The sequence below is a fragment of the Balaenoptera acutorostrata genome, chromosome X (genome assembly GCF_949987535.1).
Source record: "Balaenoptera acutorostrata chromosome X, mBalAcu1.1, whole genome shotgun sequence".
Lineage (NCBI taxonomy): Eukaryota > Metazoa > Chordata > Mammalia > Artiodactyla > Balaenopteridae > Balaenoptera > Balaenoptera acutorostrata.
Window position 1 is genome coordinate 55,787,523 of NC_080085.1, and position 72,089 is coordinate 55,859,611.

Sequence of the window (72,089 nt, forward strand, 5' to 3'; positions counted from 1 at the left end):
GTGTCTGCACTGATAGCCGTGGCTCGCACCCTTCTCTGGAGCTCCTTTAGGTGGTTCTCTGAATCCCATCTCCTTGTGCACCCCAAAACAATGGTCTCTTTCCTCTTAGGCAGTTCCAGACTTTTTTCTGGGACTCCCTCCCGGCTAGCTGTGGCACACTAACCCCCTTCAGGCTGTCTTCACGTAGCCAACCCCAGTCCTTTCCCTGGGATCTGATCTCCGAAGCCCAAGCCTCAACTCCCAGCCCCTGCCCACCCCACCGGGTGAGCAGACAAGCCTCTCAGGCTGGTGAGTGCTGGTTGGCACCAATACTCTGTGTGGGAATCTCTCTGCTTTGCCCTCTGTACCCCTATTGCTGTGCTCTCTTCTGTGGCTCTGAAGCTTCCCCCCCACCACCACCCCCGTCTCCACCAGTGAAGGGGCTTCCTAGTGTGTGGAAACTTTTCTTCCTTCACAGCTCCCTCCCAGAGGTGCAGGTCCCATCCCTATTCTTTTGTCTCTGTTTTTTCTTTTTTCTTTTGCCCTACCCAGGTACATGGGGGTATTTCTTGCCTTTTGGGAAGTCTGAGGTCTTCTGCCAGCCTTCAGTAGGTGTTCTGTAGGGGTTGTTCCACATGTAGATGTATTTCTGATGTATTTGTGGGGAGGAAGCTGATCTTCACGTCTTACTCCTCCACCATCTTGAAGGTCTCCTATGGATATTTCTAAAAATACAAATGCACTGGGGCAAGCCCCATTCCCTGATGCTTCCAATATCTATAGCTGAGGAAGCAGTATATCAGTTGGCTTTCTTGGGAGTTAACACAGCGTGTTTAGCCCAAGACCTAATTGGAGGAGGAGAATCCAGACAGAGGCTACAAAGTCCATAAGTTTTGTGACTTTTGTCTGTCTCCTTCCCACAGGGCTATCCTCTGGAAATAGGAAGCAATGTTTGAATTGCATATGTGTCAGTCACAGCACCCCAAAGCACTGTGGCACCAACCAATCTCCCAGCAACCCTTCCTTTATAGATGTGCTGGGGACCCCAGGCTTCCAGATGTGTTGGTTGGCAATCTCCTTTGTGTCTGCAGGGCCGTCAAGAGGGGCTGGACTGCACACAAGCAGCCTGCCTTTCAGTGCCATGCAGCAGAGGCCAGCTCACCCATAGAGTGTGAATTCCTGCCTCTTCCTTCACACCAAGTCCTGTTTGCTTAGTGCCTTCCTCTCCTTCCCTGTTGTGCCCCTTGTAGCACAGTTCATGCTAAAAATGGACTGAGGAGAGACAGGAAAGTGACTGTACTATCCCAACCTGCCTCAGCATCCTCTGGTTAAGAAGCAAAGAGTTTGCAGGAAGCAACTCTGGTTAGAAAGAGAAAATTATACATTGACCTCTGTACTTTTTCTGTCTAAGTTGTCACACCAGTTAATCATAATCATTTATGGAGCAAGTGAAAGAAGAGAAATATATGGAAAACTTGGTTTCTTCTTTCAAACAGTTCACAGCCATGGATAAAAGGACTGAGGAGAGTACCAGATATGCTAATTGACTATAATAAAGTATAATCAATGTTATTAAAGACAGATTAACTAAATTTAGGAGGAAGCAGCAAATTTACTTTGGGAAAGTTAGGGAAGATTTCACATTTAGAATGAAATTTACAGTGGGTTTTGAAACTGAGTTTTGTGTACTGAGGCAGCATAATGTGCAAAGAAATGAAAGGGCATAGCTAATGGAAAGTAATTTTTAATTGCCAGGGATTTGGGTATGTGTCAGTGGGAGAATGGAAGGTGGTAGAAGGAGTGACTATGAATAGGATGTTTGAGATCCAATTTTGATGCTGCACTAAGAAGTTGGCCTTATCCTGTTGATGATTGAGAATCATTAAATTCCTATCAGAAAAGTAACATAAACAACAAATTATCAGACAGAAGTATAGAGGATGAAAGGGAAGTTGCAGTTGAAGTCTTGAAAGAAAATTTTGTTTAAAAAAATTAAAGGAAGGGGCTTCCCTGGTGGTGCAGTGGTTGAGAATCCGCCTGCCAATGCAGGGGACACGGGTTCGAGCCCTGGTCTGGGAGGATCCCACATGCCGCGGAGCAACTGGGCCCGTGAGCCACAACTACTGAGCCTGCGCGTCTGGAGCCTGTGCTCCGCAACAAGAGAGGCTGCGATAGTGAGAGGCCTGTGCACCGTGATGAAGAGTGGCCCCCACTCGCCGCAACTAGAGAAAGCCCTTGCACAGAAACGAAGACCCAACACAGACAAAAATAAATAAATAAATTTATAAAAAAAAATTAAAGGAAACCAAAAATGAAATAAATAAATTACAAAGACATAAAAGTGGACAAATGAAAATAGTAGATAATGTATGTCTTAAGAACCAAATTCTAGCTATAGGATGCCTTGTTTGATCCAATTTCTGGCTATGGAGACACCAGGCAGGTGGTGGAAGTGGCTCAGATAGCTTTTGATTCAAAGACAACCAAAGCATATTGACAAACTACTATATGTCTGGGAAGATGCTAAGCAATTTTACATATATTAGATGATTTTCCTCTGGTTTGGGGATATCAGATTTGATTGTTCCTCTATGCCAGGTTACCACTCATCCCCCTCTGTATCCTCTGTCCCAACATGGATGTAGGGACAAAAGCAGGAGAACAAAAATCAGGAGGCCTTTGATCTAGTCTCAGTTATTACTTTGCTCTACTGTGTGACCTTGGGCAATTCCTTTCCCCTTTCTGGGCTCCATTTTCCCCTTTAGTGCAAAGAGTTTGAATTATCTCTAAGGATCCTTCCTACTCTGTCATACAATTTTCTAAGTAAGTAATTCAGATACAGTGAGTACTACATAAATTCTGAGCAGAGAGAATCTTATGGTCTGGGCTGATCAAGAACAGGTTCTTGGAGGAGGTGAAATATGAGCAGAAGCTGGTAGAACTGGGCATGTCTTTCATAATTTTGTTTTCCTTTCCCTATTGTACTGAGAATAGCTGAGAGGCAGGGAAACGTACTTAAAAGTATACCATAATAGAAAAATATGAGTTTTGGAGTTGGCTGAGTTTAGAGAGGAATCCTGGATCTGCTATATTATGTGACCCCAGCTGATACTTCCAGCCCTAACAAACATCTTGATTTCAGCTTTATGAGATCTTGAAACAGAGGACCTCGTTAAGCCATGCACAGACTACTGACCCACAGAAACTATGAGATAATAAATCTGCTAGATTTATAGTAATATTATTACAGAGCAATAGATGACTAATACTATGGAACAAAATGAAATTATTTCAAAAATATGCTTAGTGAAAGAAGCCAGATCCAAAAGTGTACATATTGTGTGATCACATGTATGTAAAGCTCAAGGTCCTTTCTAAATTGACAATTGCTTGATTCTAGAAATACCATGTCTACCATATAAGGAAGACCCTTACAAATCTAGCTCACATTATCTCCACTTTCAGACACCATAGAGAGTTTTCATCACATTGGCTGGAACAACTTAGCCTCTAGTGTTTGTGTCAAGCTGTGATGAGAATTTGGTTCAGATTTACTTTAAAAAATGTATCTTCAGTTCCAGAGCGTTGTATAGAACCTGGTGGCCCCAATCTTGCTCTTCCAAACAGTTTGATTTCTACTCCAAACCAGTATCTGAACATCCAGGCCGGTAGGTCTTGTTGCCCAGCTGCTCTCCCTTTGCGCAGCTCAGCCTCAATGCCCTCTGCTCTAAGAACTTGTGAAAAACGGCCATTCAACTTCCACAAAGAAAAACACTGTCTGGAAATTACAATTTTCCTTTCCTTTCCCTTCCTTTCCTATTCTTTTCCCTTCCCCCTTGGCAGTAGCAAGGAAGAAGAGCCAAGCAGAGGAAGTGGGTAGTTACAAATTGCTTAGAGGTCTCAGAGCAGCTCATTGGTCATTATGCTTGTTGCTAAGGCAAATGTTCCAGGCTATGAGGTAACTTTTGCAAAAGTATACGTGTTCGAGATTAAGACTAAATGATGAATGATGTCAATTGGGGGCCTGTTTATTCTCTAAAGTGAAGGGTAATCACTTGTTAGCTGATGTAAGACAGGATGCCTTGATGACAGGGAATATATTTAATTCTACCCAACAAATATCTTGTAGATTCTGCCCCAGATCTGGCTCCAGATCTTTAGCCAGTCACTTCTCCTCTTTGGGTCTCATTCTCCCCATGCATATAATGAGACCTGGATCTTTCTTAGTGTTCCTTCTGAAACCAATATGCTGGAGACATGTCGGATCTTTACTGTTGGGGGGGAGATCTCAGCTATGATGAGGACTGTTGAAGGTTTTGAAGTATGAGATGTAGAGGAGTTAAAAGTGCACTGAACTTTGAGTTCACCGTCTTAACTTTTATACTAACAAGCTGGATGACCCTGAGCAAACCACCTCATTTCTTAGAGTTTCCTTTTTCTCATTTGTAGAACAAGGGCTAGATGATCCTTAAGGCCCCTTCAACTTTGGAACACTACAAATGCATAAATTTCCAATAACAAAGACTCTATTTCATGTGCTGTGGAGACATAATTGGATAAGACAATTTTTGCTCTGAAACAACTTCACATCTAGTAGGAAAAATGGATGTTTACTGTAATTGTCCTCCTTATATCATCTGGAATCCTTGGTCCAATTCACAAATTCTCAGCCCTCTCCAATACAAAAAATCATTCAAATGACATTTTCTACTGGATTGAGTGATTCACTAAACACAAGTTAACATGCTAAGTATTTGAAGAAAATTTATCCTAAGACATATCCTAACTCTTATTTGGCATTCCAATCTGGCTCTAACCTAGTTTTCTCAGTCCTTTTGTATACCTCTATTATCACATAACACATATACAACTAAGATTTTGTGATATATCTGTCATTCTCCAGGTGGACACTTAGCTTCTGGAGGGCCATGACTAAGCCTTGGTAATTTCTGAGCTCTTTTCATGGCACTTGGCACATAATAAATGCCCAGTAAATATATGTTAAGCAAAAGAATAAATGAATAAGTGAATGAATGAAACAAATCTAATATAAGTGAGAGGCATATATAAATCACAGAGGAGATTCTAGCTTCTGGTAACTTGTGACTAGTGGAATTAAAGGAGGTTCCATGGAAAAAAAATGTTATATAACAATGTTAGTAAAGATTATTAGAGTCTCATCTTGGGGAGGATTCCAATGGAGGGAGCCAAGTAAAGCCAATCGAATTAGGCAGGGAGGGGTTATGTTCAGAGACTGGGGAGCAGTTCAGCTTGGCCATTCCATGCAAAAGTTCTTTGGGAACAGATTATAGTAAATTTTGAGTACCAGGCTAAGGGTTTTTAACTTTCTTCTGTAGGCAATGAAGAATTACTGGTGGCTTCTGAGCACATAAATACTGTAATCCAAGGTGTGCTTGATGGAAAGGATTGTGGGAATGGGGCTGAGGGGGCACTGAAAGTTTGGGCAGTGACATGAGACTGCCTCAGAGACAGGAAGACAGACCCTAGACCCTGCTGTGAGATGACAGAAGAGTGGCATTCTAGCATGCTTGTGAGAACTCAAGCCATCATAATTTAGTGATAGATGCCAACAGTTTCATGAAGGATGGCCTTATTTTCAACAAATAAATAATGAATCATTCTTTCCAGCTGTGAACACTAGGCAGCTGTGGCCCATATACGTAGTGCCAATCACCCGGGACGTGACATACCAGTTTAACAGGGGACTCTAAGTTCTGACTGAGGCTCCCTCCAGCAGTACTAATTCCTGTGTGACTTGGCCCATTCCAGCTGTGGGCTGTTCCCTGTACTACTGGGAAAATTTTTCTTGTCATAATATTGCCCTCTAGTGGTCTTTATTCTTCCTACAAGCAGAGGCACTCAACCCCATCTTTAAACTGTTCCCCTTTTCTCGCAAGTTGCAGTTTTCTTTTATGTCATTCTCTTCTTTCTCTCTCATCTCTACTTCCTTTCTCTCCTTCTCTTGTTCCATGGTAGAATGAAATAAGTGAAGCAGACAGGACTAGACTGTATTCACCCAATATTACAGATAAGGAAATTGAGGCTTAGAAAGGTGAAGTAATTTGCTCTATATCACTCAGTTAAAAAGAGGCTGGAACGGAATTCAAACCTTATCACTTGACTTAGAATTCTGGGTTCCTTCCAGGTGTCTTTCCTCATTCTCTCCTCTCCCTTTCCATACTCTCTCTTTCCCCTTTCTTTCTTTCCACAAATGCCAAGTGACTAGTCTGTACCAGGGACAGTGTTAAGACCTGGAGATGAATAGATCCTATTTTAGAGGGAACTCCCAGTCTCTCTCTCAGTACAGGCAGACATATAATAATTATAACCCAATGTGATTAGAGCGTTGATAGCATCATATTGAATGTGCTGGGTCACCAAGGACATAGGGTAATTTACCTGTCAGAGAAAGGGGGGAAAGGGAGATGATTTCAGGACAAGGGACCAGCAAGCATTAAGGCTTGAGGAAAAGATACGGCATTTTCAGAGAAAGGGTAAAGGAGTGGAGGAAGGAGTGAGGTCTGGAGCCAGATTGTAGCAGACTTTGTGTGCCAGACAGAGTACTTTGGACTTTAACCTCTCTATTTACACAATTTCTGAAGCTTATAGGCAAATATGTTTTCTAAGCTATTGCCACCCACCCCCCCACCCCCACATACACACTAACTAAGCTGTTTAGTTCATTTGTCAGGCAGATCAAAAAAATAACAAGCAAATTACTATTATTATTATTAACATCTTTATTGGAGTATAATTGCTTTACAATGGTGTGTTAGTTTCTGCTTTATAACAAAGTGAATCAGCTATACATATACATATGTTCCCATATTTCTTCCCTCTTGCCTCTCCCTCCCTCCCACCTTTCCTATCCCACCCCTCTAGGTGGTCACAAAGCACAGAGCTGATCTCCCTGTACTATGCGGCTGCTTCCCACTAGCTATCTATTTTACGTTTGGTAGTGTTTATATGTCCATGCCACTCTCTCACTTTGTCACAGCTTACCCTTCCGCCTCCCCATATTCTCAAGTCCATTCTGTAGTAGGTCTGTGTCTTTATTCCCGTCTTACCCCTAGGTTCTTCATGACCTTTTTTTTTTTCTTAGATTGGCTATATATGTGTTAGCATACGGTATTTATTTTTCTCTTTCTGACTTCACTCTGTATGACAGTCTCTACGTCCATACACCTCACTACAAATAACTCAATTTTGTTTCTTTCTATGGCTGAGTAATATTCCATTGTATATATGTGCCACATCTTCTTTATCCATTCATCTGCCGATGGACACTTGGGTTGCTTCAATGTCCTAGCTATTGTAAATAGAGCTTCAGTGAACATTTTGGTACATGACTCTTTTTGAATTATGGTTTTCTCAGGGTATATGCCCAGTAGTGGGATTGCTGGGTCATATGGTAGTTCTATTTTTAGTTTTTTAAGGAACCTCCATACTGTTCTCCATAGTGGCTATATCAATTTACATTCCCACCAACAGTACAAGAGGATTCCCTTTTCTCCACAACCTCTCCAGCATTTATAGTTTGTAGATTTTTTGATGATGGCCATTCTGACCGGTGTGAGATGATATCTCATGGTAGTTTTGACTTGCATTTCTCTAATGATTAATGATATTGAGCATTCTTTCATGTGTTTGTTGGCAATCTGTATATCTTCTTTGGAGAAAGGTCTGTTTAGGTCTTCTGCCCATTTTTGGATTGGGTTGTTTGTTTTTTTCATATTGAGCTGCATGAGCTGCTTGTAAATTTTGGAGATTAATCCTTTGTCAGTTGCTTCATTTGCAAATATTTTCTCCCATTCTGACGGTTGTCTTTTGGTCTTGTTTATGGTTTCCTTTGCTGTGCAAAAGTTTTTAAGTTTCATTAGGTCCCATTTGTTTATTTTTGTTTTTATTTCCATTTCTCTAGGAGCTGGGTCAGAAAGGATCTTGCTGTGATTTATGTGATAGAGTGTTCTGCCTATGTTTTCCTCTAAGAGTTTGATAGTGTCTGGCCTTACATTTAGGTCTTTAATCCATTTTGAGTTTATTTTTCTGTATGGTGTTAGGGAGTGTTCTAATTTCATACTTTTACATGTACCTGTCCAGTTTTCCCAGCACCACTTATCGAAGAGGCTGTCTTTTCTCCACTGTATATTCTTGCCTCCTTTATCAAAGATAAGGTAACCATATGTGCGTGGGTTTATCTCTGGGCTTTCTATCCTGTTCCACTGCTCTATATTTCTGTTTTTGTGCCAGTACCATACTGTCTTGATTACTGTAGATTTGTAGTATAGTCTGAAGTCAGGGAACCTGATTCCTCCAGCTCCATTTTTCTTTCTCAAGATTTCTTTGGCTATTCAGGGTCTTTTGCTTTTCCATACAAATTGTGAAATATTTTTTTCTAGTTCTGTGAAAAATGCCAGTGGTAGTTTGATAGGGATTCAAGCAAATTATTTTTAAGCTTATCCAGAGACACAGTGTAAACCCAGGGCCAAAAGGGGACCAAACACTGATTTCCTACCTTCCAGGTGTCCTGATGTTGATCACAATTGAGGAGAAGAGGCATATGTGGAGAAAGAAATTCAAAAACAATGAGACAGATTCCAGACATCTAGACCAATCTCAGGTAAATAATTATTAGCCTGGGGCTTACCATGAGCAAAGTCCTCTCACAACCACTGGGTTCTTCAACAATCCTAGGAGGGATGTTAAGAGGCAAGTTCAGCTCTTTGTTTTCCAGAAGAAACAAAGGTTCAGAGACTGACTTACTCCATGCTAAGGGAAGGAGGCAGAACAGGATTCCAAGTTCAGTACTGTTGATAACCATCTAGTTCCTGTGAAGAAATATAACCAAAGGAACACTAAAGCCTCAAGCTTTTTGAAGACTCATTAACAACACTTTAATTTAAAATACCTCACAGTTAATTTCCATTTCCTGCACATTTTCTTCAGACATATGGTCTTAGGACCCAGAGAAGCCACATTGAGCCGTGGCTGTGACCAGTATGACACATTTACATTCTGAGCCAAAATACCAACAAAGGTCATTCTTACTCAGGGCCAGTTGAGCAGCATTTAGGCCTAGGATTCCAGAAACTGGAAACATACCAAGAAATTGACTTATTTTCCCCCACCAGATAAAACAGTCCTTGAAATTTGTTCAGTGATCTTTAGGCATTCTTCTGCCTTTAGATGCTTCTCTTTCATAACTGACTTTCTCTCTGTTTGCACCTCCTGACCTCAGGGCATGGACCTCAGGGATCTGCTACTGTTCTTCTCTAAATGCTCTTTCTTTTTGTGTCTTATATCTCCATCACTCTATGTGTATGTATCCGTCTCTAAGAGAGATCTCATCTCCTCTATGCTGACACTCCCACATGTCCTCATGTGGTACCAAGCCATAAACATTTATAAATTCCTTATAAATCCTTACAAAACACTATGAAGTATGTGGGTAGCATCATTAACCTTTTTTAACAGATGAGGAAACTGATGCCCAGAAAGGTTAGGTTATTTTCCCAAAGTCAAACTGTTAAGAAATGCAAGATTTGAATCCAAGTAGTAGATTCTAAAGCCTGTATACTAAAGCACTGTCCATGTTATCTTGCTTTTTTTTTTTAAATAAATTTATTTATTTATTTATTTATTTATGGCTGTGTTGGGTCTTCGTTTCTGTGCGAGGGCTTTCTCTAGTTGTGGCAAGCGGGGGCCACTCTTCATCGCGGTGCGCGGGCCTCTCACTATCGCGGCCTCTCTTGTCGCGGAGCACAGGCTCCAGACGCGCAGGCTCAGTAGTTGTGGCACACGGGCTTAGTTGCTCCGCGGCACGTGGGATCTTCCCAGACCAGGGCTCGAACTCGTGTCCCCTGCATTGGCAGGCAGACTCTCAACCACTGCACCACCAGGGAAGCCCCTGTTATCTTGCTTTTAATTTCAACATTCAGGGCCTCTCAGCTCTTGCTTTCACCCCTTGTCCCAGTCAGTTATCCTAATATATTAGGTTCATTTCAACCTTTATATATTGGTTTAAGCTGCTTCCCCTACGCCCAACACCATCCGGTTTTTATTTCTCTGTACCTATAAAGATATTTGGAGGATTAATTCAGTCTTATGTTTTCCACAAAGCCTTCGCTAAACACTCCAGGATACATAACATCTTGATTGCCGTTAGCATGGAATCTTAGAATGTCTTTTCACTGATCTTTTAGTACGCAGGGATAGATATCTTTTCAATTCTATCTTAGTTTTTTCAAGAACAGGCACTTCTCTCATGGCAGTCAGATAGCTTTAACACAACACTTAGGTATATACTTCTAGTGAACCAATTTTCCAAATCTAAGTAAATACTGGTGTGACAACAAGTCAAATTACTTGAATGTGGAATGAATGGTCCCAGTCCACAGGGTAGACTTTAGCTTGTGCAATAAATAATTTAACCAATGGTTAATTAAATAATCAATTGTCTTAGTTAATCAACTCATGTTTATAAGAATGTTAACAGATTTGTTACAGCAGGCAGATAGCTAGATATGAGCAGAGAAAGGGGCGGCAGGGGCCAGGTGGCAGGAAAGCATGCATCTTGTAAACAGCGGGGGTCTATGGGCAGACAAAGAAAAGTAGGAACCTCCAGACTGACAGGAAACCACACATTTTGGGGGAGAAGTGTCCTGGAGGTGGACAGGCTGGACATGTGGGTGAGGCTGGTCTAAGAGGCTTGTTCAGGCTTCCTGGTGGGAGGGACTGATGCCTGCCCACTAGTGGGTGGAGCTGGGTCTTGTCCCTCTGGTGGGCAGGGCCATGTCAAGGGGTGTGTTTAGAGGCAGCTGTGGGCTCAGGAAGACTTTAAGCATCCTGTCCACTGGTGGGTAGGGCTGCATTCCTGCCCTGTTGGTTGTTTGGCCAGAGGCATCCCAGCAGTGGAGCCTATGGGCTATGGGGTGGAGCCAGGTCTTGGTGTCAAAATGACAACCTCCAGGATGGCTCATGCCAGTGAGTACTCCCCAGTACCTCTACCACCAGTGTCCTTGTCCCTGCAGTGAACCACAGCTGCCCCCCACCTCCCTAGGAGACTCTCCAAGTCCACCAGGTAGGTCTGGCCCAGGCTTCTATGAAGTCACTGTTTTTTCTCCTGGGTCTCGGTGTACATGAGACCTTGTGTGTGCCCTCCAAGAGTGGAGTTTCTGCTTCCCTCAGTCCTGTGGAGTTCCTGTGATCAAGGCCCACTGGCCTTCAAAGCCAAATGTTCTGGAGGCTCCTCCCCCAATGCCAGACCTCCAGGCTTGGGAGCCTGATGTGGGGCTTAGAACTCTCACTCTTGTGCGAGAACCTCTGCAATGTAATTATTTTTCAGTCCCTCCTACCATCTCCTTGTGGCTTCTTTTTGTCTTTGGAAGTAGAATATCTTTTTTGGTAGGTTACAGTCTTTTTTGTCAATGGTTGTTCAGCAGGTAGTTGTGATTTTGGTGTTTTTGTGAGAGGAGGTGATCTCAGGTCCTTCTATTCCACCACCTTTTTCTCAGACCTGGTGTCCCAGCCCAGGCTCCCTCACCCAGGGCAGCACCCACCCATTTGCTGTGGGTATCTATGAGGAGCACTCAAGACAGAGCGCAGGGCCTGCTCCCGGTGCCAAGGTCACAATCTTGGAGGGGTGCCCATCCTTGGGTCCAAGCCACAGCAGACCCAGCAGATCCTCTATATATTTAACAACCATTTGGTTTTCCTTTTCCGTGAAATGCCTGTTCAAATCCTTTTGCTGATATTTCCATTTTGGTTTATCTTTTTTTTTTTGAATCACATTAGAGGTTATATATAAAATGCCACTAAATAAATGTACACAATGTTAGCTTGTGTTAGCATTTTGAATGTTAAGAGGCAAGTGGACTTTTCTTAATATCCATTGATTCTTTTTTTCAACTATTTGTTGAACACCTGCTATGTTCCAGACTCCAGAATATATAATGTTGAGCAAAAGAGATATAATTCCTGCCCTCATGAAAATTATGATCAGTTAAATGGGTAGATAGATATTAATTAAACTATTAATTAACTAGTTACAAATAATTATAAGTGCTATAAGAGAAAAGTACCTTGACTAAAAGGATTGAGGAATCCAGGCTAGTGGGCCATTAGGTAGGCTGCAATAGAGAAAGGATGAGTAGCAGTGCTCCCATTCAAAGAGCCAGAACCAATAGGAAAGGATCTTTCATCTCCTGAAGACAATCACCCTCTAAGGCTGTTTCTCATTAGCTCTAGGATCACAATCTGCTTGAAAAGTATTGCTTTATGAAATAAAGTTAGCTATAAAGGCACTGGATGAATAGATAATCTAGCACTTCAATATTAATCTTTGGCCAAAAATGAGGAAAAGGCTATCCTCTGTATCCCCAGGACAAGTCCACTGCCAGAATCCTTCTAGGAAAGCCAGCAGAAATATGTGATGGGTAAACCAAATGTTTTCTGCAGAAACTAGGGAAACTGTGACTTGTGGAAACTCAGTAAGACTGTGTACTCCATTATAGCATTATCAACACCAGCAAGAGCAATGATATTAGCAACATCAAAACTCAGAGCAATAGCAAGAATATCAAGATGCTTAAAAACAGGAGCAACAATATCAACACGAACAAGAACATCAATCACAACAACAGACAGTATAAGGACAGAGGATGATAAGAGCACCTCAGACTTTTTTGTACTTACTCTTTCAAGAAGACAGTAACAGCAAGTTCAAGGATGCTTGCCACTTCTGTCATGCTATGCAGTGAGAAACCACCTTCAACCTCAAGAAACATGGAATGGAGGATAAAGTGTGGCCCCAGAATGTGATCCATCAAACTCCAATGATCCAGTGGAGAGACACCATCCACTGTGAGGAAAACCACAATCCTGAGCAAGAATTGCTCCTAAGAGTTGTATGAGGAAGTCCAAAAAATTTGGAGAAGTAGTCCATTTCATCTGGTCTCTACTCCCACATTTCCAGCCTTTCCATGCTTGACTGAGAAGCCCCTCTAGGCTTGGGACCTAAGAAAGTCTTCCTAACACAGAAAACAGTTTGGGTTGTGGTAGGCAGCATTGGCCTAAATAGTTTTTATTTATGATGCTTTATAACAAAATAGAATGGCCTTTACTTTAATTGACTCATCATTTTAAGACCTTGAAACTTAAGACGCAGAAGAATATAAGACTTCAAATTCTCCAGGACTCATGGCTCTCTGGCTGATGAAAGCTTCAGGATATGGTTTGAGGCTAGGCTGTGATAAGGGCTGGGCCGTAGTGAGCTTGGAAGTTAGGGCTGCTCCAGGGGGAGGTTTGAAACCATAGCCACTCTAGGGAAATGTGGGGGTCTCGGCTGTCCCAGTTTGTCAATGTTCCTCTCAGAGTGTGGTGCCCATAAGGGAAAACATTCTGTAGTCTGACTTTTTTGGCCACCACATTTCACAATTGATGCATACTGAACTCACTGTCCACCGAAATCCCAAAGCTGTATTACACATGCTGCCTCTAAGCCACATCTCATCAGTGGCCCTTCTCCTTGGATAGTGTCAGCGGCGCATCAACACATTCTTTTGTTTTTGTTTCCTCTTTCTCTAGCCTCCAAGGAGACTATCCCCCTCAACCTCCTGTCTGTTGTGACAACACAACAGTAACTTCAGCCAAATTACAACATAATTGAATAGGTTACTGTTTTCTATATACTAAATTCCATTCCTGCTATGTCTTCCTAAACACTGGACTTGGGACACAACTGGTCCTTTTATTGAGACTTGGGACACATTCGAGTTCCATCACACCAGTAATACGTGTCCAAATCCCTTTTTCAGGCTCAACTCTTTCTGCAAAAGGCTAAGCTCATATGTTTCTTGTTGATTATGTTTGATTCATTTTCCAAACAAACAAATTTGGTCTAATTTGACCTCTACAGGAGCAAGTAGAGGAGATGGGGTTGGTTGGAGGATGTGATCCTTGTGGGATTTGACACACCTTCACGATAACTATCCAAAGTTCAACTCCTCCAGAATTTATAATAATCAGCTCTTACATATCATTTTTTTCTTTTTAAAGGTTAAACAAGTCTGATTTTATTATAAAGAGGCTTTACTCTTTCTTTTTCTTTCTTTCTTTCTTTCTTTCTTTCTTTCTTTCTTTCTTTCTTTCTTTCTTTCTTTCTTTCTGGCTGTGTTGGGTCTTTGTTGCTGTGCACAGGCTTTCTCTAGTTGTGGCCAGTGGGGGCTACTCTTCATTGCAGTGCGCAGGCTTCTCATTGTGGTGGCTTCTCTTGTTGTGGAGCACGGGCTCTAGGCTCATGGGCTTCAGTAGTTGTGGCACATGGGCACAGTAGTTGTGGTTCGTGGGCTCTAAAGTGCAGGCTCAGTAAGAGTCCAGTGAGATACATATTGTCACCTGTTTATTGATGAGAAAGCCAAGGTTTAGAGAGACTAAGGGTTGTGTTTAAGAGTTACACAACTAGTTATGAGCAGAGCTGAACACAGAAACTCTCTTGAATAATAATGCAGGACTTTTCTGCCTTTCCATTTGGCTTTACCTAAAAGTTGGTGGGACCTCCCACCTATGCTACTCCTGCCATGGCTATCCTGTTTCTGACTGTTTTTGGAGACCTCACAGTGGGACAAAATATGCCTGTGACAAAATCATGTGGTGCCTTGTCCAGACCTGAAGTAAAAGAGAAAGGAAACTGGCCTCATTGCTTAGGTGCTGCTGCCAATGAGGTGGCCTGGTCATAGTGCTTAAAGAGGAGGAGAGAGATTTAACCAGACTACTAAGAAGGTCTCCCTTTGCCAGGGACTCATAATGCCCTGAGAGAGACATCAGTGGACAATGGACTAAAAAAAATTGGTCTCTGCCTGTATTAGTTTTTTAGGGTTGCCATAATAAAAAATTCAGACTGGGTGGCTTAAAAAACAAACAAAAAATATTTCCTTACAGTTCTGGAGGTTAGAACTTTAAGGTGTCAGCAGGTTTGGCTTCTCCTGAGGCCTCTCTCTTGTCTTGGAGGTGGCCACCTTCTCACTGTGTCCTCACATGGTCTTTCCTCCATGTGTACACATTCTTGGTGTCTCATTTTGTGTCCAAATTTCCTCTTCTTATAAGGATACCAGGCAGATTGGATTAGGGCCCATCCCAATGGCCACATTTTAACTTAATTACCTCATTAAAAGCCCTATATCCAAATACAATCATATTCTGAGGTACTGGGGGTTCAACATATGAATTTTAGAGGACACAACTCAGCCCATAATACTGTTCCTCAGAGCTTGGACTGAATCTAGTTCTCCTTTTAGTTTTAAATACATAAAGAATAGCTGCATAAAGAGACACATAAATAAGATATTTCTGAGAAGAAGGATGTGTGGTGAGAGGGGTCAAGATATTGATTACCATCTAGTATCTATACCTGTTCCCCCAGGTTCCAATTCCTTCACCCCTAGGCCTAGAATTTCAGGGTTTCTTGGCAACCCCTTATTGTCTTCTTGCTAGCAGAATCTTATTTTTCTTGCTGAACTGTCTCTTTTTCTCCTTTTTGGCTAATATTTGATCCTTTGAGAAAGTTTGGCTTTCTGGAAGCAAGTATAAAAAATAAAATTTTGATCTATATTTATAGATCTTGGATCCAAAAATGGACATTCTACCTTTAGGCAATGATAATCATAAATATGGTAGACAGAGATTTCAGATTTCCCAGCATAACTTCAGGTCTAAAAGTTTGGTCTTATTGCTCCCATAATTACATGCACATTTGTTAGACTGTTTGTTCGCATCTGGGTTCAGAAAATATACTTCAGGGAGTTACTAAATAAATTTTAGTATTCCCTTCAATAACTTTCCATTGTTTGGGGGACAAATTCTAAACTCAGCATGACATTCTATGTTCTCAGTGATTTGGACCTGCACATCTATCCAGTTTCATCTCCTGCCACTCCTCAACATAAATTTTGTGATCAAACCACACAGAATTTTAGTCACCCAAAATTACCTGCTTCATCTACATGTCTGCACATGTGTTTTAGGATACTTTTCTAGAATGCCTATGATGCTCTTCTTCCCACCTCTACCCGTAAACTGCCTGCTATCATCTAATTTATCCTTCAAGTCTCACTTAAAATCTTCTCTGTGAAACTTCTCCTGCCCTCCCCAGGAAGTTAATCACTCCTGTTTTGCCACTGTAGTTTATACGTACTATATTACATATTATATATACTATAATATAGCTTATACATATTGTATTACATATTATACTTGAATACATCATAGTGATTAGCACTTTGTCCTAATTGAACCATTCCGTTTATTTGGCTATCTTCCCCACTAAACAGGGACCTGACTCAGAGTAAGTACTCATGTGTTTGTAAATTAATGAATAAAAAAATATGAAGAGGACATTGCCAAGGATGTGTGTCTTCCCCTTCCTACCCTCCAACATGATCAACATAATTTCTGTGATTAATGATATGGGAGTGAGGTAGAGATAAGGATAGCTAAACCTAGGCTTCTAACCTGTTTACCAGTTATGGGATCTGATCTGATCTAAGCTGAATTACCAATGCTGGGCCCTAAGAAGACCAATCCAAGTTGTCAAATTAACCTAAACTCCAAAAGGTATAAGTAGTTCAGGGGAAAGCAGGATGGCCTGATAGACATGTTCCCAGACAGGCCAACTGTCATGTTGAGGGGTTCAGAAAACCTGGCTTCTTCTGCCTCCATCACCTGAGGTCCCCATCCCAGGGTCCCTGAGACTCTGAGAGACCAGAATATTGCCACAGAAGTGGGGAAATACCAGCTTGGAAATTGCCACACGTAGGCTTTGGGGAGGTAGTATGGGGGTAGGATGGAGGAAGAATGGTACAGAGGGACTGATGCAAAAGCCAACTGTCATTCTTGAGCAACTGAGGAGGTATGGGCTAGAAGTCCAGACTGCTGTTGCTGGGACTTCCCTTTCACAATGACTCTGCAGTGAGTAACCGCTGGGGAGGCGGTTACAGAGGCCACCTCAGGCCAAGCGTGGGCTAGGGGTGGTGGCAGATAAGCCACCCACTCATGAGTTCCCACCCCATCCTACTTTCCTTCTTCACATCTATTATTACATCAGATCTGACAACAGCCCTGTAGTGTAGGCAGAGCAACGATTATGACCTTTTTTTTTAAAATAAATTTATTTATTTATTTTTGGCTGTGTTGGGTCTTCGTTTCTGTGCAAGGGCTTTCTCTAATTGTGGCAAGCAAGGGCCACTCTTCATCGCGGTGCGCGGGCCTCTCATTATCGCGGCCTCTCTTGTTGTGGAGCACAGGCTCCAGACGCGCAGGCTCAGTAGTTGTGGCTCACGGGCCTAGCCGCTCCACGGCATGTGGGATTCCCCCGGAGTGGGGCACGAACCCGTGTCCTCTGCGTTGGCAGGCGGATTCCCAACCGCTGCGCCACCAGGGAAGCCCTGACCTTTGTTTTACATTTGAGGATGTTGAAGCCCAGAGCAGTGGTCCGTAAAGCAGCCTCTTTCCCTACTAAACTGCTCAACTACACTGAACTAATGGTCCTTCCATGCCCAGAGCTTGAGCTCTGCTCTTGCTGGAGCCTCATGTCCATCCAACTTCATAGCTGTTTGGCCTTTCCATGACTTCAACTTCTCCATTTCAGCCTAAGCATAACACTGACCCCAGTAATGTCAACTTCTCTCATCCTGACTTATGTTGGGTCAGAGGCAGCAGTCATTTACTCACTAAATATTATTTAATGTCTCCTACCATGTGCCAGGTACTAAGCATTAGCTAATATATCAGTGAATAAAACACAGTTCCTGTTTTTCTCACAGAGCTCACAGTCACAAAATGCAGTGTCCAGAACCAGGGAGGTGACCAGCAATAAACATGTAAATTGACCCAAAATTAAATTATTCAAAATGGAAGGAAGCATTATACTGTGAAGAAAATCAGTAGGGTTTTTACTGTGTGAGAGAAAAAGGATAAGGAGAGCTACTCTTTGGTTGGAAGGGGGGCCATCCCATGAAAAGGATATTTTAAGTTAAGACCTGAAGGATGAGAAGGATTCAGACATGGGTTGAAGGGAATTTCAAAGGCCAGGAGGTAAAAAAGAGCCAGAGATGTACATAGTCCACCTGACTAGGGTTAATAGCCATCTGGAGGCAGTGTAGTAAGCAGGAACAGCACTGGATGCAACCTGAGGAATCGCTTTGCTGTTAGAGCCATTCCTGCTAAAAGAAGTTCTTTAAATGGCGCAGAAAGGAACTGGCATTTACTAAGTGTCTACTATGTGCCAGGCATAAATTAATCCCTTTTCCGCATGGATTTTTAAATTTTGTTCAGTCTCAGCATTCTCATCTGTATAACAAGGAAGTGGGGATATTTGTTGCCTAAGGGCTCTTATAGCTTGGAGACATTAACTAGTCCATGACCCCATCTTCCTGTTAGAAAGTTGAAGCCTGCAGAGATGAAGCGCTTTTGCCTCAGGTTGTCTGATGGATAAGTATATCACTCTTCAACTCTAGGCCTGATCAACTAGGGTAGGACTGAGATAGTCTCATCTGAACTAAAAACTAAATGGGCACACCAGACTCTTGGCACTGCTCAGGAAGAAGTGTACAGGGGGACTCCATCTTGGATGCAGAGGGAGTAAGTCATCTGTGAGCCCATTGACAGTATGGTTTTGCCTTTGGATGTCAGCAAAGCTTTTCTTAGCAGCAGATATTTCCAGGAAGAGCAGAAACTGCAACGCAGTGTTTTGGGTAGATAAGCTTTATCTTGGTCGGGGCAGGAGCCTTGGAAGAGGGTTAGATATAAAGTCCAAAATCTTTTTGCTTTCATGGGAGGAGATCTGATGAAAGTTTCAAATCCATTTTCATTTATTTTCTATAGCCCTCTTTTCTTCTACTTCTCCTCTGCCTCCTTCTCCTCCTCCCCTCCCCCTTCCCCCTCCTCCTCTTCCCCCTCCCTCTCCTCCTTCTCCCTCTCCTCCTCCTCCTCCTCCCCTCCCCCTCCCCCTCCCCCTCTTCTCTCTGCAACTCAAAGTGCTACAGCCAGTTATAACCTCAGGCTCAGGTTTACCTTAACACTGGTCCTAATATCTATCCCAGCTCCCAGCTTGAGGAAGAGAATAGAAGAAGATAAAGGAGAGAAGGAGAGGAAAATGGGAGAAGAAAGAAGGAAGAGAAGATGAGAGAGGAATGAGTAGAAATAAAAAGGAAAGTAGAGGAGAGGAGTGCAGGGGAAAGAAGGAGAGGATAACTTCTCTTTGAATAGTATTCTCACCAATCCTGCCTCACCATGAAAGCAACTTCAACGAGGCCTAAGGCTTTTCCCATGAAATAGTATTTCACCTTGATAACAATGCAACACTTTGGTTACCAAACTTCTCAAATCAATAACCTCAACAGAAATAAAATGCATCTGCAAATCCCCTGAATCTTCCAGAGTCCCTTGAGCTCACTCCAATTTCTATCAGGGGAGAGAGCAGAGCTCTTTGTACATAGGAGTAGGGGCAAAGTGAGACCCTCTTCCTCCTTTCCCTCTACCCAAAGCAAAGGTTCCTCTGAGATTTTGCTTAGTAAAATCAGCACGTACTAGATTAGCCATCTGGAGAAGTCCTTAAGGGGATAGAAGCTCTCACCAATCAAAGTAGGAAAGAACAGAGCTTCACAGAAATCAAAAATCTAATTAAGGTGGAATCTCAAGAGGTCTGATAGGGTATTAAAGAAGTTCTAGAAAGCTCATCAACAAGATTAGCTCATCTTCAGAAATAACACAGAAGGGTGGGTGGGGATTCTGTATGAACACTGGAAAAAAACAGGACATAGAGCTGAAAGTGCTCATTGTATCCATGGTAGTGTCTCAGGGACAGATAAAATAAATAGGTTACCCTGACCCTCATTTTAACCCCATTTTAGTTGAGGAGGTTTGGAGAAAGGAAGAATTCATTAAGTTCATCTAATGTCCTTTGTCCTGTCTGTGTTTTCATCAAGCAATTTTGTGATTAATTTGGTTTCCAGAATGAATTTTTCTGAGCAAGAGAGAAATTGTTGTTCAGCTAACAATTCCCCAGCTGTTTGGGGATTATATTTGTTCTGGAATTAAAAATACAAAAAACAAACAAAAAACCCTTTGTTATTACATCCATTTCCTGTGATTTTTGTCTTGTATGAGTCAGTTCATTGACTATGGTCAGGTCAACTCCAGGTATCTTCTCAGAAATGGAGTTTTGAGGTCATGTAAAACTGAACCCTGTGCCCCAAGATGAGAGATCTCTGAGAAGTGTATGGTCAGGCCACTCAAGATGGCTGTTCTCTTGCTTTCTGTACATCCCCAACTCGACCAGTGCCTGCTTTATCTACACCCTACTAACATGACTGACTTTCTACATACTTGCCCCAGGCCCCAGCTAGTGACTGTTCTTATCAAAGGGGCTGTGTGGGGCGTTCTCCTCTGCTAGTTTCCCTGGTAACTGGTGAGTCAACCTGACGTCAATTCCCGCTATAACTGGCAATCTCCCCTTACCCCTGGGAGCGAGGCCTGCTGCCACGTCCTGCCCACCTTCCGCCCCATACGGTGGGGTGCTGCTCCAGCACCTTGCTTCAGACATGTAAGATCTCCCATCCATTAAGCCACTGTCGCTGAATCTGGGCCCTTTCTTCAGTCTTGAAGCTGGGCAAGCACAGGGGCTTGTAGGCCCATGGAATGCAGCCCAAGAAGTAAGCCCATATCCTTAGAAGGCACTTCTATCTCATTCTGTAATGTCAAGAAGCCAATTTATTTATTTTGCAGATGGGGACAGTGAAGTGCAAGAGGGCAAGAAACTTGCCCAAGTGGGTCAATGGCAAAGCCAGGATCTAGGCCTAGGTCATAACCTTGTTCTACCTAGGTTCTTGTCCTATACCATTCTATGTCTGCATTTTGTAAACTCTCTCTTAGCCTCTAAATAAGGATCAGGAGTTCTGTGAACTCTCAGAAAAGTAGTCATTAAATCAATTGAACCTACTTACTTTTCTAATAACTGCCCAAGGGACAGAAGTCTATTTATAACTTTGCTCCTTTTGACTTTAGATGACAGATTTCCTCCCTCTACTGCCCCCACCCCCCCCCCATGCCCGGGTTTTCCCTTTTCTCTCAGATTTCAATTTCCTTTTCTTCCTTACTTAAGGTGACAGGAACATAACCCTGATTGAAACTGTGTTCACTTCTTTTCAAATTTTCTATCAGTATGTCCATGGGAAGAAAGTAGAAGTTTAAAAGAAAACCCAATTGCTGTGCCATCCTATTTTCACCTCCAGCCAGAATCTGATTCTAGGTCTTTCACTAAGAGCCTACTCTGTGCTAGGTATGGAGCCTAAGAAAAGAGATAACCCTGTCATCTGAAGAGATTTGGACTGGGGCAAGACTGGAGTTGGAGACTGAACATGTATGGAAAGGATCTTTCAATAAGCATTTTAATCAGATTTAACAAGAGTTTACAGAAAGTCTGCTTCATGCTGGAACTTACTCTAAAGGCTCTGGGAATCCCAAAACAAGTTAAGTTAAGGTCCCTGCCTGATAGATCTCTCCTTCTAGCCATGTAAACAGATAACCTAAATGCAATGTTTTCAGGCCGTAATTGAGGTATATACATAGTACAGGAGACTTCGTCTAGGGGAGCCAAGAGTGGTTTCCCAGAGATGATAATTGAGCTGAGCCTGAAGAACAAACACAAGGTCACCTGTCAGGATAGATGTGAGGGGGCTAGGAAACCTTCCAGGTCCACAGAGAGGCATATGGAAAGGTCAGAGGTATACTACTAGCATATAAGGGGTGTCGTAGTTGGAACATAGGATGTGTGGATAAGGGTGAAGACATAGGTTGTGGACAGGTTGTGAAGGGTCCTGACTAATTGGCTGAGGAATTTTCAACTTTTAGCTTCAGGCAATGGAGAACCACTGATCCTTTTTAAGCAGTGAAGTAACACCATTAGAACAGTGTTGTTGAAAGACCGGCTTGGCAATAAATACCAAACTTTAAGGAGAAAGAAATCATCAACTGAAAATAAGCATCATATATATATATATATATATATATATATATATATATATATATCTTATATATATTCATTTTCATCTTAATCATTAAGAATAAGATTACCCTCTCCCTTAATACAGGCTCTCTGGTGGCTGACCTCATTACCATTCATTCATTCAGCTAACATTTCCTAAATGCTAACTTACTTTGTGCCCCAAACTGAGGATACAGAAATTAACCAAGGGCCCCTTGCCCTTGAGGGAACTCCAGTCTATAACAAGAGGAAGACAGGGGCATAAAATATCATGATACAAGGAAGTGTTACAATCAGAGTATTAATAAAAATATATAATGGTGGTCAAAGATGACTGATCTCTCTATCTTGGATTCCCTTCATGAAGATATGGATTCCCTTCAGGATGATGAGAAGGTTTGAGGTATAGGGTCAGGGACATGAGGACTTCTTAGACATTCAGGGGGATATGCTCAATATTCAATTGAATCTACTAATGTAGAGGTGAGGGAGATAGAGGGTGAGCAAGCTGCAGACACATGCACATACACACAGAGAAAGATATAGAACTCAGGGAAACACTATCGTAATAAGGAGCAGGAAAAGAAAGAGGAATTCATGAAGAAAGCCAAGGAAAGTAGTCAGGAAGATAAGCAAATAGGAGGAATGTAGGCAAGCAAATTCAACTATTCTCACCGAACACTACTCTGGATCAGGTGCTGTGTTAGGCACTAGGGAAACAAATGAAGAAGACAGTCCCTGCCATAAGCTATGATCTTCTGGCAGAAAGTTGATCTTTACATCTCATCTGAACCATGCTTGTGTGACACTGATGACAAAATTCATTCTGAAGAGAGAGGATAACTTCTAAACCACAGGACTTCGAGAAAGAAGGAATGACTGACAGAGGCATCTGTTGCAGAGACATTGAGGGAGATGAGAGCTAGTAAAGAGGCTTTTGGCTTTGTTGAGAAGGCGTTCATGGTAATTAGGTGACACCAGATAGCAGGGTCAGTGCAGAAATGGGGATAGAAAACAAATAGAAAGCTAAGTTATGGTGAATTAGGAGGATAAACAACGAGGCAACCTTTAGAAACTACTTTTCTAAGAACTTTGAGTGAACTGAAGAATGATGGAGTGGGCATTGGAAAGAGATTTTTTTTAAGTTGGTTGTGATCAACATATGAAGGACCAAGCAGGATGACATCTGAGAAGAGGCCATTAGGCTGGATGAAGTTTCTGTGAGCAGAGCCAGTGGAGTAATGGAAGCAGGTGAAGTGAGAGTGGCCTTAATATGAGTTCTGAAATGCCTTTGTTTGGCTTAGGAGTCAAAGAGGGAGGTTCAAAAGGGGCACAAGAGGCTGGAGGCTTGCAACTCAGGGACGAATGTTTGGAGGAGAAGTAGGATAAGGGGAGAGGAAGTTGACTTAAACCACAACAGGCATGGTTCAGATGAGATGAGAGGATCAACTTCCTGCCAGAGGAAAATAGCTCATGGCAAGAGAAGTGAGAGAAACTCTATATTTGCAATCTCCCCAAATTTACAAACAATTCTCCCCCTGCTTTGCAATAAAAATTGGTACTGTCCACCCTGGAGGCAGTGGAAGTTACTAAAATGACTCTTCCAAGTGGCATGTGGTATAGAAGAAAGTAGTAATGTTGGTTTGAACTTCAAGCACTCAGCTGCTAACTGAGTGACTTGAAATGAATCATTTGAGCACTCTGAGCTTCATTTTTTTCATTCGTGGAAAGGGAAGAACAGCTGCTACCTCCTAGAATAGTTGTGAAGGTTACATGAGAGGATGTGCATAAAGCATCCAGCACAGTGCCTGGGACATAGTAGCCATTAGCCAACTGTTGGCACACTTCCCCCACTTCCTGTATCCCTAGTCCTATCAACACAGTGTGCTGGAGTCTCCAGATGCCAACCCCCTTTCTTCTCCCTGTTTACACTTAATAGATAATGAGAATATGGGAAAACCTGTGGATGCTGGGAATCCATGCCACAATGTCCAAGAGCTGACCATCTCCTGGATAGGATCAAGTTGTCCAGAGGGGCCCACAAAGTACCCCTCATCCTACCTCCTTTATCAAGCATTGAGACAAGCCAAGCTGCTTTCCAGGATGTCTGATAGCATCAGTGAGTCAGAGAAGTGGGCTTAATATGTAGTTAGGGACACTCTCAGGCTCCAAAACAGGTCTTTGTTTGTCAGAGACAGATGGTATTTGCTTCACACTACTAAAAGGAGCAGCAGATCCCCCTATGAGTCTCAGGTTCAGGCTCAGGTTCAGCCTCAAAGGGTCCTGGAGTAAAAGCCACCCAGGAAGTTCCAAACAGGTCCAGAGAAATCCCCAGCCACATGAAAAAAGTTATCCCTCACATTCATATTATCATTTTATAGTTTAGAAAACTTTTCTCACACATATTAGGTTAGGATTTATATGAATATGTTTGTGTTTAACATAATATAAATATAGTTTATAATTAAATTATAAATTGTATAATAAATATTATATATAATCATAAAGAATATATAATATATAAACATGATATAATTAATATTAATATTATATATATATATTATATATATAATATATATTATATATATATAATATATATATTAAAGAACCAAGGCTCAGAGAACTTTACTTAGTCTGGATCATCATTCAGATGTCAGTTTTAGGCCATTTGGAAGAAAGACTTACCTAAACTCTTATACAAGATTAGATTTACTATTATTTTCTCTCATAACACCCTATATTTATCCTACAAAACCTTGTATTTTTACTGTGAGATTGTTTGGTGAGTGCCTTTTTCTCTCATTAGAGCATGAGTTCTGGGAGGGTAGGGTTCTGGTCAGTTGCATTATCTTTGGTATCTCTATCACCCAAACCATTTGAAAAATTCTTAAATGGGAGAAGGGGGTTCTTAAAGACCATATAGTCCACCACATTTATAAAGAAGAGCAAAGAAGGAAATTTCCCAAGTTCATACTACAAGCCATGGCATAGCTGGGCCTGGAACTCAGTCTCCTGCCACTGTGTCTAGGGCTTTCTTTAATGAATCTCCAATCTCGATTAATTCTGGGTCCTCAGTCATTAGGCACCAGGGTCAAGGGATGATCAAAGCTTTCAATATTTACATGTCACCTCATTTTCAGGCCTGTACAACAGGAATAATTATTTTTCATTAACAAATATTTATTGAACACCTACTATAAGCAAGGCATTAGGAATATAGTTGTGAATAAGATAAAATCACTGCCCTCATGGAGCTTGGTAGAAGACACAGACAATAAACAAAAATATAAAATGCTAGAAGCAAAGTCAAAAGACGAATGATAGACTAGTGAAAATATTTGCAATTCTTATTACGTACAAAGGGAGAAATCTCTCTAATATACAAAGAAGTCCCAAACACAAGAAAAATAAATTAGCAACTTTATAGAAAACTGGATATAACAAACATGGTTCTTGACCTCATGGAATTTGTAATCTAGCGGGAGAACCCCCTTTTCTCCAAGGCTAGGGAGTGGCTGGACTGCATGGTTTTAGGACACCAAAGGAGATGGTGAGTCCTTGAGTAGCTCCTCTCATGTCTTCTTAGGTATACAGCTAATAAAAATCTAAATCTCAGCTCTGTCACTTACTAAATATGTAACTTTGAGGGAAATTGCCTAATTTTTTTGAGCTTCAGTGTCCTTATTTTGTGAACTGGGAATAATTCTAATTCTACAGGTGTGTTAAGAGGACTAAGTGATATAATAGATGTGAGAGTACGTGGTACATAATAAACACTCAACAAAACTTTTTTCCTTCCATTTCCCACATCTCATTCTGCCTAGAACTGAGAATAGAGGAGCAGTGCCTCTTCTTCTGTGAATATTTAGCTTTTTTTTTTTTTTTTTTTTTTTTTTTGCTTCTTACCATGTAATGTCTGGCCTTGAGAGGAGTTCTCAGTTATACCACTTTCCTGAAATCCCATGAGGTACCTATTTATTAGCTCAATTTTGAGATGGGTAAATGGATAGTCGGAAATATTAGTAATTTAGCCAAGTCCCCACAGCTGGAAAGTGGCAAACTGAAATTCAAGTCCAGGTCTTTGAACTTCAAAATCAATGCTCTTGTCACTATAGCACAAGGCCTTGGGTGACAATCTGCAATGCCTGCCACCAGTCAAGCACCCACTTTTAACATCTTTGATATTTTTATTTCCCACTTAATGAAACTGTAACAGTCTTTATGAGTAAGAGACATTAGACCATCTACATCATAGCATTTGCTTTGGGGTTAAAAAAGTTCAGGTTATACATTGGAGATTCTGAACTACCTATTGCCATACACATTGTGATGGTTGACACTCTTTAGATGAGCCTGTGAAAGCTAACATATGCAAATAAGGGACAAGAGCATTAAGAAAAACTGTCTGTGGTGACTAACCCTAGAGAGAAGTATGTAAAAATTGACTACCTCCTAAATCAGTGCTAAACTAAGTTCTAGCACCCTAGTTCTAGAAGATGTTTGAGGTGTAAGCACAAAGGCTTGGCCTAAATTCTCTTTTTGTCCCCACAAATGCACCATTCTTGCCCTTTGTTTAGTCAGAGGAAACACTAAGAAGATGAAAATGGTCTGTGTGTCAAGTCAGTGAAACCAGGGGAACCCATCCCAGTCTGAATTAGAGACTATATATTTTAAAGAAATGCAGTTTTGTTCCTTCCAAATATATGCAATGGGCTATCACAAGTTTTTCCTCCTTCCTTCCTTCCCTGTCCACAATTGTTGCCTAGGGGTTTTAACCTTTAGGTGGACCATTGTGGAAAATAGATGAGTGGTTGGCTAGTTATTTCTTCAGTTATTTCTGTCATAGATGGAAGCTTCTGAAGGACTCTGATTAGGAGTAAGGTATAAGAAGTGAGGAGCACAACCAGCTTACTTTTCTAAGTCTTTAAACAACTCTCTGGAACTCCTATCTTATCTTATCTACCTTTTTTTTTTTTTTTTTTTGGTCACACCGCATGGCTTGCAGGATCTTAGTTCCCTGACCAGGGATCGAACCTGTGCCCTCAGCAGTGAAAGCGCGGAGTCCTAACCACTGGACCACCAGGAAATTCCCATTAATTAGTTTATTTTTTTCTTTCCAAGAAGCTAAGCAAGGGTCAGCTCAGCTCAACCCCTCTAATAGTCATAAATTGGAAATTAATTGAGTTTTTTCTGAATAAGACTGCCCTTGTAGACTGAGATGATAACTGACTTGAATTTGCTATTTCTTAACCAGAGCCATATTATATATCTTTGTAGATTGCTTCAAAATTCCTACCTTTCATAAATTGTTGCATAGCATTTGGGCAAGTGACATGACCTCCCTGAACCTCAGCTCCTCTTATGTCAAATGGGGATAATTTTAGTATCTCCCGCATAAGGTTGTTGTGAGGATATTACTAAACTAATACATGCAAAGGGTTTGAGACAATGCCTGGCACTTAGTAAATTCTCTTGGTAGGTCCAAGGTCTTTGCCTGGTTTCTCCCAGAGCACATTTGGTGAGCTGGATAGGCTTTGGGGTGGCTATTGTTCTAGTGCATCTATAGATATTCAAAAATATACTTAAGCTTATATTTACCCTGTTACATCAGTGGTCCCTCCATTCACACACGCTCACCACGTTCTTTCCTACCTCTGCACTTTTACTTGTGTTCTTCTTTCTGTCTGGAATGCTCTTCTCTGACTATTGATCTTATTATCTTTCAAGGCTCTTTTTAAATGCTGCCTCTTCTGTGAAGTCTCTAGTCCACCCAGTTGGAATTAACTTTTCTTTCCATGGCCTAAACTCCAGAATTCCTTGTCTTGAAGATGGAAGAGTATTGCACCACCTGTACATTCTCTGATTTCTCATATCTCATTGGATAAGTTTCAAGCCCTCAACATAATATACAAGGGCTTCCTCAGTTTGGCCTCCTGTTACCTCTCCCACTTTGCTTTGAGCTATTCTTTCCTTTGCTTACTCTATTCCAGACCACATCAGCCTCCTAATCTTCTTGGAATATGCCACATATTTTCCCATCTCAGAGCTTTTACACATGCTGTTTCTTCTGCCTGGAATGGGTTTTCAACAATTATTCACTTGGCTCACCTGTTCATTTTTTCTTATTCTTCAGTCACACTTCAAAGGTCACTTCCTTTGAGAGGTTTTCTTGACCTATTCAAGCCTTGTGGATTAGGTTCCCTGTGTTCTCCTAGCTTTCTGTGATTCCTCCTTTCTTGTCATATTTACCTGTAATTATTTGTTCAATAGCTATTTTCCACCACACTGCAAGTGCCAAGAAGGTAGGCATCTTATGTGTCTTGTTCTCCTCTGTATCCCAAGTGCCTCGCACCATGCTTGATACATAGAAAACACTCAATATATTTTTGTTGAGTGAATGAGTCTAGTCCAGCCTCATTGTAGATATGGCCCATAGAGAGAGAGGGCTTTACTCAAGGTCACACAGATAATCAGTGGCAGAGAATAGACTGTAGTCTGGGTCTCCTGACTTCAGGTGCACTGCTCGTTTCCATACATTCACCTCCACTATAGTATTTGTTCTTTGTACATGCTTATGTATTAATCTGGATCCTGGACTAGGCTGTAAATTCCTTGAGGGAAGGGACTACATTTTATACTTTTGTTGTCCCACATGGTAACTACTAGCTATGTGTGGTGATTGAACACTGAAAACATAGGTAGGCCATATTGTGGTGTACTGTAAATTTAAAATACACACCACATTTTAAAGAGTGTAAAATACCTCATTAAAACATTTTTCCATTGTTTACTGGTTAAGATAACATTTTCAATGCATTGGGTTAAATAAAATATACTATCAAACTACTTTCACCTATTTATATTTCAAATTTTTAATGTCACTATTAGAAAATTTGTGGCTCACATTGTATTTCTATTAGATGTATAATACTGCTCTGCTGTGTATTTATTTTTCCCCTTGGTGCCAACCATAGAGCTTTGCAGCCAGTAAGTGCTCAACACACCCTTGTTGAATAAAGTTGAGTTATAGTTAGTAGGTTAATTGCTGCTACATTTCTTGTCATTGTCACTGGGTTTGTGGGGAACCTCACAGTGAAACCTCTATCCCCAAGCCCATGAGTACATGAAGTTCTTCAGTCTTGGCCTGGGGGTGCCCTGTACATTGCATCAGCCTTTGGATTTCCTTTCAGAGGAAGCCCCAGTGCAATCATACACATAGCAATCACCAGGGTTGAGGTGGAGTGTGTGGACACTGGCTTCTTGCACAGGAAGTGGCCTCAGCTTTGCAGTTGTCCCTGGGGCATTTTCTTGACAAGCTTCCTATAGGAAGTGGGGGTAGGTGAGCAGAGAGTTGAACTCAATGTTGAGGGGGGCTTCTCAGTTCCTTCATGAAAGTGAGGTAAGATAAGGAATGTGGGGATCTTGGGTTCTTTCATTTGCTTATGCACTGATGCATTCACTTATTCACCTCACAGTTCTGGGGCAACTATTTCATCCTTGGCCCTGTGAAGAAAGGAAGGGATCAGACACAGTCCTATTTGGGGCAGTTCTTGGTCTTTTTGGAGAGACAGACACATAAATGCAGTGTGGAGAGGTTTTTGAGACTAGAGGCAGGCAAAGCCAGGAGCCATTAATTTTGTCAGGAAAGGGGTGGTCAGGGAAAGCTTTCTAGAGACAGTGAGCATCATTATTTTATCTCCCCATCTTTTAAAATCTAGCTAAGATCCTACTTTTCTAAGAACCTTTCTAATCACCACCACTTCCTCACCCTCTGCCCTGGAAGAATCATGTCTTTCTTACCCACTCTTCTGATAGTACTTTGTACCTTCATCAACTTGTCTCACACTGTAGAGATATATATTTCCTTGGGTGCATGCCTGAATCCCTCTCCCCTCTAGCCTGACAATTCTTCAGTATGATGTGGTGACTGATGCTCAGACAGGCTGTGCATGATTTTTCAAGGGCGTACAGTTAATGTTACAGAGCTGGGTATATAATCCAGGGGCTATAACACAGGATCCAAGACACAGGGACTCAGACTCAAAATTCAGTGTTGTTTTACATTCCAGCACTGAGTGAATAAATGCATGTATCTACAGTGTGGGACCCCCGCACTGTCTGCCTGCTCCCCCTATCCAACTCTCTTCTCCCTCATCCTGCCTCATAAGCATGGTCAAGTCAAAGAGCATCCAAAATGGAAGAACTCTATGTCTTTTGGTTGGACAACAGACCTAAAGGAAAAGTCCCGTTTGTGCTGTTGCTGCAAATTGGCCCTTCCAAACATGCTTTGTGTTTGTGAGGCAAAGAGGAGCTCCGAGGAGCCCCATGTCATTTTCTCTAATTCAGACCTTTTGCATAGTAGGCATGATTTGTAGATCCTCCTGGCTCCTAATGTTTTTTTTTTTTTTTTTTAATTTGGGTATAGTTATTTTACAGTGTTGTGTTAGTTTCTACTGTACAGCGAAGTGAAGTAGAGTTCCCTGTGCTATACAGCAGGTTCTTATTAGTTATCTATTTTATACATATTAGTGTATATATGTCAACCCCACCTTAATGTTTTTCTTTCATGGATCTACTATGAAGCTGAAGTTGGCCACCATTAATTACTACTTTAAGTGAAGACATTGTTTCCAGAGGGCCCCTGTTAAAAAGCTAGGAGAGTACCTTAACTGATAAGTGAGAAAAAAAAACTGAGTGGGTAGCTGAACTTAATCTCTAGGATATGAGTAGGGAGGAAGGGTCCCTCCCTAGAAAAGTGCCCACAGGACAACCCTGATTCCACCACAAGCTTTAGTCAGAAACCAAAATAAAAAGGAATTGAATCTTTCTAGAAGCCAGATCTGGGGAAACTGGTTTCAAGGACTAAGCCAATAAATTATTCTGGTAGAAGGAAGTTTTCTGCAGAGTAGTGTGAGTGTAAGTGAATCCCTATCCCAGGCTGTCCCCTAGAGCCTCTAGGCTCTTCATACACAGGAAAGACCATAGTGAGAGAGGGGCAGGTATGGAAGGGGTTATAAAGGAACCAGGGAATGTTTGAGTTGGAGAGGCCACCAAGATCATCTAGTTCAACCTCTGTTGGTTAAATGGGAAACTAAGACTAAGGGAGGGAACAGAGCTGACAGATCTGGGAGTAGGACACCAAACTTCTGGCTCCCAGAATGTGGTCTTTTCTCTTGAACCCGAATTTATATGACTGCATGTAGCTTGGATAGATTATTCACCGAGGCTTGAGTACTGCCCAGGGTCCTATTTCTTCTATGTAGACTAAGGACTGAGACTTGGGCACTGCAATCATTGAAGGTGATCCTGTAAGTATACCCTGAAAGCATTGCAAGAATTGCCTCTCCCATCTGCCATGTCATCAGGATTCATGATGTAGAGCACTGCATAATGGGAATCCAAAGTCTTCCTGGCTGTGAATGGGGACTGCCCAAGGATTGCAAACATAAGGCTCTAGGAAGTCATTCACTTTCTTCTCATAACTGTCATGTCCCTCATGAAGCCTAAAGGTCACAGTTGAACTTAAGTGTCTGGTACTATCTTTTCCTTCTCAAGGTCAACCACTTTCTTCATAACCAACATGGGAGAGTAGAAAAAGCCTAACATTTTGAGTCAGAAAGACCTGAGTACAAATTCTGCCTTCTCCATTATTTCCTAGTTTTGTGTCCTTAGGCAAGCTACTTTACTTCTATGTGTCTCAGTTTCCTCACCTATAAATAGGAATAATGATAATACCATACTAGATGGTTGCTGATTAAATGAGATAACACATGTAAAACACATAATAAATACTTTCATAGATGTGAATTTTCTTTTTTCTTTCTGTCTGTAAGCTCCCTGGATGCCAGAATGTGACCTGTGGGCAGAGCTGTGTTAGCAGGCCCAGCTTCATAGGCATGTAACCTATAAACTTTCACAGGGCCTCATGCTTAGAAAGACCCCAAACTTAGCTTAATGTTCTGCTGTTGCCATCTTGAATTTTTAATTTTTTTTTTACAAAGGGCCCTTCCTTTTCATTTTTCACTGGGCCCTGCTAATTATGTTTGTGTGCCAGGGGAGATAAAATGGGTGTTTCAGGACCAGGAGTCATTCTGACAGGGTGAGAGAACACATGGTTTGGAGTTGACAGAAATGGATTCAAATTCTAGGTATACCACTAATCTGCTTTTTGATATCAGGCATTTCCTTTTATCCCTCAGGGGGTCAGTTTCTCAATTTTAACAATGGGGATTTTTATTTGATAATGTCTCAGCTTTGACATTCCAGGACTCCTTCAGTAAACCTGGGGAAAACTCCCTGGCCATAGGTCGAGCCTAGGGCAGCCAGGGCTTTCTGCTCAGACTCTCTGCAGCTTGGGGAGTTAGTATCTGTTGGAGTTCAGCTGGCAGTGGGTGAGGACATGGCAGTGAGGACTGTTGCTGCAGTAGGAGACCCTTTCACAACGGCACTCTTTTGTCATTTTGCACCCAGATTTCCGTTGGCTAACCTCAGCCTTATCTTCCTCATTTCTGTTTCCTCTTGAAGACACCAAGGGCCCTTCAAAACATAAGACCTTCCTGCTCACAGCATAAAGCCCAGTTCCCTCTGGCCTCTGCAGGTTGACTCATCACCAGGGAACCTATGCCTCCTACAAGATGAAGGCACCACTCCAGTAACAGGTATAGTATCAACTTGTCCTCTCTGCTTGGATTCCCAAACTGGGGCAGTGTCCATGGCTACCAAATATGGCTTGGATCTGTTCATCCCATTCTCCTTGGACCCTTCTCAGGAATTCTGGATCAAGGGTAAGGGAGAAGAAGTGTCCCATTGGTACCCTTCTGTCCTGGAGCTTATAATGATGAGAAAGGAGAATGACATTTCCTCTCCAAACAGGCTGTTTAGGGTACAGCCAAATGGAAGTGGAATGTTCTCTGGAACCAGGATCAGGATATTTGAATAATGGCCCTGGTTTTGCCATTTACTCATTGTGTATCTTTGAACAAGTCCTTTCTCCATTCTAGGACTCATATTTTTGACCTCTTCTGCAAAGAAGAGAAGGGGAAGGATTAGATGGACAGTGTCTAGAGACTCGTTTAGTTTTTATATCCCTTATTTTGATAGTTTTTAGCCCTCTGTTGGAAAAGGACATGAGAGTGATGCTGAGTAAATATCTCTGGGTGGGGCTGAGCAGGAGGTTGAACTATGCCTGAAAAAAAGTCCATACTGCTCCCAGTATGAAGGGGCCCAACTGGGTCAGTTGCAGGGCAGGTCTTACTGCTTGGTGTGTTAGCCCTCCCAGGGTAGACAGGGAGCAAATGATATTTTATGTAGTATAACAGACCAAGAGAAAACTTTCAGAGACCCTCAGTATCACTCCACATAGATATCCATCTTTTCTTCCTATGGGTCTGGCCAGCCTTTCTCAGCTGAACCTGCTTTCCTTATATACACTCTGTTGGAGAGGCATGAACTAAAACATCAAATGTGGAAATAAAACCAATATAGTTTCAGCTCAGCCACTGCCTCTTTCCATTAATACTGGGGCAAAATAGTCTCTTAGGCTCTTAAACTTCAGGTACTAAGAAAGAACCTTTAGCCTCCTCATACCTCTCTTCCTTTTTGATGAAGTCAGAAAGGGCATTCAGGAGGCTGTGGACACCTTCAGTTTATCCAGGTCTTCTCACAGAAGCTGGAAGCCAGGATGATGATAGAAGAAAGGCATCAGTCCAGTTCTCTCTCTCCCACTACACTGAACCCAAACTCTATTAATCAGCTTCCTTGATTGGCTTCCACTCACAGCTCCAGGGACTGAGCCAAGGTGCCTGTGAGCTCCTATATGAGAGGCTCTGGAAAGCTCACCAAACACTTTCCTGACAACTTTGCCAGGTAAGTCTTCTTGTCCGCATTTCCAGAGAAGACAACTGAAGCTCAAAGGACAACTGAAGCCTAAAGGAAAACTTTCCCAAAGCCATGATTGGCTAATTAGTGTCCAATGCAGCATTAGAATCTAAGTTTGTCTGATTCTTTCCACTATGCCATATCTGGTGACCAAGATTGTTGCTTTGGCTGAAAAAGCCACACTTCTGGGTGGCTTGGAATGGCTTGGGTAAGTAGAAAGGGAAATGAGGGGATGGAAAATATCATTTAGAGCTTTAGGTTTGAAGTCACTCTCAGATATCAAATTGGAGGAACATGTCACCTGCTTATCAACATACATTTACCTGAAAGAGTTAAGTTTTTTTTAAATGCACTATGATTTTTTGCTGAAAGACAAGTCCCTCTGCCTTGTCTTAGCTGGGATAAGGCTTTCTGGCCTCATGGGGCAGTTTTACGTTCCTTGGAATGTCTGCCTCTTTTCATGCCAGTATATAATATAAGCCAGCTACTTTCTCACAGATCAACTACCACAACTGGGAAAGGGAGGAATTTAACGCGGACTACCTGGAATTTTTAGCAACAGTATCTGGGTATTGCCAAGTGAATTCTCTCAGAAGTTCCAGGCCTGATCATGCTCCTGGCAGCTTCTTTATTTCTCTGATGGCTGTGGGTTGAATGATCCCAGTACCTCACTGCCAAGTCCACTGCCTATATTTTGCCTTCCTTTTTGATGTGTCTCCCTTTTCCCAGAGAGATATACAGAGCATGGAGGTAAAAGGACCAGTGAGAAAAACTGGAGGGCACAATGGGATGACATAGGGCACAGCCCCAAACTGTGTACAACTTGTATGATCTTTAGCAACTCTCATCCTCAGTGTGAGCCTTCATTTCCTCCTTCATAACATGAGTAGGTGAAACTATATGAAGGTCTTTTTATAGCTGCCATTCTTGAGTCCGGATGGGTTAAGTGCATCATGTTAGGCAAGGCTGAGACCATAAGAAATTCCTGTTTCATTGTCCTGACCCTGTTAAGTCAGTGGTCAATGGCCCTTGCTTTCCTTGTGGTAGTTCAACCACCTTTTTTTTTTTTTTTTTTTTTGGAGCATTTGTTATGTATCAAATACTGACCTAAGTGCTTTACATACATTATTTCATGTCATTCTCACAATAACTTATTAGGTAAGTACTATACTTACACCCATTTTGTGGATGTGGAAAACTAGAGCTCAAAGAGATGAAATGATTTATCCAAGATTTCTCAGCTACTCAATGGAAGAGCCAGAATTCATGCCCGTGCTTAACCTCAAAGCCTATATCCATAGTCATAACACTGTGAGAACATAGGCTGAGAGAGTTGGGAAGGTGGGACATGGACATTGACTCTGGGACCTGGTCTTTTCCTGAGGTCAGGGAGGCAGGACAATGACCAAATTGTACATTCTCTGCTGCATAGAGAATCTCATTGAAGCTCTGGACCCCTAGAAATGCCATAGCTATAGGACTCAGGCCTGAGGACCCCCTCAGCTGAGCACTGGGGCTTCACCTGCAGGATCAAGTGGGTCTTTCTTACATACCCTAAGGATGCCTCTTCTGGTTAGAAGCCTTATTGCCTATTTTGTTCACTTCCTTATTCTGGTACTTCATCTAGTCCCTATAGCCTCTGCAGTTTCCCTGGTGCTCAGTGTGTGACTCCTTTCTCTTTCTTTCCCTCCAGGGCCATATCTCCCAGGAAGATCTTGTCTCCCCACTGAAGCCCCTGGCCCAGCCTCCTGCAGTGCCACGCTCCGTGTATTTGACAAGCTGAGTTAGACACTCCATGTAGTAGAGTGTCAGTTTGTCAAATACCCCAAGTGCGGCATATGCCTAGCAGCTCCAGGCCAGGACAGTTGAGATACAGCAGATAGACTGACAGCTGGATACAAGAACACACACCAAGTACCAACTAAGCTCTCAGAAGTTATTTTCGGTGACTTTGAGGGGATTAAAGCATTGTACCTGAGGGTGTCGGAGGGAAAATGAAGCAGCTCTGCTACACACAGTGGGAGCCCTAGGGTGATACAATAGTCTTGAAAAGGCATACGGGCCCCAGGGATGGAAGTACTCCTTTATTCATCCCTTTCCCCCTTCACATTCCCCTCCCAGAGTTCCCTAGCAAGGACATCTGAATTCTCACACAAGCATCATCACAGGGCTTAGACACCCAGTTTCTGGACATTTAACCTTGGCTTCTTAACACACTTTGACCTTACCTATCTCTCTCCTTTTCTTCATGCTTTTTCTCCTCCTGGGAACACCTTCTTCATTTCTCTCTTCTTATCCAATTCTTTCCCATACTTCTTGGCCCAGCCAAAGTCCAGTCTTTCCAAGGACTTTTGAAAGTCAACCTATACTCTTTCCTTCTTCATTCTCAAAGCACTCCTTGCCTGGGTGCTTGTATGTACCCTTTTATCTCCTACTGCCAAATGGTACACCTTGAATTGTTAATGGACTTTTACAGGGGATATTTTTGAATTCCCCACTAGATTGTGAGCTCCTAGAGAACAATACTCTTTCCTTAATTGCTGCCTCCCCATTCCATCCCTACTCCAGCCCCAGCACAGTACTCAGGTAACAGAAAATACTTAATAACTGTTTATTGGTTGATAGACTTTCTACTAGTCTATTAGTTTTGGGCCTTTGGGCCAAATGCTACCCAGGAATTTTGTAAGAAAACAAACTTTGGTCACTGCAGTGCTATAGGGTGTGTGAGGTAATTGCCAACATGGAGGGTTTTTCTTCCTGAGAAATAGGGTCAAGAGTCAGAGGAGGAGGGCAAAAATGTAGACTCAGAGGGCAAGTAAGTTTTGGAATTACTTGGTAACAAAAAGTTATACAGATGCTTTATTGCAGGATTTTTCAGAGACTTTAATATTCTAATGTTCCATTGGAAATCTCCAAGAGAGGGCCATAGAATGAAGCATTTCCCATGTTTATCTGATCATGGAAACTTTTTTCTGTGGGCCATTTCCTGGGTCGAGTGTTCCATGGAACAAAATTTGAGAAATTGCCTTAGAGGAACTTCATATCTTTCCTCTCTTCTGGAGATCTTGTCTTTTTACTCCTCTACTTTTCTCCACCCAACTACCTGCCTATGACAGGTCCTGTGTTATTATACCATTTTTGTTTAGCCTATCCTGCATATTTGGTCTAGCCTTATACTTAGGACTTTCTCACTGGCTTGTCTTGTATGAAAAAGATTATCAGGTTTTGGGCAGAGATGATCTCTAGAAGTTTCCTGCTGCAATAAATATATGCTCCTAGGTCTGTAATTTTATCTTGTTTTATCTTGTTATCTTGTGGCATTTAATCAACTTGCAGTATCAGTGTTAACCTGCATCATAGAAAGAGTTTAGAAGTTTACCTTCATTTTTTTTTTCTACTCTGGAACAATTTATGTAGCAACAACAAAAGGCATATGGGTCCCAGGGATGGATGTGCTCCTTGATTCATTACTTTCGTTCCTTCCTGTAAAGCGAAGGACTCTTTGTTTACTTTTACGTATGATTTTGACTTCTGTAATCAATTCATAGGGGAGCAGCTGCTGGTTAAACCTGAGCTGACCTTGGAATTGCATTGTAACCAAAAGTGGCACATGTCAGCTTCCATAAAGGGTGAAGAAGTTGATTTGACATGCATTACCTGAGGGAAAAGAAACAGTGTTGAACTGACCCAGAACAGTTCCTCTCTGAGGAGATTGATTTAAAGGTGTATTGTGTGTGCACATATACAGACAGATAAACACACACACACACGCACGCACACACACACTCACACTCCTAATGCCTATTCCTGTTTGAGAAGAGAGACTTCCCTGTTCTGACCTCTACCCCACATTGTAAGAAGGGGCCAAGAGATAAAGATGATCTATGAAGAGTACAACTACTCCAAAGGTTTTAGGATTCTAGGAGGTGGAAATCCTTGAGGGTGATGCATTCATACTTTGGAAAAAGGGAGAGCTCTTTATCTCTGCACCCACAATCTGCTGAGACAGAAGAAAGACTCCTTTTTTAGGTTTCCAATTTACCTGGGAAGAGTCACCCAGGTGGAGCTGGCAGGATGATTAAGAAGGGAATAGAAGGCAGCTGAGTACTGTTTTACCAAATATTCATTGTGTTCCAGTGAGCTCACTGCTGAAATGAGGTAAGGGTAGCATGGGTGGGAAGGAGAAAAAAACAAAAAAGCAAAGGTGCTATCCATACTCCCAGGGCCCCAACCATCTCAACTAGTCTCACTTTAATCACTCTTGGTAGGTCCTTGAGAGAGGACCAATATGACCAAAGTTGCTGTTATGTTTAGATATTTATTGAGCATCAGAAGAATACCAGAGCACTAGACTCACAGTACAGGAGCAGAGCTGAACCCTGGCCTGTTACATGACAATCTCAATTAAAAGCTATCTGGCACTAGAGAAAGGGAAGTGATCCTAAACCCAACTGGTTCCCTGAGCTGCCAGAGCTGAGCTTCCCTCTGGTCATTCAGTGGTAAGAGGTCAAAGTTGAGTGGTGTCTGGAGGCATGATGACCAAGTCCTAGTGCTATGGGCACTTCCCTCTGGTGTTTGGAGAGAAGCAATGGAAACTCCAGGCAGGGATACTAGAAGGGCCTAAGGCATGACCCAGCAGCAGGCTTGCTTGAGGTGCATATGACAACTTCTTAGGCAAAGTCATTCACTCTTAGCAACCCCAATGTTGACAAGGAAGACACTTTGGACTATCCAGGAAGAAAGATAGCAGGGAAAGGGGCCATGCAGAATGCCAGGGATGAATAAGCAATTATGTCAACAGACCTTGGCCCAGTAGGACATTTTTAGCAGCTGCTCTTGCCCTTGGTGACCAGAAGCTCATAATCTGGGGGAACCGTGTGCAGCAGACGAGCGTAGTCACCATTGATCTGGGCGATGATCTGGTACTCCTGGCCCAGGCAAGGCTCATCAGAGTAGTCGTTGTCCAGTGTCTGGGAAGCTGGCTCTTCACTGGAGCAGCCACTTGTGAAGATGGCCACCCTCATGGTTTCACCAGGGTCACTGGCCTCCTCGGCATGCACCCTGTGGTCCAAGAGCCCACCACCCATGAGAAGAAACTTGAATCTGGTACCCTGGTTTCCTACTTTTCTGCCCCAATTCTTGCCAACTGACCCTCAGGCACTTGCCACCCAGGGATTCTGGGAATGGAGGGCTAGAGGACCTGAATTATTTTGTGTGTTCACTGGGCCAAGACAGTACCACAGAAGATGCTTCAGAGAGGGAAGAAAGTTGTGCCCTGACCCTGAAGGCCTCTGGGCTTAAGATTGGGTCTGTGCCAAACCCCCTTTCCTCTATGCCAGTGACGAACAAAATTGAGGGCAAGGAATGGGTCAGAAGATAGAAGAGGAGAGGTTATCTTACCTGGCCACTTCACAGACATGCTCTAGAAAAAAAGGAAGAATCAGGTCAGAAGTCTCCATGGGGAGTGAGTAAGGGCCAAGCATGAGTACTTGTCAAAAAGTAAGGGAAGGAGAGACAGAAAGGGGGATCTCAATATGTCTCAGCCTTCCAACAAATAGGAGCTGTTGGGAAGGTGAGTTGAAATACAGGGATGCAGATTTATCAGGGAAATGAAAAGGAAGCACACTTTATCACTGTCATCTTTGACATACTCTGACTCTGGACATTGGGCTGGAGCAGTCGCTTTGTATGGTGGGGGGAGGGACACTGGAACTGGATCCACTCTCCACCCAGGAATCTTGCCAAAGATCCCCAGGGAGTCCTTGTGAGAAACTTGGCAGCCATCCAGAGCCCAGGTAAAAGGGTCTGAATTAGTCTGATGCCCGGGACTTTGGCTTGAGCCGTTCCCAAATTCACTTATCCCCACCCTGCACCCAGGAAAGATCCTGGAATAAGTCACCATTGCTCCCTAGTGTCAGTGGAGGAGAAGTATCTACATTCCATGCAGGCTTAAAGGCTCTAGCCTAGTACAAAGATGGATATCTCTTGGTACTGCCCTCTAGGAGCTTGTAATCTTTCAGAGGTGCAACAGGGAATGCATACATTAAACCACAACAAAGCAAACACAGCATGCTGCAGCAATTTTGCTTTGTGATAGAGCCCTGTATTTCCATGTCTTACCTCCCCAATTGGCCTGGCAGCTACTATACTGTAGGACTTTTTCATTTTTATATGCCTAATGCGTGGTACATAGTAGGCACTCAATAACTACATGTTAAATTGGATTGATGCCCTAAGGCTGTCTCCCTTATAGAGAGGTAGAAAGCAGGAATTCTGGGAAGGCAATCCAGGAAGGGAAAACTATAAAGGCATGAGGTGTGTGGCCTATTTGCCTGCTTGACTCCAGTGTCTGGAAATGAAAATAAGTATAAAGGCATGGTGGGGATTGACAAGATAGGCCAGAGCCAAATTACAGAAGGCTTTGAATAGAATGTTACATTTTGACCTCTACCCCCTGAGTCATGAGGAGTCCTGGACTGTTTTTGAAAGGAAAATAATCTAATAGGATTACAGTTTATATCCAGTCTCATTGAGACTATAATGAATGTTTTCCTTTTAGTACTCCTGGGATTTGTGACCACTTGAGATATCTCCACGTCCAAGTTTAGCCTTATGGGTCGTAGCCATGGCAGTTGGCCAAGACCAGAGCTTATGCTTGAGACCCAGGATAAGGAAACACTCAAGGCTCCCTTCTCTTTTTTGGTTGGAGAGACCCATGGTAGAAACCAGACTATTTGGGAGTAAGAGCTACTACAAACGAAGAGACACACAAATGCTAGTTAAAATAGCTAGTGCAACAGGAACTGAGGTGTAGTTAGGTTTTACTTAGATATCAACATCCAAATTCTTTTTCCTCCTCTGCTGGCAAACAGACGTTAAATGGCCCTGACAACTACACAGTAATCATGTCACTCCTCGGCTTAAATAATTTTTAGCGATTTTTAATGCAAGGCTTAGAGAAGAAAGTCCAAATTCCTTAACCTGTCATTCAAGACCTTCTATAATCAGGAATAAGCTTTCCTTTCCCCCTGTATTTCTCTATTGCTTGACTACGTGAATTTTCTTTATTGATGACTCCACTCACATTCATATTTCACCATTTTACCCCTTTACTCTTACAGTTTCTCCTTCCTAGACTATTGCTCCCTTTCAAATGGTTTTCATCCTCCAAGGAATGGTCTAAGTCCCGCCTCCTTCTGAAATCCCTTGCTAATTACTCTAGCCCGAACTGACTCTCCTGTCCTCTGGATCCCTTTAGCATTGATTGTCTTCTCCAGGCTTTGAGTCCATAGCCTTTATAGCCATGTATTTTTATTGATAAACTCCACACTTCTACCTTGATTCCATCAATCAAATTGTAAGCAACTTGAGGTCAAGGACTGTGACTTCTCCTTCTCTTGCATCCTCATTAGAAAACCCATTACGTAGATGCTGTACTCGGTTGGGTACCAAAGATTTGTGAATTAACTTTCATAAGTTGTATTCTCATTGTTGCCTTGCATGTCTGTCTCCATGGACCCCCTACCCTCACGTTCACACTAGGCTAGGAGTCCTTTGAAGTGCCTAACATAGTGCTTGATACTGAGTTTATGCTCAACTATACTGCTGAATGAATGAATGAATGAGCAAGAGCCACCCAATCATACTTATCACTCACCCTGTTGGGATGTCTTCCGGCAGACCATGATATAAGTCATGGTGGTGACCACAATACAGCAGAAGGAGATGATGAGAATTATGGCAAAGATGGGCAGGCCATTTCCTAGGAGGTAAAACAAGACCAAGTGATATCTGGTTGAAAACGAGTCTAGCAACAGTGACTCCAAGGATCAGTCCAGACCAGTTCACACTTCTTTCTTTTCCATCTTCTCCTAAATTTCTTAGCTAGCCAGAGAGACAAACAAAACCCTAAGCCCATGAGAAAGACTTGAGAGAAGCTAGAGACTCCATGTATAAACAAGTTATTTCAGACCCACTGGTTGATGACTGATTGGCCTAGGCATTTGAATGACATAGAACATTGTATATAGTGGAAAGTTTCAGTTGCAAAGTTCACAGCCAAAAGGGAAGGCTAGAATTCTTAACATTGCCCTTACCTGGCCCAGCACTTGTCTTTCCAACGTAGCCATCCACTTCAGTGGTCCAGCCCTGGGATGAGTTCACTGTGGATGTTGCTATGACAACAAGTGTGTTAGGGTTAGAGGCCTCTCTTCCAGAAAGGAACTGTGAGGTGTAGGGTGATTGCAAAGTTTGAAGTCCTTCTGTGGGTATCTGTGCTAAGCTTTCTACAATTCCTGGCCATGTCATTGACCACTATTACCATAAAGCGAGGTACCTTAGTTTTTCACTGTTTATGATGGGAAGAAGGCCAATAGAGGGGAGGCAATATACTTAAAGTCCTATAGCAAGTCAGACTAGGAGCAAAGCAGAAGTCACAGTTTTCTCTTTTCTCACTTTTCCCATGGGATTATTCAAATTCTCTCCTTCCTTTTGCTTCAGACATTTTCACAAAGAAGAATATATATATATATATTCATGATTCCACTTCATCATGACCCTTAAATCTTTCTTATTTCCATTTCTTTAGTACTAATTTCCTTATGAAGAACACAATGACCTCTTATTACCCATCTGATGGCATTGGGCTTCCTCCCTTGACTTCTATGAAACCATTTCAGACCTTTCCTACTCCCGCAGAACCCTAGTAAAACTCACCTTCGAAGGGGGATTGCATGGTTGGAGGTGCCTTAGTCTTGGACTCGAGTGGCTTTGAGGAATCTGCAAGGAAAAGGGAGTCCATTCAAGGGCCCTGGCACCTTTGAGTGAACAGTTGAATGCCTTAGGGAAAATGGGAAGTAAGTAAGGGCCAGTCAGGTCCTTAATTAATCTGGATGGGAAAAACATTTTGTTTTAACTAACTTCTGATTGAAATTTAGCTATTCATTCTCTTGAGAGGGTCTTAGAAGGATTACAAAGAAGGTGGCTGTGGTGATGTCAGTAAAAATGGTAGAGTAATGACCTCCAAATATTCACTTCTTCACAAAAGCAAAGAAATAACTGACAAACAAATTCATAACATTTTTCTTTAAGATTTGCGGAAATTAGCCAAAGGTTTGCATCAACCCAAGTAGCATTTATGGAAAAAAAAACACCCCAGTCATGTTAAGAACAGTGAGCTCTATGGCATTTTAACTTACCCCAGCCCTATCACCCTGCTCCAGGCCAGTAGTAGCCTTGAAAATAAACCCCATTCTAGGTGCTGGAGTGGACAGAGCAGATTTAATTCCCAAACAATTGTCATTATTTGACCTGTGTGGTGGTTCCCTGAAAGACCTGATTCAAAAGGCTTATATTTATTGGTCACCCAGTGCTAAAACTCTCCCCAGGGAAGGGATGTATTTGTCACACAGCTGCCTGAGGCAATAGATAATAGTTGAGGTAAACAAGAAACTAGCCAAAAGACTTAAAACAAAAATAGTAATTATATTTTCATAGAGACTTTGAAAATCTCTGACACATTCCTGGTATTCTAGAAGACCACAGACATACCTAGGGTTTTGTGCATGCTCAGGAAAGACATGAGAACATCATAAGTTCTTTCCTCTGGCTAGCCTTGAGGCTCTGCATTAGCAGGAAGTGAAGGCTATAGCACAGTTATAAACTTCCTGGGTAAGTGTTGAAGACATAGTTCAAAAGGCAACAGAGCCCTGGGAGTTTTAGTGGTTCTAAGTATTTAAGGAGATATCTGTCCAATCAGTAGCTGACCACTAAGCTACCAAGCAGAGACTTCAGTGGCAATCCATGACAAAGAATACAAGAGACTACTTAAAATTATCTCAGAAAAGTTACTGAACAAACAAACAGCAACTAGTACAATAAGCAGTGCCCAAAAAAAGCCCTGGAGAGAGAAAGGGGGAGTCAGATTTCTAGATTTGCCACATTATATTATTTAAAAAGTCAAATTTTCAACAAAAATATGAGATATGCAAAGAAACTAGAAAGTAGAGCCCACAAACATATAAAAAAGCAATGAATACAAACCATTCCTGAGGAAGCAGAGATACTGGACTTACTAGACAAAGATTTTAAATCAACTAAATTTGTTAAAAAAGAAATAAACCAAAGGAAAGATTGTGCAAAAATCTAAAAGAATGAGAACAATTCAAGCCAAATAGCAAATATCAATAAAGAGACAGAATTTATAAAACAGGAACCAACTAGAAATAATGGAGTTGAAAAGTACAATAACTGAAAGGATAAAAATCACTAAAAAGAAGAAAAAATCACTAAAACAGATTTAAGCAGGCAGAAGAAGAATCAGTAAACTTGATAACAATTGAAATTAACCAGTTAGAGAAAAAGAAAGGAAAGTGAATGAAGAAAAATGAGTAGCACCTCAGAGGTTTGTGGGACACCTTCAAGTGTACCAACATACACATAATGGTAGTTGTAGAAGCAGAGGATAGAAAAGGGTAGACAAAATATTTTAAGATATAATGTCAAAAAACTTTCCAATTTGATGGAAAACAGTCTGCAAATACAAGAAGCTCAATGAACTCCAAGTAGGGAAATATTTTTAAAATTCACACCTAGATACAAACTCAAAAGCCAAAGCCAAAGAGAGAATTTTGAAAGCAGCAAGAGAGAAGCAACTCATCATGTACAAGAGATTCTCAATAAGATTAATAGCTGAGACCATAAAATTCCTAGAAGAAAACATACGCAGAACACTCTTTGACATAAATAATTGCAGTATTATTTTAGATCTGTCTCCTAAAGCAAAGAAAGCAAAAATAAACAAATGGGAACTAATTAAACTTAAAGGCTTTTGCACAGCTAAGGAATCCAACAACAAAACAAAAAGACTACCTACTGAATGGGAGAAAATATATGCATAATATGAACGATAAAGTGTTAATACCAAAAATATATAGATAGCTCATATAACTCAATATCAAGAAAAATAAATAAATAAAAACAAATAACCCTATTAAAACATGGGCAGAAGACCTGAATAGACATCTTTTTCCAAACAGTCACATGAAAAAATGCTCAGCTTCATTAATCATCACAGAAATGCAAATTAAAATCACAATTAGATATCACCACACACCTATCAGAATTGCTATCATCAAAAAGACCACAAGTAGCAAGTGTTGGTGAGGATGTGGAGAAAGGAGAATGCTAGCACACTGTTAGTGGGAATTTAAAGTGGAGCAGCCACTGTGGAAAACAGTATGGAGGTTTCTCAAAAAACTAAAAATAGAACTACCATATGACCCAACAATTCCACTCCTGGATATTTATCTGAAAGAAGGAAAAACACTAATTCAAAAAGATACATGCTTTTATTTCCATTTCTCTAGGAGGTGGGTCAAAAAGGATCTTGCTGTGATTTATGTCATAGAGTGTTCTGCCTATGTTTTCCTCTAAGAGGTTGATGGTGTCTGTCCTTACATTTAGGTCTTTAATCCATTTTGTTTCTATTTTTGTGTATGGTGTTAGGGAGTGTTCTAATTTCATTCTTTTACATGTAGCTGTCCAGTTTTACCAGCACCACTTATTGAAGAGGCTGTCTTTTCTCCACTGTATATTCTTGTCTCCTTTATCAAAGATAAGGTGACCATATGTGCGTGGGTTTATCTCTGGGTTTTCTATCTTGTTCCATTGATCTATATTTCTGTTTCTGTGCCAGTACCATACTGTCTTGATTACTGTAGCTTTGTAGTATAGCCTGAAGTCAGGGACCCTGATTCCTCCAGCTCCGTTTTTCTTTCCCAAGATTTCTTTGGCTATTCAGGGTCTTGTGTGTTTCCATACAAATTGTGAAATTTTTTGTTCTAGTTCTGTGAAAAATGCCAGTGGTCATTTGATAGGGATTGCACTAAATCTGTACATTGCTTTGGGTAGTAGAGTCATTTTCACAATGTTGATTCTTCCAATCCAAGAACATGGTATATCTCTCCATCTATTTGTATCATCTTTAATTTCTTTCATCAGTGTCTTATAGTTTTCTGCATACAGGTCTTTTTGTCTCCTTTGGCAAGTCTATTCCTAGACATTTTATTCTTTCTGTTGCAATGGAAATAAAAACAAAAATAAACAAATGGGACTTAATGAAACTTAAAAGCTTTTGCACAGCAAAGGAAACCATAAACAAGAGGAAAAGACAACCCTGAGAATGGGAGAAAATATTTGCAAATGAAGCAACTGACAAAGGATTAATCTCCAAAATTTACAAGCAGCTCATGCAGCTCAATATCAAAAAAACAAACAACCCAATCCAAAAATGGGTGGAAGACCTAAATATACATTTCTCCAAAGAAGATATACAGATTGCCAACAGACACATGAAAGAATGCTCAACATCATTAATCATTAGAGAAATGCAAATCAAAGCTACAATGAGATATCATCTCACACTGGTCAAAATGGCCATTATCAAAAAATCTACAAACAATAAGTGCTGGAGAGGGTGTGGAGAAAAGGGAACCCTCTTGCACTGTTGGTGGGAATGTAAATTGATACAGTCACTATGGAGAACAGTTTGGAGGTTCCTTTAAAATCTAAAAATAGAACTACCATACAACCCAGCAATCCCACTACTGGGCATATACCCTGAGAAAACCATAATTCAAAAAGAGTCACGTACCAAAATGTTCATTGCAGCTCTATTTACAAAGGCCAGGACATGGAAGCAACCTAGATGTCCATCAACAGATGAATGGATAAAGAAGATGTGACACATATATACAATGGAATATTACTCAGCCATAAAAACGAACAAAACTGAGTTATTTGTAGTGAGGTGGATGGACGTAGAGACTGTCATACAGAGTGAAGTAAGTCAGAAAGAGAAAAACAGATACCGTATGCTAACACATATATATGGAATCTAAAAAAAAAATGGTCATGAAGAACCTAGGGGCAAGACAGGAATAAAGATGCAGACCTACTAGAGAATGGACTTGAAGATACGGGGAGGGGGAAGGGTAAGCTGGGACAAAGTGATAGAGTGGCATGGACATATAAACACTACCAAACGTAAAATAGATAGCTAATGGGAAGCAGCTGCATAGCACAGGGAGATCAGCTCCATGCTTTGTGACCACCTAAAGGGGTGGGATAGGGAGGGTGGGAGGGAGGGAAATGCAAGAGGGAAGAGATATGTGGACATATGTTTATGTATAGCTGATTCACTTTGTTATAAAGCAGAAATTAACACACCATTGTAAAGCAATTATACTCCAATAAAGATGTTAAAAAAAAGATGCATGCACCCCAATGTTTATTGCAGCATCATTTACAATTTCCAAGGCATGGAAAGAACCTAAATGTCCATCAACAGATAAATGGATTAAATAAGATGTGAGAAGAATGGAATGATATAGAAACAAAGTTTTTATATGCTATTGAAATTAAGGTGGCATGAATTCAACCTAGATTGTAGTAAATTAAGAATTAATTGTAATCCCCATAGTAACCACCAAGAAAATAACGAAAAATATATATGGAAGAAACAACAAAGGAACTACATAGTACACTGTATTATATTTATTTAATACCAAAGACAGAAGTAATGAAGGAATAAAGGAATGAGAAAAGACAAGATATATAGCAAGCTGGCAGACATACACACTACCTTACCAGCATTTACATTAAATGTAAATAGCTTAAATTATCAAATTTAGAGACTGGCAGAATGGATAAGAAAACACAATTCAACTACAACTTATGTATATTTAGGATTCAAAAGACACAAATGGTTTGTAAGTAAAAGAATGGAAAAAGTATGCCATGCAAATAGTAACCAAAATAGAGCTGGAGTAGCTATACTAATATCAAACAAAATAGACTTAAAACCAAAAAGTGTTATTAGAGAAAGAGAATCACATTTTATAATTATAAAAGGATCAATCAATCAAGAAGACACTACAATTATAAATATATATGCTCTTAACAACAGAGCCCCAAAACACATGAATCAAACAGTGACTGAATTTTGGAGAGAAATAGAGAATTAAACAATAATAGCTTGAGATTTGAATACTACACTTTCAATTATGGATAGAACAATTAGAAGATGAACAAGGACATCAAAAACTAAACAATACTGTTAACCAATGGACCTAACAGAGAGATACAGAACACTCTACAAAACAATGGAATACACTTACTTTTCAAGTATGTATGGAACATTATCCAGGATAGACCATATGTTAGGCCATAAAATAAGTCTCAATAAACTTGAAACAATTGTAATAATGCATCACAATAAAATAAAATTAGAAACAAATAACAGAAGGAAATTAGGGAGATTCAAAAATATGTGGTGATTAAATATCACACTTCTAAATAACCAGTGGGTTAAATAAGAAGTCATTAGGAAATTAGAAAATACTTTCAGATGAACGAAGATAAAAACACAGCATACTAAAACTTATTGGATGCAGTGAAAACAGTACTCAGGGTTCAGATGTAAATACCTACATCAGAGAATAAGAAAGGTTTCTGATTAATAACTTAATCTTCCACCTTAAAAAGAAAATTAAAAATAGAAGAGAAAACTAAACAGAAAACAAAGCAGATGGAAGAAAATAAATATTTAGCAGAGATAAATGAAATAGAAAATAGAAATCAATAGAGAAAATCAACAAAACCAAAATTTGGTTGTTGAAAAAGATCAACATAATTGGCAAGCCTTTAGCAAGACCAACCTACAAAAGAGAGAGAGAGAGAGAGAGAGAGAGAGAGAGAAGAGAGAGAGAGAGAGAGAGAGAGAAAGAAAGAAAGAAAGAGAGAGAGAGAGAGAGAAAGAAAGAAAGAAAGAAAGAAAGAAAGAAAGAAAGAAAGAAGAAAAAGAAAAAAAAGCAGGCTCAAATTATTAAAATCTTTGATGAAAATGGGGACATATCTACTAACTTTGCAGAAGTAAACAGAATGACAAGGGAATACTATGAACAACCATATGACAGTGGATTGACTAAGATATAAACAACAAATTCCTAGAAATTCACAATCTACTGAAAGTGACTAAAGAAAAAATAGAAAATCTGAATAGGCAGAACTTTAACAAGTAAAAAGGTTGGATTGCTAATCAAACAACTTCACATAAAGCAAAGGCTAGGCCCAGGTGGCTTCTCTGGTGAATTCTATAAAGGGATTTTTTTGTTTGTTTCTTTTGTTTTTTAATGCCAACTCTTCACTAATTCTTTCAAAAAGTAAGTGTCATAACACCTTCCAACCCAGTATATGAGACCAGTATTATCATGATACAAAAGCATAGAATGACATCAAAACAAAAGAAAACTAAGAACCAATATCCCTTATGAATATAGATGCAAAACTCCATAACAAAATACTAGCAAACCAAATCCAGCAGCATATTAAAAGGATTGTGCACCATGATTAATTTATCCCAGGAATGCAAGATTGGCTCAATATTTGAAAATGAGTCAAGGTAATGCAGTCTCTTAATAGAATAAGGACTAAAAGAAACACAAAATCATCTCAATAGACACAGAAAATGAACTTGACACAATCCAATTACCTTTTCATTATAAAAACACTCAACAAGCTAGGAATAAAAGAAGTGGTCTCAAACCAATAAAGGGCATCTACCAAAATAAAGGCATCTATCATCATAATGGTGAAAGAAAGAATATTCTCCTGTAAGATCAGAAACAAGTCAATTATTTCCATTCTTTCCATGCTTATTCACCATTGTACTGTAGGTACTAGCCAGGGAAATTATGCCAGAATAAGAAATAAAAGGCATCCAAATTGGAAAGAAAGGAATAAAATTATTCCTATTTTCAGATGACAAAATCATATATAGAAAAGCCTCAAGAATCCACAAAACAATGATTAGAGTTAATAAATGAGTTTAGCAAGATTGCAGTATATAAGATCAATATACAAATATCTGTTGTATTTCTGTACACTAGCAATGAACAATCCAAAATTAAAATTAAGAAAATAATTTTAGAATAAAAGGCACCCAAATTGGAAAGGAAGAAGTAAAATTTTCACTATTTGAAGATAGACGTGATACTATATAAAGACAAACCTAAAGATTACCAAAAATCTTTTAAATCTAATAAATGAATTCAGTAAAATAACAGGACACAAAATCAATATACAGAAATTTGTGGCATTTCTACATACTAATAATGAACTATCAGAAAGATAAATGAAGAAAATAATCCAATTTATAGTTGTATCAAAAATATAAAATACTTAGGAATAAATTTAACCAAGATGGTGAAAGACCTGTACAGTGAAAACTGTAAGACACTGATGAAAGAAATTGAAGACATAAATAAATGGAGAGATATCCCATTTTTCTGGATTGGAAGAAGTAATATTGTTAAAATGTCTATACTATCCAAAACAATCTACAGATTTGATGCAATCCTTGTCCCAATTCCAATGGCATATTTCACAGAACTAAAACAAATAATTCTAAAATTTGTGTGGAACCACAAAAAATGCAGAATAACCTAAAACAATCTTGAGAAAGAAGAACAAAGCTAGAGGCATCACAGTCCCTGATTTCAAACTATACTACAAAGCTGTAGTAATCAAAAGAGTATGTTACTGGCACAAAAACAGACACACAGATCAATGGAACAAAATTGAGAGCCCAGAAATAAACTCACACTTATATGGACAATTACTTTATGACAAAGGAGCAAAGATGTGAATAAAGATATCTTGGGTTTTGGAGATTTGGAAGTGATGACTCCAGTTTACAAAGTTATGTTGTGCTAAATAGGGAGAGACAGCCAGTGAAAACTACCTTTTTTAGTAGGTTGGTAGTGGCCATAGGAGAGAGGTGGTGTGGCAGATGAAGAAAACGTTTTTTAAAATAACATACATATGTATGTTATTTACATACATATGTATATTAGGCTTACATAATACATATATTATACATACATACATACACACACATGTACATACATACATTTTAGGCTTATGTAGAGGATAATGGGTGAAGCAGGGAGTTGGAGTAGTTGAGGTAAAGAGCTGAGGTAGAAGGTTTTCTGTGGAGAGAAGAAAGACACATCTTATTCTGAGCCAAGAGAGAATGGGCAGGGAAATATCAAGGCAGAGAGGGTGGTTGATAGAATTCACATCTGAGGGCGGGGGTCTGGATCTTCTCAAAGAAGGAGAAGGTGACCTCATCTTCTGGGAACAGGGCTGGGGACATGAAATAAGGCAGAAAGTATTCTGAATAGCTGTTATAAGGAATGGAACATAGATGAGCAAGTTGATTGGCAAACAGCATGGGGACAGGCAGTGGATGTCACAGAGCATGAAACTAAAGTGGGACCAATGCATCTCTGTGCTTTTTCCAGAATTAAGGAACAGCACAGAGGGTGAGGGGATGGATGAGGAGCTGAGAGCTATGTAGGACAGAGATGAAACAAGTGACCAGACTCATGGGACTAGGTTGAGGTGCAAAAGAGGCAGGTAGAGGAAGCCAAGAGAAAGTCGCTTGGCTTAGAGAGCAGGGAAGGATGTAATTTCTCTGAGCCTCAATTTCCTTATCTGTCAGAGAGCTCAATTGTGAGCACTGCCTAACAGCTCTGTGGCCTGTGAACATGGACTAGATAAGGAATAGACAGGCTGATTGGTTGTGAGCAAGATCCTGCCCAGATGGACTAGAAACAAACTCAGAAAGGTGAGAATGTTCAACTTGTCCCTTTATGAAGTACACATTCTTGGACTTTCTGGCCATGTCTTGCTCTCTCTGCTTGACCAGATTATCGACTCTCAGAGAACTGGGCCAGTGTCCATATAATTCTCTCAGAATGAGACTGCCCTTATTCCCACCTAAACTAACAGACCAAAACCTACAACACACACATCCTCATTACAATTCAACTTTGGGAAACAAATCCTTGCAGGCAAAACAGGAGTCTCAAACCAACATCAGTCTCCTAACCCAAGTGGAAGGAGACAGTTTGTTCACTTTTGTTATACAGAGTTGGCCTCAGAGGATAATAATTTTCAGGTGGCTCTGAGGATAATCTCTAAAGGCAGTTAGTACTCAACATGTTTTGGGCAATAGAAACCTTATTGAAATAAGTATCTTCCCTTCCAAGGAGATTTCTTGAAAGGTAACAAGACTCATTTGGACATATCACTGCTGGGCTGATCATTTAAATCCCAGCCTACAATCTTTCTTTTTTTTTAAGATTTATTTATTTATTTATATTTATTTTTGGCTGCGTTGGGTCTTTGTTGCTGTGCGCGGGTTTTCTCTAGTTGTGGCAAGTGGGGGCTACTCTTCATTGCGGTGTGCGGGCTTCTCATCGCCGCGGCTTCTCTTGTTGCAGAGCATGGGCTCTAGGCGTGCGGGCTTCAGTAGTTGTGGCTTGCGGGCTCTAGAGCACAGGCTCAGTAGTTGTGGTGCACGGGCTTAGTTGCTCTGTGCATGTGGGATCTTCCTGGACCAGGGCTTGAACCCGTGTTCCCTGCACTGGCAGGCGGATTCTTAACCATGGCGCCACCAGGGAAGTCACCCAGCCTACAATCTTTATGAAAACAGTTTGTAGTATTCCCAAATAATTCTTTAATAAATAATCTGACCTTGATTAAGCATAGTCAATCTTCATCGAGACTTCAACCAGAACTTGCATTTGGCTTTAGGAATAAAGAGGGGGGGGGTTTAAAGAAACTATGCAGAGATCTGGGCTTTAGTTCATAAAACAAAACCAAACATAATCAACCAACAAAATAACAATAAAAAACACACCAAAGCACAACAAAAACAAACAAACAAAAAGTATCCCAAAGGGTGCCCAGGAGCTGGTATAGGTTCCACCATGAGAGGCAATCAGACATAGTGGAAATAGCATGAAATCTGAGTACAAATATCGCCTTGAACTTCCAAGCTGTGAGCCCCTGGACAAGTAGGTTTCCCTTCCTGACTCTTAGTTTCCTCTTCTGTAAAATAAGGGTATCTCATGAGATATTTGTGGGATTCAATGAGAAAACATGTGTCAACATCTTGTGCATTGTATCTGGCAAATAAATGTACCTAGTAAATGTCACTTTTCCCTTTACCATCTTCATCTACTTAACCTACAACATGACAGGCATTGTCTCCACCCCTATTGTCCCCAGTCCAGAATTTTTTTTTGTGATTGAACAACCCAGGACCCCCTTCCCTCCCTGCCCCAACCTCTCTTCTCTGGAATAAAGGCATATACTGATGTATCTCTGGAACAAGGTAGTTCATTGAAATGCTCACCAGGAAAGAGAATTGCTCACCTTTGACCACAAACTTCACAGTGTCACTGTGCTGCTCAGAGCCTAACCGGCCCTTGGCAGTACAGAAATAGGAGCCTGAGTCTGTCACCACTGCAGGCTTGAAGAGTAAGGTACTCAAGACTCCTACTTTGATGGGTTCTTGGTTGTTAGTCTGTTCCTTGTACCAAACATAACTGATGGGAGGAGAACCCCGAGCCTGGCATTGAAGGCTAATCCTCATTCCCTGGGGTACCATGAAGCCATAGTCACTGCCAGTCGTCACTGTGGGCTTGGAAACAGAAACTGCAAAGGGAAGACAAGAGAGGAGGCGCTGGGAAGTTACAAGGGTATGGGAACACAAGTCTGAGTCATCCCTGCTGAGTCTAGGGGTATGAATATATCTGCAAAGGGAACTAAAAGGAACTCCTGACATGGGGAGGAAAAAGGGAATAGGACAACTTAAATAAAAAGAGATTCCTTTTGGAAGATTAGGTACCATTTTGTATTACCTGAGGATTTGGGTTATCTGGAGTTAAAACAATCAACTGACTAACAACAACAACAACAACAAACGGGCTTTGCTGTTGTTTTGCTCAAGTAGAGTTTTTGGATTATCTGCAGTTTGGGATTACCAGGGGTCAGATCTCTGTAAAATTGTCAAGCCAGTTAAGCTCATCTTGACTAATCCATGCATCCCTTTTCCCAGAGCTTCTCTGCCAGCATCTATCCACTCTCCAATATCCTGATCAGATATACTCATTTTTATGGATTTTAAGACTCAGAGTCCAAGGAAGCAATCAAGCTATCGATGCAGGAATTTCTGGGACACTTGAAGGGGTAGAGATTTGAAGGCCAGAAAGCCTTCCCAACATTTATTAAATTCTGCCATGAGAGTGATAACACTGAGGATACTCTGCCTGTCCACTTCCTGTGATTAGCACATATAACTGAAGAGAGACGATGTAAAGGTAAACAAAGGTCTATGGGTTTCTCAGGGTTTTCTAGGATTACAGTCCTCTATCAGGTTTTTGCTTACCAGTACTTTCCTAACACCCACAGTGACTCACGTTTCTGGACACGGAGTTCAATGATCTTATTTCTCACGACTTGGTTGCCATCAGGGGTCTGCCAAGTGACTTCACACGTGTAGTGGCTCCGGTCATCCATCTCCAGGGTATTCAGTTGGAGGGACACATCTCCTGGAACCTTGTGGTTTACATGCAGGCGGCCCCGGTACTTTGCTTGCTGGATATGGTCTCCAGAAGAGTCACGTAAAAAGATGGTGACTGGGCCCGAGCCACGTTCTACCAGCCACTTTACCAAGACTTGTGTATAGCCTTGCAGAGGACCATAGGTGCAGGGAATATTTACATCCCCTTTCCAAGGCCCTGTCACACTCTCAGGCACTTTCAGGATGGGATGGCCTGAAGAGGGGGAACAGAAGAAGGAAGCAGACACAGATGGCACACCCACCTGCGTTCTAAGATGGCAGTGGCAGAGAGGCTTTTGAGAAACACAGCCTTAACTCATACTTTCAGATTCCCCATGCCCTTTTGTTCTCTGCCAGCCCTCCCATCAATCAGAACCAGTCCTTAGAAGGAAAGTCCTTAAGGTTGTTTAGCTCTTGTGAGTTTCAAGTCCTTTTCCTGTCACTGCCTTGCTGTGAGGTGACCCTGGGTAAGTCACCTTTCACCATGGAGGACCCATTTTCTTTGTGTATAATGTAGAGAATCTGAATGGAATGATCTCTAACGATTCTACAAACTCTAACATTCTGTAAATCCATGAAAGAAACGTCATTCAACATTTTCCAAAAGAAGTGTGGGAGCAAATGCTGAGCAGTTGGGTCTGAGCTATTTTACTGTATGTAATTATGTACCTGGAGAAATGTGGTGGCTTCAAGGCTCAGAAAGAAAGGGCTATCTGCACTGCTAATTCCCCATTGCTCCCTCAGAAAGGCGCAGATTTGGTCCTTAGACTAAAGCTCTTTTCTGGAAGGGAGGAAAGAGGCAGACAAAGGACAATTTTGAGGGTGGAAACTTGTGTGAGATGCATTCCTGTTTAACAAAATCTTTAGTTATTGTTGTGTTAAACCTGTAATTTGTAAGCTTGACTTTTTTCTTCTGATTTCTATCCTTTCTTTGTTTATTTCCCTTTTGGTTTCTCTGAGTTCTCAGCAAAGGTACATTGGAAATTTTCATCCTGAGGAGGAATGGAGATGAAAAGGTCTGGAGGGGAAAAAGTTCTGAGTATAGTCCTAGAGCTGGCTGTGGTAGGAATGATGGTTGGACCAAAGGATGGTTGCTTCTTGGCTTGCTGGGAAAGGAAACTAAGGGGGGAAATTTGTGGGTGTTGAGAGAGCTACCACCTTCCATCAGCAATTTCCATCCATAAGCTAATATCTTGAGGATTTTGTGTTTTATTTAACTGGGGTCAGGAGTGAGAGATTTTATTTAGATATGTCTTTATATCCCTCTTAGGAGAGGTTGTTTCAAAGTGCAAGCTATTGCTGAATAAAAGCTTTTTATATAGCCCAGGATTCCCAGGCTTCAGTCAAGCAGATGGAAGTTGGGGTGGGGGCTAGCTCCCAGAATGTATTGTCAAGTACCAGGGCTTCTATCAATGGGGTTACTAAAGTTTAACCTTTGGTCTGTGCCCTCACCCGGGACTCTAGTACATAACCAGCATATTTTGGCGAAGATAAAAGCCTTGAATAAAAAATAATAAATAAACATGGATCCATGTTGCTAGGTCCACCACATTCTCTCTGGAGAGTTTCAGACTGGGCAGAGAGAAAAACTCAGATCCACAAATGGGAGCACAATACAGGCAGATTTTGGTTTGCCCTAAAAATGAATTTTGTAATTAATCAGAGCTGTCCATGATGGACTAAGCTGTCTAGGGCAAATTCTGAGCTTTGTTTAGGTCTTGGACAGCATTATTCTTTAAGGTCTCTTCCAATCTTAGATGGTTCAGTGCTAATAGACTTAATGAAAGCAGAAATTAAATAATTACATGTTCTAACTGGTGGCGAGCTTTCACCAGGTAGTGGGTTTCACTGTGCTATTGACAGTTCCTGCCTCCATATGCATGCAGATACAGCCTATCATCGTCATGAGCACACATGCCCATATATATTTTTGCTCACCTGCAAGCACAAGCATACCAGCCTTAAGCCTCTTGAAAACCATTTGACCCTTTCAGTTTAATCTCTCTCCAGCCCTCCCAAATATCCTTCTCCAACTCTGAAAAGTATTCTTATACTTCCCTTCCTTCCAGGGCAACAAAACAGCATTCTGCTGTGAGGACAGCTGGAGCAGCCAAAAATGCCTGCCTGTGAATAGATATGTTTTCCCTTTGACATAGGGGGAGCTGCAAGGTCTGTCTTGCATTACTCTCTCTGGCAACTTGCTGGAGATTCTCACATAGCTCAATCTGGTCTGTCAAAAACATGGGCAGTCAGTCCCAATTTCCCAGTCTCACTTCTAGAAGTAGGTCAGGCTTCACTTCTCCATCCCAGAATAGGAGAGTGGGGCATAATTAGTAACAAGACATCCAAGAATGGCATATTTCCCCCCTTTTACTCTTTTTCTTCCCTTCTCTTTTATTCCTTTCACCCATTCTTCCATCTTGCTCTTGTTACTTCTCCTTTTTCTTCTTGTTCTTCTCTCCTCTTACTTTTCCTGTTTCATCAGTAGCATGAAGAGACAGTGTATGGTAGGCACAGGGTATCACAATAAAGAGGACAATGTACCATTCCTCATGTACCCTGACCTCCAAAATGAAGGTAACTTCAATAGCATAGGTTTATACCTTCCAACTCTTCCTCTGGTGCACAAAGAGCCTAGAGAAACACTGAGTAGGAGCACTGCACCTAGTGAGATCAGGAGGACAGTGAAGGACTGCATGATGTAGTAAGAAGAGTAACACCAATCTAAGTTTAAGGTCTTACCTTACCATATATCTCTCTGTGTGACCTTGGGTAAATTGCTAAGCCTGACTGAGTTTTAGGTCATTATCAGCAAAATAGAGGTAATAGTAAACCTTCCATAGAGTGTTATTATGATGATAAAATGAGCTCATAAGTGTGAAAGCACCTAGCATAGTGGCTGGCATTCAGTAGGTGTGGGATAAATGCTAGTCCTGTCCCATGCCTCAAGAGAAACTTCACATATTTGTATTGATTCTTCTTATCCTAGAAATCCTCAATATGTCTTCCCCAGGGTGGACAGATTCATTAGATTGGATCATTGTCTGCTTTAATAATGACCTGAAGGAGAAGTTAATACATGAGAAAGTAAGGAGTTTGCCTTTCCATTCTGCTGGGACCTACCAAGTTATGAGCAGGTAATAGGTCATCCCTGGGTTGTAAGGAAACCCAAGAGGACACTTTAGCGACAGGACTGGCTTGGCAGCCAATGTGAAATGTTGGCCAAATTAAACAATACTCCTGACTTTCCTGGAAGATTGGGTAGAGGAAAATCTATTTCAGGAAAGTCCCAAGACTTAGGGGGATGCTCTGCCCATTATGGATCTATGCAGACCACCAAATTGTGAGGTACTTGGTACAACAGGGTTTGAAGTATCAGGCAGGAGAGAATTCGGAGACTTCCAGTATGGCATAGCTCGAAGGGCTTTTAGAAACCACTTAGTCACATTCCCTCATGGTACATGTGGACAAGCTGAGGCCCAGAGAGAGAAAGATGCTTACTCAAAGTCACACAGAGAGCAGGAGCAGAGCTGGGCCTGGAGGCCTAGAATGAAGTCTTTCAGCTCCTACACTGCCTTTTTACTTTTTAAACTGATTAATCCACCAGCCACAACAGAAACCAGCAACCCCTTATCTGGGCTTATTTGACATGGTTTAATGGGTGTTATCCTAGGGCTGGATAATATCCTCCTGACTGCCTGAAAAATAATTCCCCCATCTGCCAGCTGTTTTCTGAGAAACCGTTCCCAGAACTTCAGAGCTTAGCTCTCCTCCCTCATGGAAGGATTGAATTTCCTGAAAATATTGCATCCCCTCAGAAGAAAGAAAAGGGCTGAGCATTGACTCAAAGGGCTTTGTTGAAAAAAGTTTTGACTTGAGAAAGAAGGCATATTACTGAGGCCCACTCTGGTCCTGGGACCTGGACTTTGAAAAGCAAAGGTCTGTGGTCTGTGTGATGATACTAAATCAAGGAAAGGCCTAGTTTTGGGGGTGTGGGCCCTTTTATGAGATACATTATGGGTCCCATCTTGAATTTTCCTTCTCCCATCATCAAACAAAGATGTTGAGATCTTCCAGTGACCCCGCACCTCTGTGTTTGGCTTCTCTCCCCCTCTTGGGATGCTTCCTAGAAAGAGGATTAGCTTAGATAATAGGTATTTATAAAATGTTTATAGTTTTTATAAAATGCAAATATTAGGACTTATTTTTTTATTGTGATTATTTCAACATATATCTTAGATCTAGAAGCTTTTTAGAAGTGAAGCCACAGTCCTACAGAGCTGTCCAGCTGACAGGATCTTCTGAGGTCAGCCAAGTTGATCTAACTATATAGATGGGTTGGGGACACGGAGATGAAGGGAGATGGAAAGTGTTATTGGCCTTTCAGTTTGTCCACAGTCTCAGGTCTGTGGTGTAAGACACTCCACGCAAATGGAAGACCTGCTTCCAGGTCTAAAGGACCCTCACAGGCTGTGGAGGGAACAATACACATGCACTCACACACACACACACACACACACACACACACACACACACACACACACATGATTTAAATTTAACATTTACAAAATGTTCCTCTGAGCTCCAGTCCTGCCTCTTTAATTCCCAGCTCAAATCAACAGATTTGGAGAAGGTAGAGTGGTGCACTCTAAAACATGTTAGATAGTGAAAATATTGTAGTTGTAGAAAGAACAGTAATTTTTAGGAGCATTAACTCTGCTGCTAATGCTCTGTGCCCTGGAGCAAATTATTTTCCTTCTTGGGTGACTTAATTCAGTGTCTCTTCTAACTTTGAGGTTCTATAATTTAATGGGTCACAGAGCCCCAGGACAAGGTGGTTTAATCTGAGTCAGTTATGGAAAGCTGTGTTCTTTCTAACCACACAAAGGGCACCAAGTTAACACTCATCTAGTCTCTCCCTCTAAGGATATGGAATAAACAGGGGTGCATCAAAGAATCTTTTACCCTATCCTGGATTTCACTTAGCTATTTTCAGGCTCAGTTTCCTAAAAAGGTTATTTCAATTTTCAGGGGTATAAACGAGGATGGAGTAAGACCCCACAAAATAATGCTACTATGGGATAGTCAATCCTCTTTTGGGTATGTGTCCAGCATTAAGCTCCCACAAATAGCCCAGACAAACTGAGCTATGTCCACAGGGAAGTGAGATACCCCAGGAGGTGGTAAGAAACCAAGTCCTGTGAAGAACAGTTGAAGGAGCTAAGGCTGTTTAGCTTGGAGAAGAGATGAATCAAAGGGACATGGTTTCTGTCCTCAGGACTCTAAAGAGCTGTCACAGCATAGAGAGAGAAGATATATTATCTGTGTCTCCAAGAAACAGGGCTGGGGTTTTTGGATGGAAGCCACAGGGAAGTTGATTTAGTTCAACACAAGGAAGACCTTTCTAACAGTTGGAGCTGCCTTTTTAGATGGTCTGGACAAGTAGTGAATTCTCAGTCACTGCAAGAATGTGAACAAATATTCTGAACACCTGTTCATAACAGTGAAAGGTGGATCTAGGTTACTTCTAAGGTCCCATCTAGCTCCTGACAACATTACTTCTTTTGGGGGCTGTATACCTTAACAAGGATCAAAACCTGGGAGTATAGGGGTAAAGGTATAGTGGTAGAATTTCAGGTGAAGGGCAACAGGTGGGGGAGGGATTTGGGTGGCATTGGGCACATTTTTAATGCCCCTGAGATAAGACAAGTACTAGAAAATAATGTGGACGCTTTCCAAGAGAGGATCCTTTCCAATTTCTACCCAAAATTATCTCTTGGCTTCTTCAATAGACTTCAACCTCCTCCCTCCCTTCTGCCCAAAGCTGAAAGAGTCTGGAGCATTGGCTGAGAACACTCACCTAGTCAGCAGGAGTAGGCTTTCCTCAGTAGGCGTTCAATCCTACCTCTCCCCACCCACCCAGCTTTTTGCCTGTGCCAGCAGTGCAGCCAGGCCCCCTTTTGCTACCTTACCATAGGTGACCACCAGTAGGTGGCTCAAGAGCAGTAGGCCCAGTAAGAGCCCCATCACAGCCAGAACCACTTCTGTCCTTTCTTCCAGCCTCCTGCTGTCAAAAAGACTTGAACTCCTGATGGCTTCCAGTGTCTGTGCCTGCTCACTTCCTTTTCTTCCCTATATCTCTCACTCGGACTCCCAGTCCCATCTCACGTTCCCCTTCCTTCCCTATTTCAGCACAAGTCACGTGAGCACACCCTTCCCTCCCCTGCCTGGGGTTGGAAGTTTAAGTGTGAGTGAAGCAATTCCTCCCCCTGCTAGACTATTGACTTGACTTTCCCTGGAGCCAATAGGGGTTTCTGGTCTTTGATCTCCCAAGCTGTGTTTGCTTGTGTTTCCTCAACAAGACGAGATTGAGGAATGACCTTTGGGATGAGTCTGCTCCCTCCAATATGGGAGTGTTTTCCTTTGTGGTGGGCCCAAGCAGAAAAGATCAACTTTACTGGCCTATGCAATATTCAGCAGTCATACAGTTAACCCTGTCTGTTCAGACTATGCAAATAAAGAGTGTTGGAGGTGGGTGCCTATGGGCCTCAGAACACAGAGATTAAGTTTATGAAAGGCATTTTTATACATCAATGCTTAAATAATTTGTAAACCCATGAGTAAGACGGTTATGAGGGAATATACCCCCATATCTCATAGGGAAAGCTCTTTGAATTACTTTCTCCAATAGCTCTGCCTCTTTGGTGGTAAGGGTACACATTAGTTCCCATTACTGCTCACAAGGAATCTATTATATATTTATTTTGTGGGAAAGTTAAGTCTAGCATCCAATGTACTTGCCAATTGACCTGAGAGTGGTATGCTCTATTAGGTTGATGTTTTCAGTAGCTTTCAATTGGTACGTACCCCTGATCTGTGAGAGAGTGATATTAAGCCTTATGGGAAGCTTAATTACTTCTTTTCACGGGCCCCAGAGTGACTGTAAATCCACCAGAAGTCTACCTCTAGGTTTGGCACTGCCAACAATCCACTAATATTTGAAAATATAAACACTTCCAAAAGAAAAATACATCTAACAAATTCATACTGAAGTGTGAGTAACATCTGAATTTAGCTTTCTTTTTGACTAGAGGGATAGAGAGGCCTTGGTTGGGGAGGCATGAGCTTTAAAGAGAGGGGGAGTGGGACTCCAAAGAGAGACATTATCTCCTCCACATGCTTGTCAAAGCATGTTTACATACAGATGATTTGGGGCTGTGCAAGGGCTAAGAGGAGACTTCAGAATTTCAGGCCCTGCCATTATCACAAGGAATTCTGTCAAGCCCCTCTGCCTCCCAGATTCAATCCCACTTGTCTGGTTGTCCCTTGATTATTGGTTACCTCATTCAGTCTACCTCACTGGAACTTCTAGTCATTCGTTCCCATAGGGTCCTCACTCAGGGAACTCTGAACTTTGGAGAACCCTCCTTTTGTATTTTCCAACCAACACCCTACCACACTACCATCATTCACATACAAACACACACTCACACACACACACACACACACTTCTTCACCTATACAGTCTTTCCCGACGAAGAGCTGGAAGCCCATGCCCCCTTGGACTGGTGTCAATTTCTTTCTGGCCTGGTGATTGTATGTTTGAACTGCCTCTTGCCTCTTGTTAGGATCTCCTGGATCTGAAGATAAAGAAATATCCTTGAGAGCATGCACATCATTTCTCTAGGGAAGACTTCCAGTCCTGCAGTGGGTTCAGTAACTGTTGAGCAAGAAGAACATTGAAGGTGAAGTTAGGAAGCCCAGAGACAGGCCGGGCTCTGCATCTATTTCATTCTGAGACTTTAGACAAGTTAAATCTCTCTGCGCCGCAGCTTCCCCAATTGTAACATGAGCACTGTTAGCCTTGATATTTGTATCTTTTCTGATCTTTAAAAATCAAACTATAATATACATACAATAACAAGTATAACAATGACAGCTACTATTTCTTAATCATTTGCTCTTCCAGGCACTGTACTAAGCACTTAGTGCAGATTATTTCATTTGGCATTTACAATCACTCAGGTAGGTATTGATATTATTGTGTTATTGTACTTACTCTTGTGTCTCTTTTGTCACTCTATTCCCTCTTATGCTGTTATTCTTTTTCTTTGTAGAACTCACTTGGCATGTTGCATATTTACTGGTTTATTTGTTTGTTGTCTGTCTTCCACTCTAGAATGTAAACACTATGAAGGCATGTTCACTGCTATACCCCCAGTGCCTAGAACAGTGACTAACATAAAATAGATACTCAGTAAATGTTTTTTGATGAAGGAATTGCATAAATCACCATTTTACAAATGAGACTGAGGCCCAGAATAGTGAAATCACTTACCTGTATAGAGCTACCTAGACAAGATCCAAATTGTTAAGCACAGTGTGCATGTACACCTTGGGTTTGGCTGAGCTGGAAGGAAGCGGTGGTGCAAAAAGGAAATCCACACAAATCCTGCTCAAGAACATGCATACACACAAACCCATAAACCCACAAATATCATATATAAACATAGATGCATAGGTACATATGGACACATAGTTATACATATGTGTATATAATGACCATAGGCATAAAATATTAGCACATTGACACACAACACATGAAATATACATGCAGAGATACACAGCACACAGACACACAAAAGAGTCATACAGACATGCAAATATACACAGACATGCACTTGGACACAAAAACAAGGATTGAAACACAGATCCATTTATCCAAGCAGAACACAAGCAGACAGTACATGCATATAAGCATGTAAACACACAGATACACACATATAAACATTAACACAAAGAAACATTTAAAAAGAGGGAGATGTATTTAAAAGTAAACTAACAATAACAGGCCTCACATACTAAGGGATAAGGGAATGACAGAAACTTATTTGTACAATGGGAATACAGAGGTGGTAACAAATCCCATGGACTTCATTGGTCTAAGAAAACTTCTGAGAGGAGCTGGAATGTGGGCTGGGACCTGAGAGTTGGTTAACACTGTCTAGGCAAAGAGAATGGGGAAAGAATTCCAGATAAGATAGGTAATGAACAAATGCATATTATTTACCTTCAATGTTCCTGACACTGTTCTAGGTACTGGGGATACAGTACTGAACTAAACAGACATGGAGCTTATTTTTCTAGTGGAAAGTATCTATTAAACAAACAACCAAACAAATAAATATGGAAATGAAACGTTATATTATATATGATATGGCTCAGCCACGAAGTCTCAGCATCATAAACACTGAATCTTACTCTTACCAATAAAATTATCTATGAATGTATTGAGATAATGGGAAGACAAGAAATATGCATGAGTTTATGTGTGCAGGACTGGGGTGAATGGATACAGGGGAACAAATGAGAGCTAGATTCTCATCTTCTATAGAAGATAGAAGAAGGAGTAGCAATCTAAGTGTATTATTTAGAGTTATGGAGTCAAAGCTCCGCAAAATCAGTTAACAGCGTTGATAATGTTTGTCTCTGAGGAGGGAAAAATGTTTTAACAAGCATCATAGAACTATTTGATTGTTTTGATTACATGCATGTTTAAGTAGAACATACGTGTGTTGTATATACTGCATCAAGCAGTGATGAGTACCATGAAGTTAAAATGAAGCAGTGCTGTGGGACAGTGAGTATGGTAGGAAGAATACTGGACCCCACAAAATTTCTATATGCTAATTCCCAAATTTTGTAACTATGTTAGTTTACATGGCAAAGGAGGATTAAATTTGCAGATGGAATTAAGGTTGCTAGTTAACTGACTTTAACATAGAGATTATTTTGGATTATCCAGGTGATGCCAGTGTAATCACAAGGGTCCTTAAAAGTGGAAGAGAGGGAGGCAGAAGAGTCAGAGTTACAGGAAAATGTTACTATGAAAAAAAGGTGCAGATAGGTGCAACATTGCTGTCTTTGAAGATGGAGGAGGAGAGCCATGAGCCAATGAATGTGGGTGGTCTCTAGAAGCTGAGAAGGACAAAGAAATGGATTATTCCATTTCAAAGCCTCCAAAAAGGAATGCAGCTCTGCTCACATCTTGATTTTAGTTCAGGAATATCCCTGGCAGACTTCTGACCTCTAGAACTGTGAGATAGTAAATTTGTGGTGTTTTAAGCTACTAAAATCATGATAATTTGTTATGGCAGTGATAGAAAATTAAACAGAGGGTAATAAGGTGGCATGTACTCTTGGAGGAAGTAACATTTGAATAGAGACTTGAATGAAGTGAAAGAGCAGGTTTGGCCGATATCTGGGAAAGATAATTCCAGGAAAGGAGGACTGCAAGTGGAAAGATCCTGAGGAGGGACCATACCTGGCATTTTCAAGTATGTGTGGTTGGAGTACAGTGAGTGAAGGGGAGAATTGTTAGAGGATGTAATGGGAAAGGGGATGGTTGAGGGGGAGTATATCATGCAGGGTTTTGAGGGTCATTTAAGAATTTTAGCTTTTACTCTGAGATAAGGAATGATTGGTGGGATCTGAACATGGGAATGATGTGATCTGTATTGTGTTTTAAAATCATTTCCCTGACTTCTCTATGGTAGACCCTAGAGGGGCAAGTGTAGAAGCAGGGAGACCAATCTGGATGCTTTTGCCACAAATGAGTAAATGTACAATGGTGGCACTTTAATCAGAGTAGAAAGAGTAGATACCAGAGACTGAGGAAAGAAAAGTGGCTAGGACTTGACAATGTGTCAGAGTGAATCATGGCTAAGTGTAAGGTGCAGATATTGCTCATGTGGTAGATCTGGATGACCTGGGCAACAATAAGGCCACAAATAAAATTCAACAGATTCTGGACGGGGAATTGTGGTTTTTATGAGAAAACAGTTTGGAACCAGCTTTATGGGAATAGAAGTGATGGGATTTCTGCACTGAGATGTCCTCGTAGGGAGAATATGATAGGACTGGAAGTCAGAAGAGAGGTCATGGCTAGAGGGAGATCTTTGAAAATCATTTAGAAAGAGATGATGGTGAAGCCACGGGAGCTTGCCATACCTCTGAGGAGAGTAGGGAAAAGGAGCAGAGAGTCAAGGATGGAGAACCAAGAGTTCCTAGAGGACACCCAACTCCCTCCTTTGCCACTAATTCCAGACCCATTTTTAGAATTATTAAAGGTCAGAGCCTAGAGAACCCTTTGAGGTCACCATGGATCGTACATTGCCTCAATTGTACAGGTGGGAAAAACTGAAGCCTAGAGAGAGAATGGAATTTGTTCAAGTCTACACAGTGAAGGTCAGTGTTAGAGGAAGGACTGGAACTCAGACTACTTTTATTTATTTATTTACTTATTTTTTCCACATCTTTATTGGAGTATATTTGCTTAACAATGGTGTCTTAGTTTCTGCTGTATAACAAAGTGAATCACTATACATATACATTTATCCCCATTTCTCCTCCCTCTTGCGTCTCCCTCCCACCCTCCATATCCCACCCCTCTAGGTGGACACAAAGCACAGAGCTGATCTCCCTGTGCTATGCGGCTGCTTCCCACTAGCTATCTATTTTACGTTTGGTAGTGTATATATATCCATGCCACTCTCTCACTTCTTCCCAGCTTACCCTTCTCCCTCCCCATATCCTCAAGTCCATTCTCTACATCTGTGTCTTTATTCCTGTCCTGACGCTAGGTTCTTCAGAACCTTTTTTTTAAAAAATGCCATATATATGTGTTAGCATACAGTAATTGTTTTTCTCTTTCTGACTTACTTCACTCTGTATGACAGTTTCTAGGTCCATCCACCTCACTGCAAATAACTCAATTTCATTTCTTTTATGGCTAATATTCCATTGTATATATGTACCACATATTCTTTATCCATTCATCTGTTAATGGACACTTAGGTTGCTTCCATGTCCTGGCTATTGTAAATTGTACTGCAATGAATATTGTGGTACATGACTCTTTTTGAATTATGGTTTTCTCAGGATATATGCCCAGTAGTGGGATTGCTGGGTCATATGGCAGTTCTATTTTTAGTTCTTTAAGGTACCTCCATACTGTTCTCCAGAGTGTCTGTATCCATTTACATTCCCACGAACAGTGCAAGAGGGTTCCCTTTTCTCCACAACCTCTCCAACATTTATTGTTTGTAGATGTTTTGATGATGGCCATTCTGACCAGTGTGAGGAGATATCTCATTGTAGTTTTGACTTGCATTTCTCTAATGATTAGTGATGTTGAGCATCCTTTCATGTGTTTGTTGGCAATCTGTATATCTTATTTGGAGAAATGTGTATTTAGGTCTTTGGTCCATTTTTGGATTGGGTTGTTTGTTTTTATAATACTGAGCTTCATAAGCTGCTTGTAAATTTTAGAGATTAATCCTTTGTCAGTTGCTTCATTTGCACATATTTTCTCCCATTCTGAGGGTTGTCTTTTCGTCTTCTTTATGGTTTCCTTTTCTGTGCAAAAGCTTTTAAGTTTCATTAGGTCCCATTTGTTTATTTTTGTTTTTATTTCCATTTCTCTAGGAGGTGGGTCAAAAAGGATCTTGCTATGATTTATGTCATTGAGTGTTCTGCCTATGTTTTCCTCTAAGAGTTTTATAGTGCCTGGCCTTACATTTAGGTCTTTAATCCATTTTGAGTCTATTTCTGTGTATGGTGTCAGGGAGTGTTCTAATTTCATTCTTTTACATGTAGCTGTCTAGTTTTCCCAGCACCACTTATTGAAGAGGCTGTCTTTTCTCCATTGTATATTCTTACCTCCTTTATCAAAGATAAGGTGACCATATGTGCGTGGGTATATCTCTGGGCTTTCTATCCAGTTCCATTGATCTATATTTCTGTTTTTGTGCCTATACTATACTGTCTTGATTACTGTAGCTTTGTTGTATAGTCTGAAGTCAGGGAGCCTGATTCCTCCAGCTCCATTTCTCTTTCTCAAGATTGCTTTGGCTATTCGGGGTCATTTGTGTTTCCATACAAATTGTGAAATTTTTTGTTCTAGTTCTGTGAAAAATGCCATTGGTAGTTTGATAGGGATTGCATTGAATCTGTAGATTGCTTTGGGTAGTATAGTCATTTTCAAAATATTGATTCTCCCTATCCAAGAACATCGTATATCTCTCCATCTGTTTGTATCATCTTTCATTACTTTCATCAGTGTCTTATAGTTTTCTGCATACAGGTCTTTTGTCTCCCTAGGTAGGTTTACTTGTAGGTATTTTATTCTTTTTGTTGCAATGGTAAATGGGAGTGTTTATTTAATTTCTCTTTCAGATTTTTCATCATTAGTGTATAGGAATGCAAGAGATTTCTGTGCATTAATTTTGTATCCTGCTACTTTACCAAATTCATTGATTAGCTCTAGTAGTTTTCTGGTAGCATCCTTAGGATTCTCTATGTATAGTATCATGTCATCTGCAAACAGTGACAGTTTTAATTCTTCTTTTCCGATTTGGATTCATTTATTTCTTTTTCTTCTCTGACTGCTGTAGCTATAACTTCCAAAACTATGTTGAATAATAGTGGTGAGAGTGGGCAACCTTGCCTTGTTCCTGATCTTAGTGGAAATGGTTTCAGTTTTTCACCTTTGAGAACAATGCTGGCTGTGGGTTTGGCATATATGGCCTTTATTATGTTGAGGTAAGTTCCCTGTATGCCTACTTTCTGGAGGGTTTTTATCATAAATGGGTGTTGAATTTTGTGAAAAGCTTTTTCTGCATCTATTGAGATGATCATATATATTTGTTTGACAATACAAGAAATTAGGAGTTTTATTGGGAATATGTGTGATGTACAGTGGAAGCACAAGAGACCAAGATGAAACCTGTAAGTCAGGAAGATGAAACCCAATTTTATCTAAGGGAACCAGTCCTAAGCTTTCAAATTAGTAAATTTCCAGGCCCACAAAGCTTTTCCATTTCTTCCAGAATCCCCATCCCAGTCTGGACTGGCAGGTCTCCTCTACACCCTAGAATATGCACTGTGTACCATAGCCTGGCAGGCTATGCAGTGCTTCTCATCTGGGGGCAATTTGCCCTCCAAGGACATTTGGCAGTGTCTGGAGCATTTGTGGTTGTCACAATGTGGGAGGTGGGTAATGAGGAGAGGGCACTGGCATCTAGTGGGTAGAAACCAGGGATGCTGCTAAACATCCTATAATGCACAGGACAGCACCCACAACAAAAAAATTATCTGGTCCAACATGTCAACAATGTCAAGGTTAAGGAACCCTGGACAATGGTGATGTCTTCATATTTTATTCTGAGTGAGATGCAAACACAAGCACCTTCACCATTTCTGCCTTAATTCAGAACCACCTTCCTTCATCCATCCATCATATCTAATTACAATGTGCGACCAACCCTTCCAAAGGATAATCTTGCTGCCTATTCTACCATTTACATCGTCACCTTGGCCTTTGGGGCTTGATGTTGGGTACCATTTTCTAAGACAGGACCCTGGCTATTTCCAGTTCAACCCCCAAATCCTCTAAACTTGGGGCTGCACTCCTGAAACATGTTCCCACTGGGCCCATCCCATTTCCACAAATATGCCTCCCGACTACCTCTGCTCCCAAACTTGGTCTCCTGCCTCCACCCTATATTCAGCTAGAAGTGTGGACACATCATTAAAACTACCACTCTCCAAGTCTCTCACCAGAATCCCTCCCTCCCAAAGGTCACATCCTTCAGCACTACATCTCACTTGGGCACAAACACAGGTGGTCCTAACACACAGAAAAAGGTTGGGTGAATGGGTGTCACCCACATTTGCCAGCACGTGGCTGGCTCAGGGTATTGACCCAAGGATATGCCTGCACCCAAAAGTTTTGAGTCATTTCCAGTGTCTTACTTTCATTTTTATTTTTTCTCATTGTATAGCACAGGGAACTATATTCAATATCTTGCAATAAAACATAATGGAAAAGAATATGAAAAAGAATATATATATATATATATATATATATGTGTGTGTGTGTGTGTGTGTGTATAACTGAATCATTTTGCTGTACACCAGAAACTAACACAACATTATAAATCAACTATATTTAAATTAAAATATATATTATATATACACATATAGTTCACTGATTTTTGACAAAGGGGCAAAAGCAATACAATGGAGCAAAGATAGGCCCCTCAACAAATGCCGCTGAAACAACTAGACATCCACATGCAACAACATGAATCCAGATACAGACTTTATACCCATCACAAAAAAAAAAAAAACTCAAAATGTATCACAGACCCAAATGTAAAACAAAAAACTATAAAACTCCTAGAAGATAACATAGGAGAAAATCTAGATGACCATGGATTTGGCAATGACATTTTTTCTTTTTTTGGGGGGGGTCTAGGAGATTTTTTTTTTAATTTTTGAATTTTATTTTTTTTTTATACAGCAGTTTCTTATTAGTCATCAATTTTATACACAGCAGTGTATACATGTCAATACCAATCACCCAGTTCACCACACCACCACCCCCACTCCTCTGCCGCTTTCCCCCCTTGGTGTCCAAACGTTTGTTCTCTACATCTGTGTCTCAATTTCTGCCCTGCAAACAGGTTCATCTGTACCATTTTTCTAGATTCCAATTATATGCGTTAATATACGATATTTGTTTTTCTCGTTCTGACTTACTTCACTCTGTATGACAGTCTCTAGGTCCATCCACATTTCAACAAATGACCCAATTTCGTTCCTTTTAATGGCTGAGTAATATTCCTTTGCATATATGTATGAGTCCATTTTTCTGTATGGTGTTAGGGAGTGTTCTAATGTCATCTTCTTTATCCATTCATCTGTCAATGGACATTTAGGTTGCTTCCATGACCTGCCTATCGTAAATAGTGCTGCAATGAACATTGGGGTCCAGGTGTCTTTTTGAATTATAATTTTCTCTAGGTATATGCCCAGTAATGGGAGTGCTGGATTATATGGTAATTCTATTTTTAGTTTTTTAAGGAACCTCCATACTGTTCTCCATAGTGACTCTATCAATTCACATTCCCACCAACAGTGCAAGAGGGTTCCCGTTTCTCCACACACTCTCCAGCATCTGTTGTTTGTAGATTTTCTGATGATGCTCATTCTAACTGGTGTGAGGTGATACCACATTGTAGTTTTGATTTGCATTTCTCTAATAATTAGTGATGTTGAACAGCTTTTCATGTGCTTCTTGGCCATCTGTATGTCTTCTTTGGAGAAATGTCTATTTAGGTCTTCTGTCCATTTTTGGATTGGGTTGTTTGTTTTTTTTAATACTGAGCTGCATGAGCTGTTTATATATTTTGGAGATTAATCTTTTGTCCGTTGATTCGTTTGCAAATATTTTCTCCCATTCTGAGGGTTGTCTTCTTGTCTTGTTTAAGGTTTCCTTTGCTGTGCAAAAGCTTTGAAGTTTCATTAGGTCCCATTTGTTTATTTTTGGTTTTATTTCCATTACTCTAGGAGGGGGATCAAAAAAGATCTTGCTGTGATTTATGTCAGTGAGTGTTCTTGTATGTTTTCCTCTAAGAGTTCTATAGTGTTCGGTCTTAAGTTTAGGTCTCTGATCCCTCTTGAGTCCATTTTTCTGTATGGTGTTAGGGAGTGTTCTAATGTCATTCTTTCACATGTAGTTGTCCAGTTCTCCGAGCACCACCTATTGAAGAGACTGTCATTTCTCCATTGTATATCCTTGCCTCCTCTGTCATGGATTAGTTGACCATAGGTGCGTGGGTTTATCCCTGGGCTTTCTATCTTGTTCCATTGATCTATGTTTCTGTTTTTGTGACGGTACCAAATTGTCTTCATTACTGTAGCATTGTAGTATAGTCTGAAGTCAGGGAATCTGATTCCTCCAGCTCCGCTTTTTCCCCTCAAGACTGCTTTGGCTACTCGGGGTCTTCTGTGCCTCCATACAAATTTTAAGATTTTTTTTTTCTAGTTCTGTAAAAAATGCCATTGGTAATTTGATATGGATTGCAATGAATCTGTAGATTGCTTTGGGTAGTATACACATTTTCACAATATTGACTCTTCCAATCCAATAACATGGTATATCTCTCCATCTGTTGGTATCATCTTTAATTTCTTTCATCAGTGTCTTCTACTTTTCTGCATACAGGTCTTTTGTCTCTTTAGGTAGGTTTATTCTCAGGTATTTTATTCTTTTTGTTGCAATGGTAAATGGGAGTGTTTATTTAATTTCTCTTTCAGATTCTTCATCATTAGTATATAGGAATGCAAGAGATTTCTGCATTAATTTTATATCCTGCAACTTTACCAAATCCATTGATTAGTGCTAGCAGTTTTCTCGTGGCAGTTTTTGGATTCTCTATGTATAGTATCATGTCATCTGCAAACAGTGATAGTTTTACTTCTTCTTTTCCAATTTGTATTCCTTTTATTTCTTTTTCTACTCTGATTGCTGTGGCGAGGACTTCCAAAACTCTGTTGAATAATAGGGATGAGAGTGGACATCCTTGCCTTTTTCTTGATCTTAGAGGAAATGCTTTCAGTTTTTCACCATTGAGAATGATGTTTGCTGTGGGTTTGTCGTATATGGCCTTTATTATGCTGAGGTAGGTTCCCTCTATGCCCACTCTCTGGAGATTTATTATCATAAATGGGTGTTCAATTGTGTCAAATACTTTTTCTGCATCTATTTAGTTGATCATATGATTTTTATTCCTCAATTTGTTAATATGGTATATCACATTGATTGATTTGCATATATTAAAGTATCCTTGCATCTCT

At 40.9% G+C, this 72,089-nt stretch overlaps 1 protein-coding gene and 1 long non-coding RNA gene across 2 annotated transcripts; one reads left to right on the forward strand and one right to left on the reverse strand.

The window, feature by feature from the left end:
* Positions 1-32,614: 32,614 nt before the first annotated feature.
* LOC130706395 (uncharacterized) lies at positions 32,615-35,742 on the forward strand. The gene is made up of 3 exons (XR_009006671.1): positions 32,615-32,694; positions 33,815-33,901; positions 35,607-35,742. It is a non-coding gene; the product is annotated as an uncharacterized LOC130706395 (long non-coding RNA).
* Positions 35,743-38,227: 2,485 nt separating this feature from the next.
* On the reverse strand, positions 38,228-60,492 carry VSIG4 (V-set and immunoglobulin domain containing 4). Its single transcript, XM_007189831.3, has 8 exons — positions 60,359-60,492; positions 54,244-54,600; positions 53,198-53,479; positions 42,629-42,691; positions 42,010-42,087; positions 41,571-41,675; positions 39,314-39,335; positions 38,228-38,974 (listed from the first exon to the last, which is right to left on the reverse strand). Exons 1-8 carry the CDS (start codon positions 60,411-60,413, stop codon positions 38,737-38,739), a joined length of 1,200 nt encoding a protein of 399 aa, XP_007189893.1. The 5' UTR covers positions 60,414-60,492; the 3' UTR covers positions 38,228-38,736.
* Positions 60,493-72,089: the final 11,597 nt, after the last annotated feature.

Excerpts from the sequence above, each read along its gene's own strand:
- VSIG4 (XM_007189831.3), bottom strand. The coding sequence starts at position 60,413 with ATGGGGCTCTTACTGGGCCTACTGCTCTTGAGCCACCTACTGGTGGTC. Across the intron at positions 39,336-41,570 it reads CCGGAAGACATCCCAACAGG|AGCATGTCTGTGAAGTGGCC; the intron begins GTGAGTGATAAG and ends CTTTTTTTCTAG. Across the intron at positions 38,975-39,313 it reads CATGTCTGTGAAGTGGCCAG|GGTGCATGCCGAGGAGGCCA; the intron begins GTAAGATAACCT and ends CTTGGACCACAG.